The sequence below is a fragment of the Gossypium hirsutum genome, chromosome D07 (assembly GCF_007990345.1).
Source record: "Gossypium hirsutum isolate 1008001.06 chromosome D07, Gossypium_hirsutum_v2.1, whole genome shotgun sequence".
In the NCBI taxonomy this organism is placed as follows: Eukaryota; Viridiplantae; Streptophyta; class Magnoliopsida; order Malvales; family Malvaceae; genus Gossypium; species Gossypium hirsutum.
This window is the reverse complement of record NC_053443.1, coordinates 26,684,598-26,745,545: the sequence shown is the minus strand read 5'-3', so window position 1 is coordinate 26,745,545 and position 60,948 is coordinate 26,684,598. Positions and strand designations below refer to the sequence as shown.

The following is a 60,948-nucleotide window of genomic DNA, read 5'->3' as shown; positions in this document are numbered from 1 at the left end:
TTTTTGGTCATGACATGTGACTTAGTTAAGGCATGATTTGGCAATGGTTGATGCCTAGTTGAAAATAGTATGTTTGAGTGTCATACTTGAGAATATGTGTTGGTGTGTGGTTCATTTGGTTCATTTTTAAAGTCATGAAGATTTTTATGATTGAATTGTATATGTATGCAAATATTGAGTTTGGCTAAACATGGTTGACATAGTTGGATGGAAATCTGGGATCAAATAGGCTTAAATGTTGAATGGTTGAGAAATGTGACTTATTCTTGATTATTGATTTTTATGCTTAAGGTTTATAAGCCATAGATGTGCATAATGTGCATAAGTGTATGTAATTAAAATGGTATGAAATGTTAAATAAGGTAAAGGCTGGTAATTGAATAGTTGGTAGTTATATTTTGGTGTCATTTGAATTGTTTAAGTTTAATTAATGAATAAGTATTGAATGTCTTGATAAGAGGTTGATTTAGAATGTTTGAAATTGTTTGGCATGATTTGGTATGTTTTGAATCAAGTGGAAGTGGTAATTAGATGATCATATTGAATGGTTGAGGTTGGAAGATATGAAATAAGTACCAAAAGTGCATCTCACCAAAAAATAGGGCCCACATCTCAACGACCAACATCCCTTGTCGCAACGTCGACCAATAGTAAGTGACGTCGCGACGTCAAATGGTATGAAGTCGTGACATGACTTACTGTTTTGGTGACATCACGACGTGGAAGTGATAAAGTCGTGTGTCGGTCCTGAATTTTCAAGACTTTACAATTTACTTATATTTCGTGCTCAAGTTGACAAAAGAGCTTTCGCAAGCTTGTTTAAGACCCAGAAATGATTATTTAACATAAATTGAATGTGATTGATGTTAAGTCACATGTGTAATTGATTAATTATTGCATATTTGACAGTAGTTGCTCCGGCAACAAATGTAGCATTCCATAACTCAGACCATGCGATCGAGCCGAGTGAGGGGTGTTACATATACAAGGCCAACAGTTATATTTTGTAAAGGAGGGTGTCAACAACTAGAAACTATGTATCAAAACATAAGGCTTTGCAATTGCAATTAATGCCTTAATTAATACTCCAAATGGCTCCAAAACATCCCCAATGGTTATAAACGAATACAAATCACTTCCTTGATATAAATACTCATTAAGAACACTTCAAGATTGAGTAGATTTATATCCAAGCACAAAAATCAAGAGAAAAGCCTAAAATTCTTCATTTCTTCATTTTCTCTTATACTCTTAGGTGCTTAATGTTAGATATTTTTTATCATTTTCATTTTCATTTTGAGAGAGAGAGAGGGAGATAACACTTATTATCACACACCTTTAAGAAGTCTTCATTGTTAACATTTCTTTCTCTTTGTTGTAATGTGTATGTATACTTAAGGTTTTTGAGGTACAAAACCTTAAGTGGATTGTAAAGTGTTTTGAGTTGAGCCATAAAAGCTAGAGAGTTTTAGTTTAGCCACAAAAACTTAGGGGGGTCTATCTTAGCCTTCGTAAAAAGATAGATATTGTAAATGTTATATCTTGTCCTTGAAAGGTAACAATTCAAGTATAGTGAATTGGGAAATCCTTGGTTCAAGTATACTAAGGTAGGGAAAGTAGGTAATTGGAGTCAAACCATTATAAATTGAATTATCCAAACTTTTTTTTCCTTTCCTTATTATTTAGAAAAGTTTGCAAAAATTTCAAAATCCCTATTCACCCTCTATTAGTATTTCTATGCCTAACATTTATTTCAAAGTTTATTTTAAGAATGAGAGGATCAAGTGGATATGAAAGTATTAACATGTAACACCCCATATTCGGTCCGGTCACCGGATCCGAGCTATAAGGTGTTACAAGTGAATACAAAACATTTTATTTCTTTTCATAGTCTAAATATCAATTTATTCATATCTAATTCAATACAACATGCAATTCAATCAATTTCGGGTTTATATCAAGCTTATGAAAGCTTAAAACCAACCTAGTATCAATCAGGGATCAAATCACAATAAAAATAAAAAGATAGGAAAATTTTACAAACATGGGTCACATGACCGTACCTCTGACAGTGTGGAAGGGATGAGGTTGTTTGGGTGGATTACATGGCCGTGTGGGTGAAAAGTGTAAATATTCAAAAGATGTCACACGGTCTTGTCATCAGGCCGTGTAACAAACTGTGGCCATGTGCACCAAATTCGACCTAAATGTGCAGATCACACGGACGTGCCATATGCCAGTGTACGGCACACAACCATGTATCAAGCCGTGTCAACCTATAAATACCTTCCAAAACAAGCTTTTTAACCTTAATCACTTATACCACAAGTAACACTTCATACTAAGTTTCAACAAATTCGAATGCATCAATATAACATCAAAAACAACACTTATATCAATCAACCTTAAGTACCTAACCAATATGCCACAATTGACACCTCAATTTAACAATTAGAATTCAAACAAAACATCATATTCAACAAATCCAATATGCCTTCCAAGGCAGCTCAAAACAATTAAGATAACATACATCATTTGACCACTTTAAACACCATTTAACAATGATTCAATATCAAGCATATAAACATACACAAGCCATACCAAAACCCTTCAACCTAGCAAGTACAAACCATTCTTTTACTAATTACCTCAAGCATATTACCTTATCAACACCAACCAATTCAACAAGACAACATTGCCATCACTCACATGTTTATGCATATATATACAAGGTTCTCAAAATGCCAACAAAATCCAAATTAAACATTATTTAACCAAAGACTCCTTAAGTACATGTCATGATCCAAATCAAACTATTACCAACTTTTGAGTCCAGGATTGTCACTATATGCTGAGTCGATGATTGAAATGTAAAGTACCTAACTTGCACACAAAAAACAAAACCGTACGCTACTTAAACTTAGTGGTATTTCTATAATCCGAATATTAAAACATAATATAATACATTCAAATGCACGAGTTAGAAGTAATGGATGATCTGCAAATTAACATGTAAATTTCCACTTCTTCATAGCTTCTATTAACAAAATTAACAAAAGTACTAATATGTAGCATTACACTACCATTTCACATTCATTGAATCATTAAACTTTAATATCCTTTTTCATCTCAATTTATAATAATCAATTTCTAAAGTCCACAACATAATCATCAACCAATCATCAATTTACATATGTGACAGTATAACTCATCACAATTGAATTCAATTGCATAATTATAACATTATATCATATTTTTAAAACTATTCAATTTAGTCCTCATCACCAACAACTAATTCAAATCGATTAAAATTAGCTCGTTCTATCATTTCCAGGTTACCTTATGTTATTACTATGCAGCATAGTTCGTAAATGCAACAATTGAAAAAGGTTTGAGTTATAAAAATACAAACCATAAACTCCGAGCTATTCGTCAATGACTTTGTCTTTTCCTTCCTTTTTTGAGAAATCCAGGTCGATGATAGCTATGGATTAACACAAACATACCAATTCATCAATATACAAACAAACTCATACTTAATTGTAAATTTATGAAACTTTTGTATTTTTTCAATTTAGTCCCTAAGACTGGGACTATAGTACTTCTAGGACCTTTTATTTCTCATTTTTACCACTAATTTTTAAATTTATGCATTTTAGTCCCTATTGCACAAAATCATCAATTGACTTTACAATTTAGTCATTTTTCAACTCTAAATTTAAAATTTATCAAATTAACACCAAAAACTTCAACTATTCAACAATAGTAACATCCTAAATCTTTAATAGTATAAATATACAACATGGGTCAACTAACTTAAACTATCAGGATTCCGAAAACATAGAAATTATAAGGAAAAAACTAAATTGAACATACCAATTGAAGATTTAAACTTTGAAACCCTTTGGTCGTTGGTCTCCTATTTTTCTTTCTCCTCGATTCGGTTTTTGCATGAAAATGGATTAAATGTTTTTTTTTCACCTACTTTTCCCACTAACTTGTTTATTATTATGTTTTATTTATTAAATTAATTTGTTAAAATTTTATCACATTTTCTTCGATTACAAAGTACATTACCTTCCACTATCACTATAATAGTGGTTTAATTGCTATAAAAATCCCTCAATCAAGTTCTACTTATTAATTCATTAACAATTAAACTTGATATTTTTATGATTTAGTCCCTGCACCTTAATTTAGCAATAATTTGATAAAAATTACCTAACCGAAATTCAATTCACTTCTAACACAACTCCATAAATATTTAATAAAAAATTTACGAATCCGATTTATGAAAACAGGATTCCAAAACCTCACTTTTCGACATCACTGACGTTTGAATCATTACATAACCGCTAAGACATATTGTTGTGGAGAAGAAAATGGAGGATGGACTTTATCACTATACTTTGGGACCAATTCAAGCATTGTCATTAAAGACATGAGGGAGGATAAGGAGTGACGACCTCCTAACAAGTAGTAGCTTGAGTTTGTATCCATCTATTACCCAACGAAAGAATGGCCACTACCTTCGGTTGCTAGATTTGGTGTATGTTGTGGAGCTCTTTCATGTGCTGGTTATTTTTTGGTTGTTGCATAAGTAAATGATATCAAGAATTCTTTCTTCAACAGAGACATGCCATGATATTGGCTAGCGCCTATGTTTAGGCATTGGCTTCAAAACGTGACCTTAGTGGTATGGTTGAGATATGAGGTTGGGACCCTTGTGCTATGATTTGTTGGTCTCTTTTTGGATTGTTTTAGGGCCCAACTACATATTTAGAACAAGAACTAATGGGCTTATGTAAAACAAATGAAGTCACCAAATAGGCCCGGACGAATATCCAAATTAACCGACCACCGGAGAAAATGAATCCGAATTGTTCCTGATCCGCCCCATTTTCAGAACCCGAACGGGAAACTAAAAACCCCTTATTTTGGGTTTAGGGTTTTGCCCGCACCAAGCAGCACTACCCATATTCCACCATGGCGCGATTCCAAAGATCCGCAGTCCCGCGCCTCCTTTACACCTTGTACTCCACCAAAGCGGCGCCCTACTGTTCCCCCTCCCCGACCGCCGCCCTCCTCCTGGGGAACTTCGAGGTCCGTCATTTCGCTGCTGGCAACGTCGCGCGAGCAAAGGACGACAAAGAAACATGGTGGAAAGAGTCCATGGAACGACTCCGAAACATCGGAATCTCCGCTCACATCGACTCGGGAAAGACCACACTGACAGAGCGGGTTCTCTATTATACCGGCCGGATCCACGAGATCCACGAGGTTCGCGGGAAAGACGGCGTCGGAGCAAAGATGGATTCCATGGATTTAGAAAGAGAGAAAGGAATTACTATCCAATCTGCTGCCACGTATTGCACCTGGAAAGATTACCAGGTTCGTATGGTATTTTGAATTTGACCTAATTTGACTCTTTGTGTTACTTATTATGACGTGCAAATTTTCCATCTGCTGTTTCAGATTAATATAATCGATACGCCTGGTCACGTTGATTTTACGATTGAAGTCGAGAGGGCGCTGCGTGTTCTTGACGGTGCCATTTTAGTTCTGTGTAGCGTTGGTGGTGTACAAAGTCAGTCAATTACTGTTGATCGGCAAATGAGAAGATACGAGGTGCCAAGACTCGCATTTATTAACAAGCTCGATCGAATGGGAGCTGATCCATGGAAAGTTCTCAACCAGGTACATTCATGTAACTGAATTGATGTTATTGAACTTCACACATTTAACAGTGGCATTCTGATCGTTTCTGTGCCTGGTGTCAGGCAAGGTCTAAGCTTCGGCATCATACTGCGGCTGTGCAAGTTCCAATTGGTTTGGAAGAAAACTTTAAGGGACTTATCGACCTTGTGCAGCTAAAAGCTTATTATTTTCATGGTTCCAGCGGGTTTGTTTCGATCTCTCTGGTTCACTTAATTTTTCTTCGTGTAACAGCCATTTTCATTTCCTGTTCTTTCTTTTTGGTCATATAATAACTATTGCAGAGAAAAAGTTGTGTCTGAGGGTATACCAGCAGATATGGAAGCCATAGTTGCAGAAAAGAGACGTGAACTAATAGAAGTAGTTTCTGAAGTGGATGATAAACTAGCTGAAGGATTTCTAAATGATGAGCCTATTTCCCCTGCTGATCTTGAGGTCTGTCCGGGGACTGGTGATTTATTTAATTCTTTTTTTCTACTGATAGAAAGTGTATTTGATGCTGCCCATCTAGTGTCCCTTTTGCATTTAAAAAATGGCAGAGAAAATAGCATGCCTGCCTTCACTTTGACTTGATGCCCATCAAATATTCAGGGTCCATGCTTGCTTCTGAAATTTGAATATGGATGTTATGGGCTGATGGCCTTTCACTGGATTTACGATGATCCTTCATGTTGAATGGTCTTTCATTGTACTCTATATGTGCTGTACGGGTGGATGATGGAGGCTTTTTCTTGCATCAAATGTTACAATGTGAAATTAGCTTAACTGTTACCCAAGTGTAGACCACAACATTTATTTTTCTATTGTTTTAACCTTACAATTCTATATGTTGCTGCTTCTTTTTACTTGATTTATGAACTTGATGTGAGTTCTAAAATTTGTAGCTTGCTCTGAGCAGGAAGCAGTTCGTAGGGCAACCATAGCACGGAAGTTTGTTCCTGTATTCATGGGTAGTGCATTCAAAAACAAGGTATTTTATGATTAATTCTGTTCTTTGGTTCCCATTAATTTCAGTCACCCAACTTCTGACAATAAGGCAGCCATCAGAATTTCCATTATTTTATTTGTTTATTTATCTGTTGGATTATTAGATGCCACTTATTTGATACTTTTCTCTTCTGTACAGGGTGTACAACCGCTTTTAGATGGTGTCCTTAGTTACTTGCCATGTCCAATTGAAGTCAGTAACTATGCTCTTGATCAAACAAAGAATGAAGAAAAGGTATAAAATTGATACTTCAATTCCTCCCAAAAAGGTTTTGCTGAATCTGGTCAGAAACCTTTTTTTAATGTAATTCTTTTGTAATTCTCTTGTAGGTAATGTTGCCTGGAACCCCAGATGGACCACTTGTAGCATTAGCTTTTAAGTTGGAGGAAGGGCGGTTTGGTCAGCTAACATATCTGAGGTAATGCTGCTGCATCATTTTCCGTTGTTGTAGCGTATGTATTTCATGCTAAATTACCTAACAATAATTTATATTGGTGAAGAGTCTACGAGGGTGTGGTTCGGAAGGGTGATTTTATAGTCAATGTAAATACAGGAAAGAAGATTAAGGTAAGTTTTCTTTTTTTTTGGTTTCATGTTCTCTTGCTCTAATTTTTTCATTCCCTTTCTTGAGCTTCTGGTTTATTTGATCTTTTTGGGCAAACACATCCCATTTTTTGTAGTGGATGTTTTATTTGTTGTCTGTGAGTGTGAATTGGTCTTGAGCTGAGTTAGATGGACCTCCACAAATTCATGTATCAAACTAAAATGCGTTTTTGGTTAGCATTTTGTGATTTTGATAGAAAACACTATCAGTTGAGATTTTGAAATGCTGTTACCTGTGATGTTTGATCAAGTATCTTCCATATGCATGTTGATTCCAACCTAATACGCAAGGTGACTGCTCATCAAAATTGGGTAACATTGGTTCTTTTATTAATTATAATGTTCATAAATTGTATGGTTCTGTTAAGTCAGGACATGTGTCATTTTTGGTTTTCCGTTTTATGTGATAGACTTCCATGACACTGAAATACATTTTTTCATTTTAACATAATTTGTTTGTCTCCTCTTTCCCTTGCTCTATAACTGCTAACCTTATCCTCGGGGTTTAGTATACAATAATACAAGCTAAATATTTTTCATTTTGTCCTAGGTGCCTCGTTTGGTTCGGATGCATTCTAATGAAATGGAGGTTGGGCTTTTCTTAACATCAGTCTCAGTAATTATGCGAATGGTGGGACCTTTAAATAGTAGTTTTATTTAATATTTTCCCCTTTGGGATTTATGCATGCAGGACATTCAAGAGGCACATGCTGGGCAAATAGTTGCAGTTTTTGGTGTAGATTGTGCTTCAGGTCCTACTACTCACTTTTCATACTATTTTTGGATGTTTAAATTGTTTTCAAGGAGCTTGACTATGCTAGGGAAATAAAAATACCAAACTGATTGTTGGTTAAGCATACAACACTATTATTTTCCCTTAAAAAAAGCCTGAAAAGCTTTTAGATTATCATAATGTATGGTTTTGCGTTTCTAGGTGACACATTTACAAATGGGTCTGTCAAATACACCATGACTTCTATGAATGTCCCTGAGCCAGTGATGTCATTAGCTGTTCAACCAGTTTCGAAGGACTCTGGCGGGCAAGTGAGTGCTTTCTGGTATAAATGCTCGTGTGCACGCACTTGTTCATATCTTTTGGTATTTGCTAATGAATCCTGTTTCATTGAAATAGTTTTCAAAGGCATTGAATCGTTTCCAGAGAGAGGATCCTACATTCCGTGTGGGCTTGGATGCAGAAAGTGGGCAGGTGTGATATGGAAAATTTGTTTTCAATGATTCTTCTTATTCTTATACTATATACTACTTTCGTCATTTACTAACAATGTGTTTATTTATTACATAGACAATTATCTCTGGAATGGGAGAGCTTCATTTGGATATATATGTGGAAAGGATCCGGAGAGAATACAAGGTTTTCACCTGTTCTTTTGTTGAGCATATAAAATAAAAGGTTCTAAGAATATTAAAATTGAAATTTTCACTTTTCAAGTAACTCAAGTTCCTTAAAGCAGGTTGATGCAACTGTTGGAAAGCCTCGTGTGAATTTCAGGGAGACTATAACTCAACGTGCTGAGTTTGATTATCTACATAAGAAGCAATCTGGAGGACAGGGTCAATATGGACGAGTGTGTGGGTAAGCAGCTGAGTTGTCTGTAGCTTATTTTATTTTATTTTACTTTTTTTTTCTTTTTTTTTGGGGGGGGGGCAGTGCTTATCTTTCCATTGAGATCTTATTGATATATCTATCGTAGGTGTAGTTTCATGATGCCTGGTTCGCTTGTCTGATACTGCTCTTTTCTGATCTGGGCTAACTATTTATGTTTCAAGATTTTGTTTTCATTTTCTTTGTATAATTATTACTTGGCAAGTTTGTCCAGCCTTTCCTACCTTGTCCAATGATGTGATCTGTTGATTTCTTGTATTGATAGGTATGTTGAACCACTTCCGCCTGGGTCTCCAATTAAGTTTGAATTTGAGAACATGATTGTTGGACAAGCTATACCATCAAATTTTATTCCTGCGATTGAGAAGGGTTTCAAAGAAGCTGCAAATTCGTGAGTGCATTTCTTTGGCTCCCATGGTTCTGAAACTCATATGTAAGGAATGATGACTTTTTACATAGTTTTAAGTGTATGATTTGATGTTTTGGCCTTTTATTCTCATGTACAGAGGTTCATTAATTGGACATCCAGTTGAAAATATCCGGGTTGTTATAACTGACGGTGCTTCTCATGCGGTAGATTCTAGTGAGCTTGCATTTAAGTTGGCTTCTATCTATGCTTTCAGACAGGTAGGTCTAATGCTTATGATGGTTCTCTGTGAATTGATTTATTCTTTTGGTTTCCTTCCTATTATTCTTTTTGGCTCACTGTTGCTGGATTTTGTTATTTTCACTTGTGAGACAGTGTTATAGTGCTGCTAGGCCTGTGATATTGGAACCTATTATGTTGGTTGAGTTAAAAGTACCGACAGAATTTCAGGGTACAGTAGCTGGTGATATTAACAAGTGAGTCACGGCCTTTGTCCTTATACTTGAATGGTTTTTTGGACTGAGCAATTCTTTGATCTTCAACCTTTTTCATCTGAATTTCTGCATGCCAATTATGTGTAGGAGGAAAGGTGTTATAGTTGGAAATGATCAAGATGGGGATGATTCTGTAATTACTGCCAATGTAAGTGGAAATTTACTTCTCTTGAATAGTTTGGCTTAGCTGCATTCCAAACAATTGATTGAACTTTTGACGGCAGTATCTGGTTCTTGTTGATGTTCTATTCTATTGAATTAATCCTTTATTCTTTATGGATAAACTTTTAAGGTTACATTTAAGGCTACCCTTGTGTTAAGTTAAACTCTGGTTCATCTTTCTTGAGATTGAATCAATCCTTTAATCATGTAAAGTAAAAATCTTCAGGTTGTCTTGACATTTGAGCATCAATGTCGTAGTTGTCGAATAAAATTATATTTAATTATCCTTTGATGTATGTAAGTCATGTTATAGTTGTGCATATGGTGTATTTCATGCTTATGCTATGCTGTGCATTTAGAAACGTGATTTTCCATACATGCTAGTGCCATCATAGCTGAAAAATCATTTGCTCCTCTTTCCAGGTACCATTGAACAATATGTTTGGTTACTCAACAGCACTTCGTTCAATGACACAGGTAAAGACAAAATCGATTCATAGACAGGGCATTTGGGATTTCCCTCCACATGTAAATTTATTTTCATACATGTATTGCATTGTGTGTGCACAGGGTAAAGGTGAGTTCACCATGGAATACAAGGAGCATTCACCAGTTTCTCAGGATGTGCAAATGCAGTTAGTGAACACACACAAGGCCAATAAAGCAGTAGAATGAAGGGACGGCTGAAGAACTAGCCATAAGCCCTTAATAGTCTTTTCAAGTCTATAATTTGTTGTGATATTCATTTTTGCTATATTTATTTAGGCTATATGTTTAATCAGATAGTAACATTTTTGGAAGCACAATAAGTTTAAACCGTCTGTTTGTTGGCCAGCATGAGCCGGCAAACATTATATAGGCACCTAGGGTGTTTTTTTTAGGGAATACGGTACTGTAAGGACTTATTTCCATACTGCCCCAAGAAAGCAGAGAAAAGACCTTACATTTCTGGATGCAGAACACATACATACAGAATTCCATGTTTTTTGAGGATGAGAACCCTTACCTTCAAAACTTTAGATCCTATGTATGTATATTGTCATCACAGTCCTTCCGTTGAACTTGTTCTGAGTCACTTGAGGCATTGGTTTAAATTGAATTTTTTTGCAATCGACAAAGAAATGGTTTCTTTCGTCTAAGCTTGATGAAATCATTGGAGATGCACGATAGGTCATATATTTTGGATGTATAGCTTCTATTCGTATGTAGTTGCATTATTGTTGTTTCTTTTGTATGTTGTGTTGGCTATAAGTTGATAACAGAAGAGATGTTGACAAGGCAAAGAATATGGCATTGCATGATACAGAGCTACTCTTGTCCGTTTCTGCTTTTTTCCACATACAATACGTGGTGCTTGTGCCTCTTCTATTTTTCTTTCGGATGTCTTACAGTTTCTTTTTTCCTTTTTCAAACATTTGGTGGGATTGGGAGGCAGCTTTAATCTTCATTTCTAGTTCCTTGAACACGGTTTCAGTAGCTTAAGTTGCAGGTTTCATATATAAGAAATGTATCATAATTTATATTTCTTTAATTGCAGACTTTTAGTTAACTTCCTATTTATTTTTTGAGTAACAAAAGAAGAAAAATTAACATCGGCACACTTCCTAAAAAACACTTCCTAATTTTTAAACACTGCATCCTCAGAATATAAGAATAAAAAAAAAAAATCTTTTCATTAACTCCATTATGATTGAAAGTAGAAGAGAAAGAAAAATGAAGTGAATGTCTGAGTAAAGTAAGTGGAGGATATCTTCCGTACACGGTGTGTTTAACTTTATGTGTGTCAGCCTCTCACCAAATGTCATCAGAGGATCAGTGTACTCCCATATTTCATTCATTATCATTATCTCGATTGGGTTGATGCAGTGTCTATTGAAACAGTTCGATGAAGGAATTTAATTTCTCAAGAAGTGAATAGAAAATGAAGAGTTTTGTAAGAATTGCATTGCTGGGGATGACGTTTACGCCACATTTAAATGTCTGCCACTATTGCTTAATGATCATTAAATCTAACAAGGAATGAGGCCCTTTCTTAAAATGATCAAACATTTCTACGACCCTCCCATCAATTAGACGTAGCGGGAATTTGGATGAGGTCCGTACTAGGACAGATATAGGCAAAGCAGTCTATTAAGTTCCAAGCTGCAGCTCTAGTGTTTTACAGTTCATCTCAAACTGTCATCGATGCGCAGTCCCACTCCAAACATAATCAACTATGCGTTGAATTACACTGTTTTTTTCTTTTAAAAGAAGGAAGTATGGGATGTTGAATGATTGGTGTTAATTTCAATTTTAATTTAATCTACACTCGCACCACTCAAGTTTCCGGGTGATATAAACAAATATTCTTTTTTAAATAATTTTGCAAAGCAACCGGAGAAAATTGTTAGTTCTTTTATTAGTTTAGTCAAAATGTTGAATTTTTGAGTGGATAATTATTTCAAGGTAAATTATCAAAATAGTCACTTCTATTTTTCTCAGACCATATTTTAGTCACTTATGTTTAAAATATTACGTTTTAGTCACTTAAGTTATCGTGTTGTAACATTTTAGTCACTGAGCGTTAATTGGCGTCAACGGTGTAACAGTAAGCTGACATGGCATGTTGAATAATAATTTCAAATGAAAAAATTAGGTTAAATTATACAATTGGTCCCTATATTTTTTTTCTTTTATGCTCTTTGAACTTTTTTTATTTTATTTTTCATTCTCTTCTCTTTCTGTTTTCCTCCCTTTTTTATTTCTTTTATCATAGCTTTTCTATGTTTTCCATTTGTTAAAACTAGTCCCTATACATTTATTTTTATGAATTTAACTTTTTTTCTTTTTCTTTCTTTATTTTCCTTTTCTTCTTACCCTTTAATTTTTCCTCTTCTCATATTCTTCATTGTAGAAACATAATCTTTGCCCTCCAAATAAACCAAGTCATTATTTCTTTCACATGATTCTTAAATTGAATTTCACTCAAAACCGAATATCAATATTTTTTAATTAAATCTTGATTTGAATATAACCTAATTTTGAAACTAAAATTGGATCTAACCTAAACTCGAAAAACTTTGTTAAGGGTGGGCTGCCATAAGTCACAACTGGTGAGGTCTTCGACTGAGGCGAGCTTGTGGACTAGGTCATTGAGAGATCCAAATTGGTTTGTTAAAGTGATGATGGACAATGAGGGACAATGAGGGTTTGTAATTGTGCGATGAGAATATGCGAAGCAAATTTTATTTTGGCTTCAGCTTTTGCCTTTTATTTTTTCATAAGCATAAAAAAGTTTTAACAAATAGAAAACATAGAAAAAAACTACGTTAAAAGAGATGGAGAAGGGAGGGAAGCAGATAGAGAAGCAGAAGAGAATGAAAAATAAAGAAAAAAAATAAAGTTAAAAGAATATAAAAGAAAAAAATTAAATTTCTCAAAATGAAAAAATATGGGGACCAATTATATAATTTAACCTAAAATTTTTGTTTGAAATGATGATTTAACGTGCCACGTCAGCTTATCGTTACACAATTAATGATAATTAATGGCTCAGTGACTAAAATGTTACAACATATTAACATAAGTGACTAAAACGTAACATTTCAAACATAAGTAACTAAAATGTAACCAGAGGTAAACAAAAGTGACTATTTTAGTAGTTTACCCTTATTTCAAAGTAGTCAATAATTTTTAAAAAAATTTAAAAAAAATTTAAAATATGTGTTTTAATAAATTGAAAATTTAAGTTTAAGTTATAAATATAAAAGTGAAATATTTAAAGGACAATGTTAACCCTATGTTTGGATTAAAAGTAGGAAAAGAGTGGAAAGCTAAATAAATTAAGAATTACTTATTATTTTGTTTGGATAGTTAAAATTAGTGAAAAAAGAATTAAATAATTTTAATCATTTTTGCTTAGATAAAGAAAAAGAGATGATTCATTATGATAATATTTTTACAAACTATAAACTTTTCTTTATAAATCTATTTATAAAAGAAGGAGAGGACAAAAAAATCATTTTACATCTTAAAATTTATTTTTAACTTTCCTTTCTTTAGCTTTCTCCCCAAAATTGGGGTAAATAAAAAATAAGGGAAAGCAATGGATACTCAACTTTTGATGGCAATTATAGTGAGAACTTTTAAAACAATTTTAGCCATTAGATTAAAATAAATGGTTCTAAGCTTTAGATTTTGTGTTTAACATACATTTTTTTTGAAAGAAACTGGGCTTGTATTATACAGAACAAAAAAAGGAGGTCCAATACAAGAGAAACAAAAACCAAGCAAAACAAAAAATGAAAACCAACCAGATCAAACCCTAAAAAAGCCCAATACATGTCCCACGCACCAAATGAAAACCCTAACAAACGGAGGTGATCAGATATCAAAAAGCTGGATGGCAGCAGAAACAGTTGGAAACCAAAAGATCCATTGAGAAAGAAAACTAGACAGGCTAACACACATACTACAAGCACAAAGGGAAACAGTGGCGATCCCAACAAGGGCATGAGGCGTCGCCAGAGCGAAGAGAAATCTACCGAAAAACCAACCCCAAACCTCCAAGCACTCCCAAAAGAAACAAAAAAAACCCACGGAAAGCACCCCCACCCCTCTCCACTACTCTTTAAACGTATCACAAACTAGAGAGACGATCACACTCCACTGCCCGTTTCACAAAATCGAGAACACCCTCGCATATATAGGAGCCCATCTCTACTTTCAAGCCTTCCTTAGCCAACAAATCAGCCACAGTATTACCCACGCGAAGGACATGTTGAAAGTCACACTTGTGAAAATATCCTGCCCAACATTTGATGTCTCGGATATAAGCGCCGAGGATCGGTGGATCAAGCCGAGAAGATTGGACCTTACGGAGTACCGTGAGAGAGTCGCCTTCAACAATCACATATGAAAAACCAAGAGCCAAGCCCAAGCGGACCGCATGAAGACAAGTAGTGGGAAAAGCTACAAAAGTTGAATGTATGTGTTTATAGACCACTATGTGTGAACCCAATACAATCCCATATCTATTTTTGATAACAACTCCCGCGTAGGATGTCTTGGAAGGGGAATGAAAATCTGCATCAAAGTTGATTTTCAAACAGTATCCACCTGGGGGTTGCCACCACTCAACCCCAACTAGGCGCCTAAGAAGCTTTACCTGTGCCACATCCAATTCCAGAAGGTAAGTATCAACCTGTTGAATTAAAACATACATCTGTATAATAGTATTTTTGTGTACACGATGATGTTGAGCATTCCAGACAAACCATAAGGCACACACAACTTTCTTAGAAATTGCGATAGGGTAAACTTGAATAATGTAAAACAGCCAGTCCTGCAAACATGCCTCTAAAAGCACACTAGGCCAGGTTATGTGCAGGTCCACCCATATACCAACAACAGAGGGACAGTCATGAAAGATGTTCTCTAAAGTTTCAATAGCCGCCAATCATTGAGCGCAACAAGTATCAGAGCGCAGCTGTTGGTTGTACAGATTAGAGAAACTAGGGATGAAATTATGGAATATATGCCAAGTTGTAATTTTTTTTGATTAAAAATATTGGGTTGTATTAAAAAAAAGAATTCAACAAGAAAAGCCTAAAAAACTAAACAAAGCCCAATTCAAAAACAAAACTAAAAACAGTACTAAAAAAGAAACCGAAGTAAACGAAATGTCAAAAAATGAAAAAAAAACATAACAAAAGCAACAACAACCTAGCCTCATGAGTTGTCATCTTCTAGAGAATTTTAAAAATATCTGCACCTCAACAAACTAGCGCCTGGAAAAGACAAACTGACGGAATTATAATTGATTCATTTTCTTCTCACAAACCACACATCCATTTTGAAACTTGACTCGGTTACGGACTTCATCTCCATCCATGATCTATTTCTGATTCAATGATTTCTTGACCAACATCTCTATTAATAAGGCATGCATTTCTCTCCTTTTTAAACCTTCAGTTGCCAAACAATTAGCAGATTCATTTGCTAGTTGTCTTGCATGTTGAGACTTACAACCATGAAAAACCTCACTCGGATTTTTAACATCATGAAAAGGTTCTATTACCGATTTGTCCCTCTCTGTATTTTAAACTTTATTGATTACCGTCAAAGAATCACCTTCAATCACAACATGCGTAATCCCCAAATCTCTACCCACAGTAACCGTCTACAAACAAGCAATGGCCTCAGCTACAAAAACTGAAGGTATATTCTCATAAATCGTTGTATTAAAAGCCAAAATATCTCCTTTAAAATTTCTGACTATGATTCCTGATCAGGATCTGTTTTCCTTGATATCAAAAGTAGCATCAAAATTTATTTTAAAGAACCCTTGTTGCGGTGGTCTCCATCTATCAGAGTTCAGGCTCAAGGCAATACTTGTTCTATCAAGCTCTATTAATTCATGAATATACTGCTTAATGAACTTCTTGTCTCTGCTCCAAATTTATTTCGCCCCTCATGAATCCATTGACTTCTGCCAGTCCAGATAGCCCAAATGGCACAAACAAACATTCGACACACATCCACCCTACTATTTAGCAAAACCCAGGTAAACCAATCCATAAACTCAAGTTGTGACATTTCTTGTGACCAGACATAATCTAAATATTCCCATGTCTCCTTTGTAACAGAACAATCACGAAAAATGTGTTACTTTGTTTCCAACCCTTGTATACATCTTGGCCAAACAGCCTCAGTAGTTAATCTCTTTGTTCGAAGATTCACTAAAGTAGGAAGATAATTAAAAGTAGTTTTCCAAGCTGTAATTTTTTATTTTGGAAGGAAGATCAAGGTTCCAAAGTTTCCTGTAGCATTTTGTATTGTCAATCGGGTTGTAATTATTTGGGTTATTAAAATTACCTTGTAAAAGTAACTTGTAACCCCTACGCATCGTGAACTCACCCGTCGACTCGCTCATCCACTCCAGAAAATCATTTACATGACATAGAAAAAGTGGGAATAACCTGCAAGACACTCTTAATAAAAACCTTTTTTCCACCCTGAAACAAAGGTTGTATACATCAATTTTCAATCTTATTGCGCAATTGGTCTTTTAAATGCTGAAAAACCCTCTTTTTATTTCTCTCAATGATATTCGACAAACCCAAATACCTCTTTAGCTCAGTAGAAATATGAACCCCCAAATAGGTCGCAATCTACACCCAAGAGACTCTTCAACATTAGAGCTAAAATAGATGACTGACTTGTTGAAATTCACACATTGTCCGGAGGAATGCTCATATTCTTCTAAAATCTATTTCAACAACAAAGCCGCTCTTTCTGTTGCGTCCTCAAAAATGATACAATCATCCGCAAACAATAGATGGGATATTGGAAGACCTCCTGACTAATAGTGGCCCTCTTTACCAGATCATTTTGAAGTGTCGGTCGTATAAGGGAGGACAATCCCTCGCAATAGAGAAGAAACAAGTACAGACTAAGAGGGTCATCCTATCTTAGTCCTCTGGCTGGAGAAAAAGAAGGACCCATATTACCATTCAAAAACATCCAATAAGAGACGGAATTGACGCAATGCATGATGAGATCTACCCAAGCTCGTGCAAACCCCATACTCAACATCATTGCTTCCAAAAAAACCCCATTCAACACGGTCGTAGGCCTTACTTATATCCAGTTTTAATACAAAGTTCCTCTTCAGACCCAGTTTCTATCATCGAAACTTATTAAGAATCTCATAAGCCAAAATTATGTTATCCATAATCAAACGACCAGAAACAAAAGCGCTCTGTACCTCATCCACACACAAATACAAAATAGTCTGAAATCTATTGACTACAGCCTTGGAAATAATCTTATAAAGGACAGAACAAAGCTTAATAGGGTGAAACTAAGTCATTCGCATATGATTTGTAATTTTAAGAATAAGCATAATATTGGTTTTATTAATATCAACAAGAGACATCCCACCATTCAAAATAGTATGATAGTATGCACTAATGTCATGAAAAAAATGCTAGTATTTCTGATAGAATAACGCTGGAAGCCCATCAATGCCCAAGGCCTTAGTTGGTGCCATTACTTTTACAGCCTCTTGGATGTCATCATGCGTATAAAGCACCAGTAAGAAGGCATTAATGGCATCTGTAACACACAGAACAACCCTCTCAAGAATGTGTCGGGGATCCCCTAGTCCTTGAGTCGTGAACAGATGCTTAAAGTAGTTAGTAGCAATATCGCACAATCCCTCATCCTCACGGGCCAATGTGCTATCTTCTGTAATTAAACAGTGTACTCTATTAATCCTCCGTCATTGAGTTAAAAACCGATGGAAAAACTCCATGTTACGATCCCTCATTTTTAGCCAATTTACCCGAGCTCGCTGTTCCCAATACAATTCTATCTTATCAATCTCTAAATTCATCTCCAAATGGGCATTCAAAAGATCTATCAAATTATCATCCGTTCGATCCACCATATCAAGAGCTTGAAGTCTATCACGCAAGTCCTCCCACCCCGACCACTCTATAATCTAGCAGCCCAACCTTTCAATCCCTAACAAAGTAGTGTCAACCACTGGGGAACACAACCCTCAGTACTACCCCAAAGTCGATAAATCTCAGAGTTACAGGGATCTTTCAAAACCCACTAAGACTCAAAACAGAAAGAATGCACCCTGTGCCGAAAAGGTCATTCGGTGTGAATTAGAATAGAGCGGTGATCTAATATCAAACGAGGTAAATGCTTTAAAGAAAAAGACGAAAAATGATCCTACCAAGCAAAATTGGCAACCTCCCGATCAAGCTATTCGCTAATATTATTGTCAGTGATATTACCCCCTTCCCAAGTGAACCACGGACCCTCGTAACCCAAATCCTCTAGAAAACAGTCTGATAAGACATTCCAAAATTCTTCCATACGTTGTTCCTCTCTGAGCATCCTACCTCTCTTCTCATAAGAATAAAGGACTTAATTGAAATCCCTATAGACCAACCAAGGAAGACTATAATCCTGTCCCAAATTTCTCAAGAAACTCTAAGCCTCTATTCAAAACCGTGCATCTAGAGACCAATAGAATCCTGTGAGGTGCCAACAATCAATGCTAGTAGATTTCTGAACTACAACATATATATGAAAGCAAAAAAAATTACGTAATTCAAGTTGTACATCCAAACGCCAACTTAGGCTTAGCCCCCTCTCATTCCATCTGCCCCAACCTCAATACCATGCAAAAAACCACTCCTCCTTCGAACACCTTCCATACTAACCGAATCCAATTTTGTCTCCATCAAGAATACAATATAGGGATTATACAATTTCAACATATGCTGAAGTCGTTGTACAGCCTGTGAACTTCCCAATCCACAGACATTCCAACAGAATAAGTTCATGGATGTCGGTCCACATGCCCCTTAGTGGTTGTCGATATAGAATTATGATAAGTGGAAACACACTCATCCATAACCCCAGCAGAATTCGAACACTTAAAAACCAATCTAAGGCCACCAACTACTCTCTGTCGTTTCTTACCCTCAATGCTAGGCAAAGGCATGGATTCTATATCATGAGTCATTGGCGAAAGTGTCACATCCCATAATTTATTAATTTATTCGCAAGAATGAAAATAATAAAGTGTTGTGACCTAGTTGTAGGAAGCTCTTTAGCTATACTAGAGTTCCCTAGTTCGAATCCCCTTATTCTCATATTTTTTTAATTAAAATTTTACACATATTTAACATGTGCATTTAAGCCTTTCCGTCCACCCATATAGTTGCCCCAAATTGTGTGATTCCATTCCTCCTTTAACAAGTCAAACTTGCCATAAGTTGTGAGATATATCCCTCTTTTCACTCATTGTCTCACTCCCTTGCCAAAACCTCATTTCTTGTCAAAATGTTGTGATACAATAAATCTAGTCATGGTTGACCAAGCTACACACCCTTGTCGTCCCCTACCCTCATTTTCACCATATTCTTTCAATTTTTTATTTTTTTTCATCTTCTTTCTTTCTCAAATTGAAAAAGAGCTCACCACCATCTTCCTTTAATTTTTGTTCTTCAACCACCATAACTATCCTTTCCACCACTATTAAGTGACCTCCTAGCCACCTTAAACGCCACCCTCTCACTCCTCCTCTCTTCCACCGCTGTGCGCTGTCGTGATCATCGCTGCGAACCATCGCGGATCTTCTCCTCCTCCACCTATTTCTTTTCTCTTCTCTCCTTTTTCTTCCAAACTCTGGTGACTGAACCCTCCTCCCTTTTATATTTTTCTCACCACTATTGGACCGCCGTTCTACCGTTGTCGGAGCACCGCTGTGTCGAACCACCGTTGCCGTCGGTGATAATTTTTTTTCCATTTTGCTTTCTCTTTCTTTTACCGATTCCTTAGTGAATAAAACTCACATTTTCTATCACTTTATCAATTATTTTTATATCACTCAAAATCATTGATCTCATTCCATTCTTGATCCTTTGATCATCTCGTATTAAATCAAGTGTAAGTGAGGTGGTTCGATTCGTAAATCCTTCATTTAGAAATACCATGGTTGGCCGAATGTTATAGTGTTTTATTGTTATTGAAATATTTTATTATTTGTTTATCTTATTACTAATGCAATTTCGTAACAACTTGAAGGACCAAACGACGCTAACCCAAAAAATCCTTAGTAAGTTAACGAGTGCATCGAACCCAAGTGTTGATTTAAGGATTCATCTACTGAGTTTAGATCCAAGCGAAACCTCTTCTAAAAGGATTGTGGCAACCAGATTTACGATTTAAGGTGTGGGATCTAAATATTAGATTTGAATATAATCTGCCATTATTTTATTATTAAATGAAAAACTATTAAATAATTATTTGTGAGTACACTAAGTACTCAATGCGGAGTTGAAAAACTCATCAAAAGGGAAATTCCAAGTAAGTGTTCTTAAAATTATTAGTTCATGAAATCTATGACTCGTGATGTGTTGATGTATATGATGATTACATGTGTGCAAATCTCATCTCTATGTTATGTCATACATGGCTTAATTGATATGTGATGATTTAAATATGTGTTATATATACATGTATGATGAGATCCATGGTTTAATATGAAACTATATTAAAACATGCTAAAGTGAATAAAATATGCTAAAGTGAATAAAATGTGATATGTGATATATGATATGTGAACATGTTTACATGTTTACATGAAAATGTGTAAAATTGAGAAATATGTGTTAAGTGAGACTATGAGCATGACTACATGCGAAAAGTGATTAAATGTGTTAAATTTGAAAATGGCCATATCACATGCTTGGGGTGGGTCTTGTGAAAGGGGGAAGTTATGTGGTAGTTTATCTATGATTATGTGGTCGTTATCGGCAATTATGTGGTGGCTTGTCCATAATGTGTTATGTGGCCATTTATCGACATTTATGTGGTGACTTGTCCACAAATGGTGTTATTGGATGGACGGGTTCTGGGGAGCTCGATATTGGTGTGTAGAGGAGATGAGTAGGAAAATTCTTCAAAATGTGCATTGTTACATAAGCATGTCTCGACATTTATGTATATGTGTAATATTGATGATATGAGATTTCTGTAAAAATGATATATATTTTGATTTGGATATGTTTATTCGATATGTTGAAAAGCATGTTATATTATATATATACTTTATGTTTGATCTCACACTGAGCCTTTTAAAGCTCACCCATATTACTCGTGTGTCTCAGGTAATCCTTGTAACTAGGACTCGAATGCGGATTCTTAGTGATGCTCTCGGAAATAAATTTTTAATAAAATATTGGACTTAATGCCTTTTTATAGATTTATATTGACTTTGATTTGGGTTTGTTTTTATAACTTTTTGGGACTTTATTTAATTGTGGACTGTGGCATGGAGATTTGTTTTTAACATTTTATAACTATTGTATGGATTGTTTATATTGGAATTACCGTTCCAAATGATCATTAAACGATTTTAAGAAATATTATCTGCTACAAATATGTTTTCAAAACTAAGTTATAATACAAGTATTTTTTTATAAAAAAGGATTAAATAACTTTTTTTGAAAAGACCATAAAATTTTCTAAATGACATGTTTTCGAGAATAAATAGATTTTCTTATGAAAGACGTTTTAGCCTTTCTTCATGGTTCATTGGACTTTTTGCATGAATTTTGATATGGATAAATGTTTTGGTGATTTCTTAATTAAATCCATTTTCTATAAATTCAATTGATCGGATATGAATTTTTGATGATCAAACCAATGTTTTACAAATAATAAGTAAGTTTTCTTTCGACGTAATGTTTTTCAACATCATACAGAAAGGGAATATTAGAACGCGTTATCAAAAACTATATCTATTTATTTCAACTTAAAGTTTTCGCCATTTCTATGGCCCATGTAATCGCTTGGATTGGACCATAACATTTAAGTCCGAGGCGTTACAAAAAGTCCCACTATGCCCAAAGCGCTACACTGACTTACGAAAGCATTCCCTTCAAAATTAAACCCCAACACGGGATGAATAGGACCCGAAGTAGGTCCGAAAGGGTGTGTCTGAATGCCATCGCTGGAGACCCTCTCTGAAGAAACACCCTCCGTCAAACCTCCAGCAGCCTCCTTTCGCAGCCAAATACTGTCAACTACAGTGGCCCTCTAACCCACTGCCCGTAGAGATGCATCCTACCCCATATCAGAATCAGTAACATCCCCAGTCAATTGTATAGGACAGAAACTATCACCATGCCCCAAACATCCACACAAGTAGCAAAACAGTGTCGATTTCTCATAACAGAAGCGCACATACATAGAATTGCCAGGGGAAAGTAAATTTTTCTTCCTTCGCTTTAATGGAGCCTGTATATCAGGCCGAACCCGCATGCGTAAATAAGAAGAGTTCCACTACTTATCTGTTTAGCATCATACTATTCAAAAGCACCAACAAGATTACCTAATTGCTGAGCAACAATTTTCGAGAAACAACCTGACGGCAAACCATGAACTTGTACCCAAAAATAGGAGTAGATCAACGACACAAGCATCGGGTCTTCATTCGGTTGCAAACAATGAAACACTACCAGGTGATTATTGAAAGTCCACGGGGCACTAGTCGCCACCCGATCAATGTCAACTCGATGGAAGAACCGGAAGAGAAACAACTAATCCCCCAAATAAGAAATTTGAATACCTCCAAAGGATGCCAGAGATTAGCCAACGTTGTGCGCATAACAGGGAAATGCACCACACTGACCGTAACGAAACAACCCACCAAACATAAATCATAAAGAGGTTTTGGTGTTGTCGAAGCCCTCACAATTTGAATTTCGTCATCCTCTATTTCTGAGATTTTGAGAGCAGCCAAATCTTGTTCCATAACTGTGTGGAACCACAAAACCCCCCACCCACTCGATCAACAAACAAACAAACAGTAAAAGCAAGGAAACTCGAGAAGAAAGGAGTGGTAAACCCTCAAAGAAGACAACCAAGAAGGAAGTAACCACCGTGCCAAGAAGCAGACAAACCCCAACCTTTCCCCTTTTTTTTTCACTGTGTAATTGAAGTCCTAGGTTAAAGGAATTTAGATAATTTTTACTTATATATATTTAATTTCTTTTTTTTTTGGAATAAAAGAATTGGAATGAAAAGCAAGAAAATGGGGTTATTAAGATTAAAATTGGGTGATTTCAACCAAGAAAAAATTCTCAAAATTTTTAGAGAAAAAATTTATTAAAAAAATTCAAAAATTTTAAAGTGAAATGGTCGACTAATCTTTTCAATAAAAAAATAACAAATATTTAATGTCCAAATTGTTTAATTTTTTTAGAATACAAATTTTTAATATTAATAATCTTAATATCTTGCTTTCCATTTTTTTAAGAAAAAGAAGTTAAATCTGAAAATAAATATTATCCAAAAAATTTCACCTTTGCATGGTAAAAAGGAAAAAAAAAGAAAGATTATGTGTGGTGTTTTTATTTTAATAGCTATCATTTATTTATTTTTTGTATTATCAAACATGCTTAACAAACTAAACAACTAAAAATATTAATTTTTAGTTGATTTAGTTTTTTCTAACGTGTTATCAAACAAGACCTTTCATTATAATTTCACAATGACTTAAATCACAAAATGATACTTAAATTATATTTCATTACCTAAATTAGTACTTTAGTTATACTCCGTTATCTAAATTACCCAAACCATTAAAAAAAATCTTTTAGCCAATCATTTTGTGACACTTGGCAATTTTTAACTTAAAAATTTTAAAAAACTTTAACTATTATTTCCTTAACTTAAAAAAACAAAACACCTATACACATATTCAATTTTTTTTGTTCTTCACCAAATAACTTCCCCACAATTCTTTCTTCGCTTTTAATGCATTTTTTAACTGATAGATTTTTTTTTGATCTTCTTACCATTTTTCCTACTCAACTTCTTCTCTATATTTGAATTTAATGTTTTATCTAGGTTTTTTCATTATAAAACTTTACTTAACATTAACTATTTATGCAAAGTATATAGAAAAAAACAAATAAATTTACTTTTAAGAAAAATAATAGATAGATTTTGCATCGGGGGTAAGAAAGGAATCAAAATCGAGGCTTTTTCTATCATATTATTAATTGGTATTTAAAAATAATTATAATTTAATTTATAATTATTAATTATAATTTTATTTATAAATAAATAGAGATAATTTACTTTTAAGAAAAATAATAGTTAGATTTTGCATTGGGGGTAAGAAAGGAATCAAAATCGAGGCTTAAAATGGAAAAGAAACTTGTCGGAATCTGGGTTGTTGACGAAAATTGGATTTGGATGAGTTCTTTAAATTTCGTCATCGAGTTTCTTAGGTGAAAAAAAAAGAAGTAATATGTTTATAATCTTTTTTTTTAAGTTCAAGGGAATGATATTTAACTTATTTTGAATTTTTTAAATTAAAAATTATCACATGTCACAAAATAATTGATTAAGAGATATTTTTTAAGATAGAAATACTTTGATAATGGGACATAGTTTAGATACCGTTTTGGGTAATGGTTGTGATGTGAACTTACAAAAATAGATATAGTTAGCTACCAATTTATTTATGATTCAAATTTGAAACAGTGGTTTTCATCTCCAATCACAGTACATGAATATCCTAATGTTTGGTTTGGCATGAACAGAAATTGCTTTGGTATGCAAACACACCATTTCACCTCTTTTCTTTATTGCCAACCAATTAAAACAAACATATAGTGATTTAACTGGTAATGTTAATTCCCAGCAATAGAGGAGGAAGGTGAAGTGGGACCATGGCACCGCGTGGCGTAAGCCTCACAACCCAACCATTTTAAATAATTGCAACTGGGGCGAGATATTGGCCCAAACATTGTGGGAAGGGAACCCAACCTTCCTCTCTCCGTTTTCTTACTGTGATTTTGGCCCCCACTCATATGTAACCATCATGTGGGTGTTACTGTAATTTCACTCTCTCACCTACACTGTGTGAAGTTGGAGTTGGCTTTCACAACGACAGAGACTAGAGAGAGAAAGAGGGGGGGTGTTTTGTATTTTAAGGCGTCAAAAATGTGCGACCTTGCCTTTAATCAACAAATATTCCAGAGGGTCCTTAAATGAAGCTTCCTCCCGTAAGTGTAGGGAATTTTACGAGTTGAACCAACTCCCTCCCTGGGAATCCCAAATCCCCCACTGCTTCTTCTATGTGTTTAAGCTTGTAAGGTCAGCTTCTTTTTTCTTTATCATATTTTAATTGCTTTGTTTTTTCTGTGGAGCTAAAGAAACAACCTTCAACACCGACATGTCCTCTCCCTTCAACTGTTCATTCTCTAATGCCCCTCTCTTAAAAGATAGCCATTAAAACTTCAACACTACTTACTTATCCTCCCCCTCCCCTCTTGATTTATTTCTTGCAAAAGCTGACAATTTTACCATCCCTTTCCTTCTCTCTCTCTTTCTCTCTCTCTCTATCCCTTTAATACTTTGTTGTTGTTGTTGTTGTTGACAGATCATCAATGGTAAGCAATCATACAGACAAGAAAAACGACACCGTAGCCTCGCCGGAAACAAGGGGGAAAAGGGTTTTTCTTTGAAATTTTGCTGCTTCCACACCATGTTGGAATACGAATGGGGAAACCCCTCTTCAATCATGTTATCGGGTGAAGAGACCGCCCAAGAACCCGACCCCAATCGTCAGCTTTTCCATCACTATGCCACCACCACCACCACCACCACCACCCACCACCAACCTTACAACGAAACCCTCCTTTCTCATCACAACCCCACTGTTTTTTCTCACCAAAACCTCTTCCATAACCCTAACCAAGCTCAACCCCCACAACACCCTGCTACTCTTCATTCCTTGTACGACCCGCACTCCTACTCTGCCACCTCCGCTTACTCCACTACCCACGCTTCCTTGCTCTCACTGGACCCAGTTTCTGCCGTCGGAGGGAGCGGAGGCGGTTACTTTCTCGTTCCCAAGACGGAGGAAGTTTCTAGACCTGTTGACTTTACTGCCAGGATTGGTCTCAACTTAGGTGGGCGTACGTATTTTTCCTCCGCCGAGGATGACTTTGTAAACCGGCTTTATCGCAGGTCTAGACCCGGAGATCTCAGCTCAACCAATTCCCCCAGGTGCCAAGCCGAGGGTTGCAATGCCGATCTTACCCAGGCTAAGCACTACCATCGCCGCCATAAAGTCTGCGAGTTCCATTCCAAAGCTTCCACCGTCATCGCGGCTGGGTTGACTCAACGATTCTGCCAGCAGTGTAGCAGGTTGAAGAGTTTTAAACTTAAATTAAAAACAAAAAAAAGAAGAAGAAAGAAAACATTTCCCATTTTGCAGTAAGAAATCGTATTAGAGTGTTGGTAAGTAAGCAAGGTCTCTGAAAGAGAGGAGTGAGGATAGTGATGTGTTGGAAATGACGGGCGTGCCCCTGTAGCTGTCTGTGATGGCCAATGATTGCCCACTCGTTACGTGGGGGGGGGTGATCCCGAGGGCATTTGTGTCCGTGAAAGCTCTCTGTTCCTTCCGTTTTACGTACTTATAGTAGGGTGTTAGTATTAACTGAAACATACATTTAATTAGCAGTCAATTACCGAAACACCCTCCACATGCATTCATATTTTCACTCTCTCCGCAATACGTTATATTGCATTGTGTTACTGTGAATATGGATGGCGCTTATTTAAATAGTAGCATTGTTGTGGACTGCTATTGCTTATACTTAAAACATTTGGGCAGATTCCATCTTCTGTCAGAATTCGACAATGGGAAGCGTAGCTGTCGAAAGAGACTGGCCGACCACAATCGTCGCAGGCGAAAATCTCAACAGCAGCAACCCAATACCACTCAAGAAAACCAGAAGCACCTCCCACTTGAAAGTGGTGGCAATCCCTCCTCTGATAATCCCCAAGTAAGTCTTTTTCACAATGAAAATAAAAATAATAAAAAGCTTCTCTTTGTCATATTGACCTGGAAAATAGTAGCCCATTGATTAGTTCTTAGCTTCAAAATTGATTTTTTGTTTGTTTGTTATGGGTGATTAATACAGGGTCACCGCCGGATTCTGGGGTCCAGTCATCTTCTTCAGTAACGGTGGCAGCTTCGCCGCCGCGAATTTCATTGGATTGTTTCAGGCAAAGACCTCACAATGCAGCGGTCTCTTCATCATCATCAGGCACACTTTTTTTCTCAAGTGGGTAACAGTTAACAATGGAGTAGCTAGCCAAGGAATTAGCAAGCTGAAAACGTCCCGTCTCTGCTATATTCTTATCTCTGAATTTTCAATATTGTTTAATATTCAGATGGTGTTAGCTTATACTGACATCAAGAAATTTGGACTAATTAATAGAACATCTAATATATATATTTGTTATTATTATTTAGCTGCAAATATATTTGGCAGATTTATTTTTACATTTGGGGAATGGTATTAATATCCTTTTGTCTGGTAATGGAATTTTCCCGGAAAATATACATGCCAAGAAAAAAGAAGAAAATTAACCCACATGGTACGAAATTTCTAGGAAAATTCAAAGTTGGGGACTGGGGTCTAAGGGTAAGGTGGATATGAAACGATCAAGTTGTCTCCTCCACGGAGGCCGGCCGTACCAAAGCAGAGTTCTCATTTAAGAAAGAAAGAAAAATAAATAAATATCTGAATATCATCATCATCATCATCATCATCATCATCATCATCATTACCATAGGGTTGATGTGTGGCTGAAGACTTAAGTTAAAATGAGGGGACCCATTGGGTGGACAAAGGACCGCCTTACTAGATCTCAACCTAGCAAATTTAACATTTGATTTGATGCATCCCAAACCCCATAAAGATATGAATTACCATAGCTAATGGGTCATGACTTAAAAATCTAGGATTTGTGCTCGATTCCTCAAGGTCTTTTTTAGTGTCCGTACAGGAATATTATTGTGATGTAAGTAGGCAATGAAAGCATGTTGGTCATTTTGATTATTATTTTGCTTGAAATATAGAAGTGGGTTGAAACTGACGCGACATTCCAGTTGGCACTTTGTGTCCAAATGATGATTACGAAAGTGAAGATGTTTGTTTTTATTCTTACGACGGTGCGCATGTTAATGTGGGAAGTCATTTGCCTTGCCTTTACCCTTTACCCTTTACCCTTGTTTATATCATTCCCAACCCTCCTTGCAACTTCCACGAAATTCATAGCGGGGTCCTCCTTCCCACTTTTTTCTCATTTTTGGTTCCCATTCATTTCAACATCTACTTCAACTCTAGTACTCTTCAACGTTCGTTTAGATCACCATTTACAACTTAATTTGAATTATAATAACCATTAAGCTATAAGCAAATGTTATGAAATAAAAAAATAATTTTTTTATTACAAATTAAAAGAAAGATGTCATTATTAAAGCTATTGGATCCCTAAATTTTAATGGCACTAATGAAAGAATTTGAGTGGTAGTCCACATGTATTTAATTACTAATCTAGATAATTATTTAAACAAATTATTTACTAATATATTTAAGTCTGTGATTAAGTTTGTGCCACAGGTCAATCAGTCACCAACTTGATTAAAGAAATTATGAAAATACCCTTACATGTATAATATATTATATTATTATGAGGATATTTTTGCCCTTTTATAATTTTAATAAAACCAGTAAAATATTTGCATATGGTGAGATTTGAACTTATGCCACCAACATTTATGAAATATTTTCTTTATAAACTCAATACTATCTTGAGAAAAATAATAGTACCATGATAAATAATTAGAGTGCATTTAATATTCTTAATATGTTGTATTTACTTATTCAAATTTCCTTTTACACACAATTTAAACTATTTTTATTTTAATTTCATACATACTACACATGTATTATTATTATTTTCAAGTCTTACATTTTATTATTTATTGTATATTATTTTTACATGTATAACTGTGATTTAAATACATAATTTTCATATACATATGCATATAATAGAAATTCTAGTAATATATAAACTCATTATATATTTTAGTCGTTTAGTTTCTTCAACCATTTAAATTGAAGTAGAAAAGGCTGTATTAAATGTTTAGGGAGGATAAAGCTAGCTAATGTTTATTTTTTCACTTTAGTTTTAAATTTTTAGATACTTTTTGTTCTCAACTTTTAAATTTTAATAATTATTTGGGCAATTAAGAATTTAACAACACAATGTAGTTATTCGCATGGTAGTCCACATGTAATTCATAAAAAAAATAAAAAAAAGTGATAAATTTTTTAAAAATAAATTATCCATGTCAACTATAAAGTACACATGAACTACCACACAGGCTACAACATCAACACCATTAAAATTTTAACCGTTCAGTAAACCTTTTCGTAAAAAAAAGAAAGAAATTTGACTAAATTTTAAAGGTTGAAGGTCAAAATGGTCTACAAAAAATTAGGACCAAAGTGACAAAAGAGGCAAACTGTAACACCTAATATCCAATCCAATCACCGAGTCCGAGTAATAGGATGTGTAACACCCCTTAGACCATCAGAAAAATATGGTGTGTAACATTCAGTAAGATAGATTGCCCAATGGACTGGGGCGGTACTGGCGGATTCAAACTTTCTGACTTAACTTAAATTTTTAGAAAAATAGTTATGAAGATTTCCCTTTTAGTTAAAAACCTTTATTTTTCTTTCATTTTGTAACACATTTTTAAATAAAATAATAGGAATTGTAAAAGGAAAATCTATTATCCATCCACTGCCTAGCTATGGTGTAACACCTCTAACCCTTTTTCGTTGCCGGACTAGGGTTAAGAAGTGTTATTGTACAAATCAGAACAAATAACTTCAAATCAGATTAATAATGCTATTTAATATTAATTATTTAAATCTCATATAAATCCAACAAACATACACATTTGGGCCTTATTAGATTGAACTTTCGAGGCCCTAAAAATAGTTCGGGATCAAAACGAGACCAATTTGAAACAATTCAAAAAATCTGAGGAAAAGTTAAAAATTTAGAAAACAGGGGTCATACGGCCGTGTGGCCAGATCGTATGACATAGCCTAGATCGTGTAGTGTTCGAACAATGAGACACACGACCATGTCCTAGCCTGTGTCTTAAACTGTGTAACTCACTGACTTACATCACACGGCTGTGTGTCAGGCCATGTAACTCTTTGACTTAATACACACGATCGTGTCACAGGACATGTACCAGATCGTGTGACTCACTGATTTGATACACACGACCGTGTGGCAGCCCGTATGCACTAGAATAAACCTTAAAACTCAAGTTTACCATTTTATGATTTCTTGGACACTAAGCAATCTATTTACCAGCCATTATACCTATTCAAAATGCCATTAAACATGCTCAAATCATGCTAAACCAACCATCTTAAGTGTCTAACCAATGTACCCTCAATGGTACCACAAGTATACACACATATACAACAATATAAATCATCAACCATTCAAACATACAATCTTATCAATTTTTAAGCTAAATACCTAACCTTATAACTTGCTAAGTTAAGATCAAACATGTACCATATTTATTACTAGCTATACTTACCAAAAAATTAACCACAACTTCACAAAATGAACTATATTCACCACCAAACCTAGCAATCGTGTAACTACCATCACATTACAAGACAACATCAATCAAAAGATGAACTAGTTACATGCTTTATATATATATACACATATCAAACGAGGTCATTGACATAACAACCTATTACATGTCATATAACCCAAAATAAACGTTCAAAAACTACCGAAATCGAATGAATAGTGTGCCTTGAGTGCTGATCCGGTCTTCTTTCCCAACCAAAAGATATCTACAAGAAATGCAAATCACACAAGTAAGCTTATTGAAGCTTAGTAAGTTTGACGAACAGAAATAATGAATCTTACCGAAATAAACTTAATCAATACATAATACAGAAATTTCATAAATCATAGTCTTGCCATTCACAACCAAATCGCAGGTGAGTCATAAACTTGTATACGAGTGAATTAATTCAATCAATTATGATATATCAATAACTATACCCGATGAACGTTATAATGGATTCAGATACACGGTTAACCAGTCAAACACACCAAATCACTTAAATGAGCTAACCAATCGAGACACACCTAAGCACCAAGTGCCAAGCCCGTAGGCTTTACATTCGCCCACGAAACACACTTGAAATACTGTAATATAACGCGATAATTCGCAACAAATGCTGAACTTCGGTATATTCAGTAAACATGAATGAATTCATAATCATCATCTCAACATCAACTAATCCCGTACAACGCGTGATATAACCTATTGGTATGCCAATCGTATCCTATCCTATGTTCATCGCCTCAAATTTTTATCATTTAACAACATTTAATACAATTTCTTTCCCAAAACAATTCACTTACCACAATTCAATACTTTCAAATCAATTAATAATTTTTAATCCACAAGTAATTAAATATTTAAATTATACTAAAATTTAACCTACGAACTTACGTAGACTGAAATGTAATAGTTTTAAAAATTCAGGTACTATTGTGTAATTTTCCCTTTTCCACGTAAGTCAACAGGGTCTTAATCTAAAATGTAAAAATTTCTCTTTATTAGCTTATAATCATATGCCAATTAAGGCTGCATTTTATACCCTCTTATATTTTGAAATTACACAATTGCCATTACCATAATTTTCTTTCAATTTTTCTTTCAATTAATTAATCTATTAAGTTACCTAACTACAATAATTGCTAAGTTTTACACCTTTTACAATTTAGTCTTTTTTCTTTAATTAGTCATCTAAATGTTAAAAATTCTTAACCAAATTTTAAATGACTCTAATGACTCCCTAAATATTCTATAAATAATATTTATAGTTGACATGACGAAAATTTGTAGTTTTGAAACCACTGTTCCATCACCACTGAAAAATGGGTTGTTACAACTTTCCCCTTTTAGGAATTCTGTCCTCAAAATTGTTACCTGGAAATAAATTTGGATACCGAAGTTTCATCAATTCCTTAGTTTCCTAGGTAGCCACTTTAGTAACATACCGATGCCACAAGAATTTTAGCAGCGGTACTCGTTTATTCTGAAGTTTTTTGACTTCCCAAGCCAAAATTTTCAGCGGTTCTTCAGAATACGTCAAATTTGGCTATAATTCAATTTCACTATGAGGAATCACATGTGAAGGATAAAATTTTTACCGTCTTAGCATTGAAACATGGAGCACATTGTGAATTTTCTCAAGTTTAAAAGGCAAAGCTAACCTGTAAGCTACAAGACTGATTCTATCAGTAATCTCATATGACTCGATAAATCTCAGACTCAGCTTTCCTGTCAAATCGTAGTACTTTCTTCCACGGAGAAACTTTTAAGAATAGTCGGTCGACAAAAGTAAATTCTATATCTTTTATTTTCAAATTTGCATACGATTTTTGATGATCAGATGTAGCTTTCAAACAATCTCGAATAATTTGAACCTTGTCTTCAGTTTCTTGAATCAAATCAATTCCCACCATTTTTGATTCGCTCAGCTCAGACCAATACAACAGTGTTTTACACTTTCTTCTGTATAAAGCTTCAAATGGTGCCATTTTAATACTAGATTGATAACTATTATTATAAGTGATTTCAGTTAACGGTAGATATTTTTCCTAGCTACCCTCAAACTTGAGTATACAACATCATACATGTATTCTAGAATCTGTATTACTCGTTCTAATTGCCCGCTAGTCTGAGGATGAAATGCAGTACTGAAATTGAGTTTAGTGCCCAAAGCTTCATGAAGTTTACCCCAAAATCTCGATGTAATAAATAATAGATGTCGAAACTCCGTGTAATCTTACAATCTCAGACATATATAATTCTGCTAGCCTCTCAAGTGAGTAATCTATTCTGATTGGAATAAAGTGTGCCGATTTAGTCAATCTGTCAACAATCACCTAGATCAAATTTTTATTTTTTAGAGTTACAGGCAAACCAGATACGAAATCCATCGTGGCTTACTCCCATTTCCACTCAGGAATCATTGTGACAGCCCAAAATTGACCCTAGTCGGGAAGTGGTTTCGGGACCACTAAACCGAGTCATAAAAATAATTAACCGTCATAATTGATGCTCATTATATGTACATGTGCATGTGTGAAAATTTCGTGTTTGAATTTTGTTAATTGTAAGTGAATTTTATCAAATAGGACTTATGTGAGAAAATTTTGAAATGTGCTAGGCAAATGCAAAGTGGCCTATTAATGCATATTGTGAAAATGATGGGTTTGCATGTCAATTTACCCAAATTAAGGCATAGTGGCCGGCCATGCTATGAGTGGAAACATGTCACAAACATGTTATGTTAGTGAGGTATGTTAGGAAAAATAAAATAAGGAGTATGGGTAATAAAGAAATGGAAACAAAAAAAAAATGTGTGGTTGTTTCCCCCCATTGCCGTGAGTTAAAGAAAAGAAAAGAAAAATTTTGTTCATCCTTTTTCATCTTCTTTTGGCCGAAAATTCTAAGGAAGGAGGAAGGAGTTCTTGCTTCATGTTTGGTTTGGAAGAGGATTAGGAGGAGGTTTGGCCATACTTGTATCTAGATCAAGGTATGTTTGAGGTTGTGCCATGAGATTCATGCATGTTTTTAATTGCTAGCTTGAGTTCTAATTAGCCCATGGTTCAAATCTTTGCTATGTCATGGGGATGATATTCGGCCTAGGTGGATTTTGTGTTAATGCCATTGCATGCTAAATATGAAGCTTGTTAATGATGTGTGTGATGGTGGATTGATGATTCTTGAATCTTCTTTTTAGCATTTTTGAGTGAGCACATATGTGCATTGGTTGCTAGATGGAGAAGAATCGGCTAGCAAGTTGTGTGCTAAGGCCGAATATAATTTTTGTATATTAATGAGTAATGCATGTGTTAAATTGATGGAAAGGGAGAGGATGCTTTACTAGTGTATATATGTGTGTATTAGCCAAGTTTTGAACTTGAAACAAAATGGTGTTTAGTCAATACAAGTAACCATACTTGTAGAATGTATTAAGTGTTGCAATCGGCCCCAACATAGACATGTATGTTCGGCCACATGAATAAGTACATAAGCTATGTGTATGTTCGGCCATAGGTAGCCTATTGATGGCTTTAGCTTGACTTAGAAAATTCGTCTAAGGGGAAATATTAGCTAGTATGTTGAATTCGATTCGTGATTTCGTACACATGTGACTCTAATGTCTAATGTATATATGGGCTAAGTACATTGAGCTTCTCTTTTGATGTTCGAATGAATTGTATTAAATTGCTTGATGTGATTAAAAATGCGTATGACCATTGTGTATTTGAGCTAAAAGGGTGGCCATATGACCTATCAAACTCCTTGTCATATTCGGCCATAAGCTAGCAAAATGAGACTTTAATGAGTTAAATTTGTTTGAATTAGCTCAAGAGCTTAGAGGACCCCAGTTGGATAAGGGAAAGGAAAAAGTGGTCGAGTAGCCATCGGAATCGTTCGACAACATCCGAGGTAAGTTCTTGAGTAAAAGAGCTTAAATTATGATTTGATTAGATCATGTTTTAAGCAAATCAAAATCATGCTCCTTGTGTGTGGCTATTGAGCCGAAATTGCAAGAATGATAAGTGTCTTGTGTTTGAGTTTTGCTAACAAAAACGAAATACGAATGTGCCATGATTTATTGTTAAATGTGCATGGTTATTTGAATGATGTCCGGGCTAAGTCCCGAAGGCTTTGTGCTAAGTGACCATATCCGGACTAAGATCCGAAGGCATTTGTGCGAGTTACTAAATCCGGGTTAAGTCCCGAAGGCATTTGTGCGAGTTACTAAATCCGGGTTAAGTCCCGAAGGCATTTGTGCGAGTTACTAAATCCGGGTTAAGTCCCGAAGGCATTTGTGCGAGTTACTATAACCGGGCTATGTCCCCGAAGGCATTTGAACGAGTAGCTATATCCAGTTAAATTCCGAAGGTACGTGATTTGGGAATGAATGATCTTGCTGTAAAAATTTCAGTTAATACACTTGAAACATCCCAACATTGAGGTATGTTTCGTATGTGCTTTGAATTAGTTGAGCCCTTACAAATAAGTATTCGCTCAGTTGATAAATGAGCTACCGGCCTTTGGCTAAGTTGATCTTTGTGTATGAATAAAAGGGTTGGTAATGTGAAGTAAGTATGATATTGAAAAATTGTGCATATGAAATTATCCGTTTAGCTACATGAATGCTATACTTTTGTTGTGCTGGAATCCCTTGCTCAAAACTTACTAAGCATAAATTGCTTACTCTGTCTCCTTGATTCTCTATTTTATAGATTTTGGTTCTCCAGCTATCGGACTCGGGATTTTGAAGTCGAAGTCGCCCACACTATCAAAGCCCCCGCCTTTTGGTACAATTTTGGTTGAACTTCGAAATGGCATGTATAGGACTACCCTTTTTGTTGGGGGTCATGGACCCTTTGGACTTGTATAATTTTGGATAGCCATGCGAAAATGGCTTATATATGTAGAGTATAATGTTATAATCATTTGGTATGGATATGGTTATTGAGAGGTGTGGATATGCTTAACAAGGATTGGCCATGGGAATGGTTAATCACTATCATAATTTGTGCTATTTATGCTAAAAGGGTTAGTTGAATCATGGAAACTATGAAATAGGTAAAGTCTACCTTAAAGGCAGATACTGACAGCAGTAGTGATGTAGATTTGGAAAATCACTAAAAATAGTAGGAAGGGAATTAAATAGTGAATAAATTATGTAAACGAACCTTGATGAATCTATTTTCATAGGAAAGTAACGAAACGATCATATGGACAGTATGTTAAGAGATATTCAGGTTCTCGTAAGACAGGGCCAGAACGGTTTCTGGATTCCCTGTTTCGACTTTGGAAATTCATTATAAATTAACCAGAGATAATTAGGAGTCATGCCATATATTTATAAATTCCTCTTTGAGTCTAGTTTCTATAGAAACAAATGACATCAGTATTGAAGCCCTGTACAGGGAGATATCCAAGTCGTAATGCGCAAAGGTTAGTGTAGTCGATCCCTGTAACATGGGAGAATTTAACTAATAAACTGTACTAATTGGCCCAACCAAAAATTCTAGAAAAAATTATGTAGATGGGAATATGAGTCTAGTTTCAGGGAAAATTTACGGAACTGGATTCCGAGTTTCTGAACTCAAGATATGATTTTTAAAGCAACTAGTACGCAGATTGGCAGTGTCTGGGAAATTTGTTTATAAGTGGTTAAAGTCTGTTAACACCTCGTGTTCGACTCCGGTGACGGTCTCGGGTTCGGGGTGTTACAATCATAATAGGCTGTAATAATCTTAACGGTACCTGATGCTCAGCTTTTACCTGCTGACAGATCAAATATTTTGCTACGAACTCACTAATCTAACATTTCATACCTAGCCACCAGTACATCTGTTTCATATCGTAATACATTTTCGTACTACCAGGATGAATGGAATATGCACTACTGTAAGCCTCTGATAGATTATTATGTTTTAAATCTAGATTATTTGGAACACAAATTCTACCACGGTAATAAAATGTATGAGCAATACCAATACTGTGTTTAGTAGCCAAATTACCCTGAACCAAATTTCATTTCATAAACAACTTCGGATTATCACTTTGTAACTCTCGAATTCGTTGAAGAACAGTGGTTTAGTCTTTAACTCTGCCAGTATAGAACCATCGTCATTTAGAGCCAAATGAACATTCAACGCTTTTAGTGCAAATAATGATTTTTGACTAAGCGTATCTGTAACCACATTAGCCTTTTTCGGATGATAATCAATAACCAGATCATAATATTTCAGTAGCTCTAACTAACGTAGTTGTCTAGATTTTGTTCCTTCTGTGTTATTAAATACTTTAAACTTTTGTGATTAATATATACATAACATTTCTCATTGTATAAATAATGCCTCAATATCTTCAAAATGAAGACAATCGCAGCTAATTCGAGATCGTGAGTCGGATAAATTCTTTCATGTGACTTTAACTGTCAAGAAGCATAAACTACTACTTTCCCTGACTGCATCAACACGCAACCCAAACCATTGAGAGACGCATCACTGTAAACAACATATTCTATCCCAGATTTAGGCTGAGTCAATATTGGAGCTTCTATTAACATGTTTTTTAGCTGATCAAAACTCTGTTGACGCTTATCAGACCAAACAAATTCGACACTTTTCTGTAGTAACCTGGTCATAGGTAAAGCAATAATTGAGAAGTTTTTAACAAAACGATAGTAGTAACCTGCTAAACCCAAAATACTTCGCACTTTTGAAACATTTTTCGGAGTTTTCCAACTCAATACAGTAAAAAATTTACTCGGATGGACTCGAATCCCGTCAACTGATACGATATGACCTAAAAATCTAACCTCTCGAAGCTAGAATTCACATTTACTGAACTTTGCATACAACTATTTTTCTCGCAAAGTCTGTAACACGATTCTCAGGTGTTGAGCATGTTCAGGTTTTATTTTAGAATAGATCAATATATCATCAATAAACACAATCACAAATCTATCCAAATGAGGTTGAAAAACCTGATTCATTAAATCCATAAAAGCAATAGGAGCATTTGATAATCCAAATGGCATTACCAGAAATTTGTAGTGGTCGTAATGAGCTTGAAAAGTAGTCTTTGGCACATCACGATCTTTAACTCGAAACTGATAATACCCGGATCTGAGATCTATCTTCGAAAATATTGTGGCACCTTTTAATTAATCAAAAAAATCATCGATACATGGTCAGGGATACTTATTCTTTATTGTAACTTTATTAAACTGTCTATAGTCAATACACAACCTTAAGCAGCCGTCTTTCTTAGTGCACCTAGGAAGATACGCTTGGTTGAATAAACCCTCCGTTTAACAATTTTTGCAACTGAGCTTTCAACTATTTTAACTTAGTTGGTGCCATACGATATAGTGATATCGATACCAGTGCAGTTCCAGAAACCAGATCAATAACAAACTCAACCTCACGCTCAGGTGGCAAACCCGGTAACTCTTCAGGAAATACATCAGTAAACTTATTAACAACTGGTAGCTGATCTAACTTCAATTCTGAATCTAGGGTATCAAGTATATATTTTAGAAATGCCTCACTACCTTTACGTATCAATCTCTGTGCGAAAATAGCTGAAATGATTCTAGTGATACTGTTCAGTCGGTCAGATTCAACTGAAATCATTTTTCCTATCTGACATTTCAAATCAATTCGTTTCTGTCTACAATTTTACCACGGCATCATGTAGTGATCACCAATTATTACCCAAAATAATATCAAATTCCCAAAAGGGTAACAAAAACAAATTAGTAGAAAAATCACAGCTCTGAATTCTCAGCGGACATTTATGACATATTGAATTAACTAGTATACTATGACCCAGTGGATTAGTAAGTCTAGCATCAAACTCCGTTAACTCAATAGGTAAATTCTTATCCGTTACTAATGTCGTGCAAATATATGTATGAGTTGACCCAGGGACAATCAATGCATACACAGTAACACCAAAGAGATAAAATGTACCAGTAATAACGTCAAGTGCAGTAGCTTCCTCTCTGGCTCGGATGGTGTATGCTTGTGCAGGAGCTCTAGCTTCTGATCAGACAATTGTTTCTTTAGTGCCACTGCGATTTACTCTAGTATTATTACTTTGGCTTGGACGTCTACTCCTTTGTGGTGTCGACATTTGCTTTTCATTCTTTTCATCATTTCCATGGATTTACATAACCCATCTTACCATTTCATAAAATCATCAGTATCCATAGTTTCATATATAAACCTTTTCAATACTTTACTTACCCGTTGAACTGCACAAAATAACATCGGATACTCGAGAACATCTTTCCATATAACCATAACCTTTTCAATAATGCTCATACGAGATATGAAATGAGCCTATTCACACGAGCTGTGGGTCGGGATGTTAGCTACACGATGTTGCTCACACGAGCCATGGAGAATCCGTAACAAATACAAGACCTTAGCCATCGGTAGGACATCCAGGACTAGCACCCAAAACATGTAATCCCTAATGACATGTCATTTGTATCCTAAGCATTCTCTAGGTTCAAATGGGACTTTTATCGTCAAGTATTCAAGTATGAAATTATTACTGAATCTATTATAAATAATATAACATTGACGAATAATCAAGCAATATAATAAACTAATATGTGTAAAACTCATATGAACTTACCTCGACCACAACAATTGTATCAACAAAAGTTGAGAACTAATCCGAAACTTTCATTTTTCCTCGATTCAAGTCCGGTTGATTCTTTTCTTGATCTAAAGAATAATTTAACTTAATTAAATATTTCAATTGATTACAATTATCCAATTCAAACCTATAATCCATTATAACGATAAATTACAAAATTATCCCTAACATTTTAACTTTTTTACCATTTAGCCCCTAAATTTAAATATTATAATTTAACTAATAAAAATAAAATATCATAATACCCAAATATTCTTAAGGTTTTGTACAACCCCTAACTTTCACTAGTTCATAACATTAATAATGAATTTTGCTATTTTCACCATTAAGTCTTTAAACTCTAAATTCATAAAAAATTACTTAACAAAACATGTCTATCTAACAATTAAAATTAATAATCTATCAAACAAATTCACAAAAACTATTAACTCATTCATGGAAAAACTATAAAATTTTACAACTTTACAATTTGACCCCCGAGCTAGCTAGGTTAAGCTAAAACGATCTTAAAAACATAAAAATCATTAAAAACGGAACTCAAAAACTTACCATACAAGCCCTTGAAATTTCCAAACTTTAAAGCATGAAAATGGGATTCTTTGGCTAGGAAAATCGGTGGAGGAGGTGGAATTAAGAAGATGATACATTTTATCATTTTCTGTTATATTTAATAATTATTTATTTACCATCTTAGCCTTTAAAAATATCAAATATTACACAAACACCAAGCCACCAAATTCCACTAACACATATATATGGTATTATTACCATTTAAATCCCTTCATTAGAGATTCCACATCCAATTAGCCTTTTAAAAAAAGAGATCAATTTAATATGACCCTAATATAACTCTATAAATATTAAATAAACATTAAAATATTACTCACTCGTAAAAATTGTGGTCCCAAAATCACAATTCCCGACACCACTGAAAACGGGTTGTTACAGTAAAAATTGAAAAAGTTAGTTTCTATTAGTTAATTGATTAATTTAAGATAGGTAAAGGGGTTTATGTGGCAATTATGCCATATTTAAAGGTTAGGCATGGTTGATTTTTTTTTATTACGTTAATATATATGTTTTATTAGTTAATTAAAAGAAAAGATAAATTAAGTTGTAATAAAATAAATACATAGGCATAATCTCTTTCATTGTTCTTTAACCACCGAAAAAACACCGTTAAAATAAAAGAAGAAAGCTTCAAGCTCCCTTTCCATTCGGTCAATTGCATGTAACTGTTACTAAGCTCGTTTTTAATGATTTTTTTATGTTTTTGTTATTGGTTTAGCTTAATCTAGCTAACTCGGGAGTCAATTTGTAAGATTGTTAAAAATTTAGCAGTTTACCATGAAAGAATTAAAAGTTTTTGTGAATTTAATTGATAGATTATTAAGGTTGGTAGTTAAATATAATTATTTTGTTAAGTGATTTTTTATGATTTTAATGTTTAGGGATTTATTTGTGAAAATAGTAAAATTTCATGAAAATAGTGTGAAATGATGAGAAAAATGGATTGGAATGGACCTTAGGAAAAATCAGCTAGTTTGGTTTTTCATTGATTGTGGTTACTTTGTGAGTTTCGGGTTTAGGGACTAAATTGCATAAAAGGTAAAACACTGGGGGTAATTTTGTAAATTACCCATTGATAAGGGTTATAAGTTGAATAGATTACATTAAGTTATTTGAATAGTTTAATTGAATGAAAATTATTATTTAGATCAAGAAACGAACCAAACTGATCTAAATCGAGGAAAAGCTAAAGTGTCGGATTAGTCGCCGACCTTGTTTTTGCAATTGTTTTTGTCGAGGTAAGTTCGTATAATGGTAAACTAGTTAATTTCTATTTTGAATGAATGCTTAATTAAGGTTATGCTTTATTTAACTTTTATTGAATATAAATTGTTAACTAGTAATTTGGAGTAAATAGTAATGTTTATTCAATTGATGCATATTTATGAAAAATATGGAAATTTATGGATGTATGTTGTAACAATCCATTTTTCAGTGGTTTCGAGGCCACAAATTCGACGAGTAAGCTTGTAAATATTATTATTTAATATTTACGAGTCAAATATAGTATTAAAATAAATTTTTAATTGGCAATTTATGCTATTTGAGTGAATAATTAGGTTCAAGTGGTATGACTCTAAAGTCAAGTGGTTTTAAAAAATGAGGTATTGGGACCTCATTTCTATAAACTGAGCCATAAACATTTTATTAAATATTTACAAAGTGCTATTAAGGTTGTATTAAACTTTCATTAAGAAATTTTGATGTTTAAGTGATTAATTAATTGGAAAGGACTAATTTGTAAAGATGTGAAATTTAATAACTATAGCTTTATTTGTATTTAATGGATATAAAAGCATGAAATAAGGGCCTTAAGTAGTAATTCAACCAATTTTAAGGTTAGTGGATGATCATGGTTTTGCATTCAGTGAAATTTGGTTTAATATTTAAGGGTAAAATGGTAATTACCTAATTAAGCTTAAAATTAAGTAAGGAAAAAGATGATATCTTTTTATTTGGAGAAAGGGATGACCGAAACACCATTTTTTAGGGAAGAAGCATTCGGCCAAATTGATTTTGATGCATGGTAAGTATTTTGATTCCGTTTTAATGATTTTTATGTTTTTAGGCTCGTATTAACTTAATCTAGCTAACCTGGGGGTCAATTTGTTAAATTTTTAAATGTTTAGAATTTTACCATGGATGAACTTGAGATATTTTTGCAAGTTTATGGTAGAATCTTAAACTTGGTTGCTAGATAAGATTATTTTGTAAAGTAGTTTTTGGTAGTTTTAATGTTTAATGACTAAAATGTGAAATTAGTAAAAGTACAAGGACTTGTTGTGAAATAACAAAAAATATGGGCTGTAATAGGGTTCCAAACAATTCAGCTTAACTTGAAATTGAATAAAAATGGTTAATTTGCATGTTTTAGGCTTAGGGACTAAATTGTATAACAGTAAAATGTTGGGGGCAATTTTGTAAAAATGTAAAAAGGGATTTAATTGCATAAAATGAATTGATTTTTTCTGTTAGTAAATTGAATGAGATTATTATTTTATATCAAGAACAAATAGAAAATCGAGGAGAAGAGAAAATTATCAAATAGCCCCTATACTTAGTAATTACTGCAATTTAGTCTGGTAAGTTCGTATGAACTGTAATCGTTATAATGTTATTTAAATTATATGTTTGCTATGTTGTTTGTAATGTAAATGAATTAATATATATGAGAATGTATCCACATTATGACGAATTGAGAGATATCTAGTCTCGGTTGAACCTTAAGAATTCTTAGGATACAAATGACATGTCATTAGGGATTTCATGTTTTGGGTGCTGGTCTTGAATGTCCTACCGATGACTGAGGTCCTGCATTTGTTGCGGGTTCTCCATAGCTTGTGTGAGCAGCATCATGTAGCTTACATTCTGACCCACAGCTCGTGTGAGCAGACCCATTTCACAACTCGTGTGAGCATTGATGTAAATGAAAGGTTCGGTTATTTGTAAAGACACACTTTGGTTGAGCTTTCCGAGTATCCAATGTAATTCTAGATGGTTCAACGGGTAAGAAAAGGAATGGAACGGTAAGTGACTTGATGGAAAGGATCATGGCTATATGAAAGGGTTAATGCTTATGTAATGTATCCTATAAAATTCTACTTATGATGTAAACGAGTTTATATGTGTTGTTGATAAACTTATTAACATATGAGTTCGATGATACTTGAATAGGCTTATACTAAACTCATAACATTTGTAATGATTTATGTTTAATCTATGAATTGTGATTTTGAAATTAGTAAGTAAGCAAATGGAATAAAGCATGATCATATAACAATGATGATGAATTAAATGTTATGTTTATACATGGTTAATTTCATATGTATCATGAACAAGTATACTAACTTGTGAGTTTGATGTTGTTATATAGGCTTTATTTAAGCTTATGGCGTTGGTAAAGGTTTATACTTATTCTATAAATTTTTATTATTGAAATGGTAAGTTATGTTTTAAGTTTATACGAGCTTACTAAGCATTCATTACTTACGTAGTTGTTTTCCTCGTTTTATAGATCATCGGAAGCTCGATTTGGTTGGAAGCTCATCGGAGACTTATCACACTATCCAATAGACAATTTGGTAGTTTGTGAGTAATTTGACTAAGGTTTATAATGACATTTATAGGGTGAATTGAAATGGTATTATGGTGTATGTGTCAACGGTGTTTTGTCATGTATAAGCTTTGGAAAGCTATGTTGGTTTGGTACACTTTGATGCAATTCCACGATATGTGATTTTGGTTACTTTAAAGTGCTTGTCTATTAGGTTATCTTAGCATGTTGACGATGGCTTGAAAATGATTGCTTGTGACATGTTTTAGCTCATATCTGAGCTAGGTTATCATGTATGGAAATGGTAATATTATCATGTATAGGTCTTTTGTCTTGATAGCTCATGGATGTATTAAATGGTTGATTTACTAAGTTTATGTAATACCCCTAACCCTTATTCGTCGCTGAAATAGGGTTAAGTGATATTACCGAACCTTACAGAATAAATACAAACATTTTATAACATTTAATAAGCATGTTTAAAACCAATCATAAAATACCCATATTGTCCATTGTATGAGCCCTCGAGGCCCAATATACTCCATAGAAGTGAATCGAGACTAAATTGGATACTCAAGGAATTTTTTGCAAAATCTCAAAAATTTTCTTAGGTGCAGAGGACACATGCCTGTCTGGCCAGCTGTGTGGCTCACACGGCCAGGAGACACGCCTGTATCTTAGGCCAATTGGGCATACGATGTGAGCCACATAGCCGTGTCCCAGCCCGTGTGTTAGGCCGGTGTAAGGTGCAGGGGTCACATGGCTGAGCCATACGCCCGTGTGCTAGGCCGTGTACAAAAACCAGGGAATTTTGTTTCGAAATTTTAAGATACAGAGGACACACGACCAAACCACACGCTCATGTGCTAGGCCGTGTGTCACACACGGCTTAGACACACGCCTGTGTCTCTGCCCGTGTGGACAAAAATAGGTCATTTTAAGGCCACTTTTCTCACCCAATCTTGATATTAACCTATGCACAACAATTTCCACACTCACAAATTACAACAAGACCTTCAGTTCAAGCCAATATCAAGTTTTTATAACTAACATATCATCACATATATTCAAATATCTTAACTTACCAAATTAACTACTTACACCTATGTGCATATTTTACTAAATTCAATAATTCAAACCATGCCTCAATATTCCTTTAATTAACCCTCATCTAAACATTTTAAGCATAACATTTTAAGCATACTTCATACATGATTAATCCATACTCATATAAGTTGATTTGAAATATAAACAAAGTATAACTCTTAATATTTACACAAACCAACTTTACTTAAAACCATTACAACCCTATACATGTCATATAAACCAAAATATACATTGCAAAAACTACCAGATAAAATTAGATAGTGAAGCTTGATGTATTGATCTGATCTTCTGACCTCACGTTAATCTACAAGGACAATAAACAACACGAGTAAGCTTAATGAAGCTTAGTAAGTTCAATAAGTTAAACATATAACTTACCAAACTTGATATAATAATTTAATAGTAAATTAATCATACATTCTCCCTGTCAAACACAACATAATTTGATGAACACACTTCCTTCAAATCAATATCAATAATATTATTAAATTTCCAACATTAATTTCATATGTCACTTGTCAAATCTTACCGAATCGGAGAACAGCTTATGGATATGAGTACATCATATTCAAAAGCCCGAAGGCTGCATAGAAGCACATAAGTGCTAAACAGAAACCCATAAAGGGTTGAACGGAAGCTCATAGGAGCTGAACGGAAACCCATAAGGGTTAAACCGAACCTCATATGAGTTAACAGAAGCTCGTGAGAGCTAAACGGAAAGTAAACACGAAAGTTTGCAACAAATGCCGAACCTTGATTTACTTGGGTACATTTGATGTTAATTCATCCTTTGCATTTATCGTCAATTCATTCTGTACATTTTACCGTCAATTCATCATTTGCCACAGAACGATTCTACTCAATCCCGCGTTCCACTCGTTTTGAGCATTCAATTCAATTTCATATTTTTAACAATAATCTTATTTTCGACAAAAGATACGAATAAATACATAATACCATTCATTAATTTAATAAATAAACATTAAAGTTTAACCATAAGAACTTACCTAGGTTGAATTGTAGGATTTGTAGTAGTTCAGGGACTATTCTGCTAATTTCCATTTTTCACGATTATCTACAGGCTCTTGATGTAAAATATAAAATTATTTATTCATTAGCGTATATTTCAGTTACAAATCACTTCACAATTAATACTCCTTAATTTTAAAAATTTCATAATTACCCTAATTTTGACCACTTTTGCAATTTAGTCCCTCACTAATTAGTCTACCAAATGAGCTAATTTTTTTCTCAACTGATAATTTATCTAAAATTTCTAAGCTATTATACAGCTCTTGATATTCAAAATTTGAATAACAAACCCTAATCTTTAATCTTTTCACATTTTGGTCTTAAAATCAATATATTTCAAAATCACTTAATAAAATCATCATATTCCAAAATTAAAGCTCCAAAACTATGTTAGTTCATCAAAAAATCCAACACTCATCAATGGTAACTTTCAAAATTTCCAATAAAATAAAAAACTATTGAAATAAGCAGTTGGACCTAATTGTAAAAGTCTCAAAAACATAAAAATTTCAATAAAAAGGCAAGAATTGAACTCACATGAAGTAAAAATATGAAAAACCAGCTTTAAGAGCTCTCTTATGGCTGTTTTTGACTGAAGATTGATGATGAAATGTCTAGAAAATCATTTAATTGCTATTTTATTTGTTTAATTTATAAAATTTATAGTTTTACCCTTAGTTCACATTATTTCATTATTTATTTCTATACTCATGCCGCCCAGCCAATATAATTTAACCCTAATTTCCCTTTAAGTTCTCCTTATTTATTATTTGGGCTATTTAATCATTATTTCTTTAATTAGCAAGTTTTGCACCTTTTTTAATTTAGTTCTTTTTAATTAATTAACTACTAAAACATCAAAATTTTCTAATGAAACTTTAATACTACCTTAATGACACTTTATAAATATTTACAAAAATATTTATGGCTCGGTTTTTAAAATCGAGGTCTCGATACCTCATTTTCTAAGCCATTTAACCTAATAAATCTTTATAAAACACAAATTACTAATTCAGAAATCTTCTTAAAACCAAATTTGACTCATAAATACTAAATAATAAAATTTACGAGCTTACTTGTTGGATTTTGGTGGTCTCGAACCACTGTTTTCGACACCACTGAAAATTAGGCTGTTACAACTCTCCCCCGTTTAAGAAATTTTGTCCTTGAAATTTGTTACCATTAAATAGGATCGAATATTGTGATCTCATCGATTCTTTTATTTCCCTAGTAGCCTCCTCCGGACCATGACGATGCCACAACACTTTTACTAATGATACTCGTTTATTTCACAATTCTTTAACCTCTCGAGCCAAAATTCTCACCGATTCTTCCAAATACGTCATATTTGGTTGTAGTTCAATCTCGCTATGAGGAATCATGTGTGAAGGATCAGATTTGTACCGCCTCAACATCGATACATGAAATACATTATGAATTTTCTCAAGTTTTGAAGGCAGAGCTAATCTATAAGCCACAGGGATGATTCTTTCAATAATCTCACACGGTCCGATAAATCTTGGGCTCATTTTCCTTTCCTACCGAATTGTAACACTTTCTTCCAAGGAGAGACATTTAAGAACACTCAATCACCAACTGCAAATTCTATATCTCTTCTTTTCAAATCTGCATACGATTTTTGACGGTCAGAAGCAGTTTTCAAACTATCCTGGATGATTTGAACTTTATTTTGAGTTTTTCGGATCAAGTCAACCCCCACTAGCTTGGATTCACTCAATTTAGACCAATACAATGGTGTCTTACATTTTTCTCTCGTAAAGAACTTCAAATGATGCCATTTTTATACTCGATTGATAATTGTTGTTATATGCAAATTTAACCAAAGGTAAATACCTTTCCCAGCTACCCCCAAAATCGAGTATACAACATCTCAACATATCTTCTAGAATCTGAATTACTCGTTCTGATTACCCATCCGTCTGAGGATGAAAGGATGTGCTGAAATTTAACTTAGACCCTAGAGCTTCTTGTAGTTTACTTCAAAATCTCGATGTAAATCTTGGATCCTGATCAGAAAAATTGGATATCGGAACCCCATGTAATCTCACAATCTTTGCTACATATAATTCTGCTAACTTCTTAAGTGAAAAATCTGTTCTGACTGGAATAAAATGTGCCGACTTAGTCAATCTATCAACAATCACCCAGATTGAATCTTTCTTTCTCGGAGTCACAGGTAAACCAGATACAAAATCCATCGTGACATGCTCCCACTTCCGTTTAGGTATCATAAGAGGTTATAACGAACCTGTTGGTACCTGGTGTTCTGCTTTCACTTGCTGACAAATCAAACACTTTGCTACGAACTCACAAATTTCTCGTTTCATACCCGGCCAGCAATACATCCGTTTCAAATCACAATACATCTTCGTACTACCTGGATGAATTGAGTATGTACTATTGTGAGTTTCAGAAAGAATATTATTTTCAAATCTGAATTATTCGGGACACAAATTCTATTACAATAACGCAACATGCCATTATCATCGACGCTATATTCTGAACTCAACTTGTCCTGAACCATCTGTCATTTCAACACCAATTTCAAATCTTCATCTTGCAATTCTCAAATTCGTTGAAGGAACAAAGGTTTCGTTCTCAACTCTGCTAATACATAACCATCCTCATTAAGAGTTAAATAAGCGTTCAACGCTCGAAGTGCAAACAAAGATGACTTTCGACTAACTGCATCCGTAACCACATTAGCCTTTAGGGGTGAGCAAAACTCGATTCGACTCAAAAAAATCGAAAAAAATTCGAATTTCGAGTTAAACGAATCGAGTTATTCGAGTTAATTTAGTTATCCGAATCAACTCGAATTTTTTTTTCAAATTTCGAGTTCGAATCAAGTTGAGTTTTCGAATTCGGATAACTCGAATAATTCGAATATCAAACTATAATATTTTACATTTTTAACCCAAACTCAAAAACCTTTTTACTTTTCCCTCAAAACTTTTACTCCTTCTCACTTTCCCCTCAAAACTTTTACTCCTCTCCCCTCCCAACCCCCCAATCTACTCAAAATCCATTTCCCACCAAAATTTTACTCTCCCATTTACTTTTGCTCAAAATTTTACTCCCCAAAACCCTCAAAACCTGTTATTTTCCCACAAAATTTTTACTCCCTCCCACTTTTCCCCTAAAACTTTTATTCCTTTCCCATCCCACCTCTCATCTACCCCAAACCCTCCCCCCTTCAATTTATTTTCAATATTTTCCCTCCAAAATTTTACTCCCCCTATTTACTTTCCCTCAAAATTTTATTCCCCAAAACTTTTTATTTTCCTCCTAAACTTTTACTTCTCACCTTTTACTCTAAAATAAAAAATCAAAATTATCCAAAAAAAATCACTAAACATAAATAGTAATGATTTTATTTATATCTACTATTTATATTATTAAATTAAATTTCACATTTTATATTATTTATATTATTGAATTGTTTAGGCATATTGAATATTATAATAAAATTGAATTATTAATTATGCCATAAAATATTCGCGTTAAAATTTTATATTTGTATCAATTTCACATTTTATTTTTAAAATAACTTTTATTAAAAAAATCGTATTTTTACATTTAATATATTTTTTAATTCCAAAATACATAGTGACAAGAATCTGAAGATAATTGAAACAACTAAGCAAGCAAAGAAACTAACCAATATATAAAAAATTAATAAATAAATTATGAGGTGATGAAAGTTAATAAAAAATTTGATTAAGGTCGACAAATTTTATTACGATGGGTGACAGTGGTTACAAGGACCCAAAATTATTTTTTAAAATTTAACTCGAACAAATATATTCAATTCAATTCGATTCGAATTCTATCTCACTCGGCTCGATTCGAGAAAACTTCAAATAAAGTTAGGATGATAAAATGAGATTCGAAAACTCGATTAACTCGAAAATTTTCGATTCGATTCAATCGAATGCTCACCCTTATTAGCCTTTCCTGGGTGGTAGTCAATAACCAGGTCATAATCTTTTAGTAATTCTAGCCATGTCTCTGTGTCAAATTCAGCTCTTTTTGATTCATCAAATACTTCAAACTCTTATGATCCGTAAGCTCATAAAATTTCTTGCCATATATATAATGCATCAAAATATTCAAAGCAAATACAATTGTAGCCAACTCGAGATCATTTGTAGGATAATTCTTCTCATGCGGTTTTAACTGTCGAGAAACATATGCTACTACTTTTCCTAATTGCATTAGTACACAACCCAATCCATTTAGAGGCGTATCACTATAAACAACATACGGTACACCCGATTTTGGCTGAGTCAAAACTGGAGCTTCTGTCAACATCTTATTCAACTGATCAAAACTCTGTTGACACTCTTCAGACCAAACAAATTCAACATTTTTCTGTAGTAATCGAGTCAACAGCGAAACAATCATCGAAAATTTCTTGACAAAATGTTGGTAATAAGCCGCTAGACCTAGAAAACTTCGCACTTCTGAAACATTTTTCAGAATTTTCCAATTCACCACAACGGAAACTTTACTCGGATCAACTTGAATCCCATCGGCTGATACAATGTGACCCAGAAATCCAACCTCGTAAAGCCAAAATTCAAATTTGCTAAACTTTGCGTACAATTGCTTTTCTTTTAAAGTCTGTAGCACAATTCTCAAATGTTGTGCATGCTCGGATTCTGTCTTAGAATAGATTAGTATATCATAGATAAACAGAACCAAAAATCTATCCAAATAAGGTTAAAAAATCTAATTCATTAAATCCATGAAAGCAGCAGGAGCATTAGTCAACCCGAATGGCAATACCAGAAACTCATAGTGGCCGTACCGAGTTCTAAAAGTAGTCTTTGGCACATCACACTCTTTAACGTTTAACTAATAATACCTAGATCTAAGGTCTATCTTCGAGAATACTGTGGCACCTTTCAGTTGATCAAACAAGTCGTTGATACGTGGCAGAGGGTATTTATTTTTAATTGTAACTTTGTTCAACTGTTTGTAATCTATACACAGTCTCAAAGAACCGTCCTTCTTTTTCACAAATAATACAAGTGCACCCCAAGGAGACATGCTCGGCCTGATGAACCCATTGTCTAATAACTCTTGTAATCGTGCCTTTAATTCATTTAATTCAGCTAGTGCCATATGGTATGGTGCTACTGATATCGAAGCTGTTCTCAAAATCACATCAATTACAAACTCAACTTCACGATTAGGTGGTAAACCAGACAATTCTTCAGGAAATACATCAACAAACTCACTAACAACCGGTAATTGTTCTAGTTTCGATTCTGAACCCCGGTTATCAAGAATGTAGGCAATAAATGCCTCATTACCTTTATGCATCAATTTCTGAGCAAAAAAGATGAAATAATTCTAACAATTTCTTTCGGATTCTCAGACTCAACATTAATTACTTTTAGTGTCTGACATTTCAGATCAATTCATTTCTCCCTACAATTCACTACATGTAACACCCCTAACCCGTATTCATTGTCGGAATAGGGTTACAGAGCATTACCGGAATATACAGAACATATACAGTTAATTTATATCATTTACTATTCATAACTGAAAACTAAACATATTCAATCATAATATCCCTCAAATGGACCCTCGAGGCCCAAGTTATGTGTTAGAAATAAGTTGGGACCAAATCGGGAACTTAGGGAATTTTTCGCAAAATTTCAAAATTTTTGCTAGGTGCAGGGGACACAAGACCGTATGGCCAGGCCATGTGAGCAAGTGACATACCCGTGTCCCAGGCCGTGTCCAATTGAAAGGGTATACTGAATTGTCACACAGCCAAGCGACGTGCCAGTGTGCTAGGCCGTGTGAGCATACTGACTTCCATAATTAAGGTACAGGGTTCACACGGCCAAGTCACATGCCTGTGTGGCAGGCCGTGTGACACACACGGTTGAGACACATGCCCGTATCTCTGCACGTGTGAGCAATTCGAAACATTCTGTTTCTCAAGTTTTAAGATGCAGGGGACACATGGCCGAAACACACGCCCATGTGCTAGGCCGTGTGTCATACACGGCTGAGACACACGCCCGTGTCTCTGCCCGTGTGGACAAAATAAGGCCATTTCCAAGCCTTATTTCTCACCCAAACTTGTTTTCCACCTACATCAACATTTTAACACATTCACGAACCAATTCAAGACATTAAAATCAGACCAAAACCAAGTCTTAAACTTGACATTTTACACATATAATCAATAAGCCCTTAGGTTTCCCAATAGACAATTTATTAATATATCATTCCAAAACTTATACTTACCTAAATACCAAATGCATATATGCATAATTATATTCATACCTCAAACACGATATCACCTTATATATATATATCAAAACATGATCATTACAAGCCATTGCAATGACTATTTACAACCAAAATAGTTCATCATTTGACCTAACTTAGCTTATACATGCCATTATACTAAAAGTAATTTCATTCATTATACTAAAATGAGCTGAAGGATAGTGTGATCTTGCTCCGACTCGTTTCCAACCTTTACGAGCTTTCGAGTACTATAAAACATAGAAAATAAAACAAAGTAAGCATTTAATGCTTAGTAAGTTCGTATAACTGGAAATTTAACTTACCATTCATTTCCATCAAAGTAAACATACAAAATGCATCCAAGAAATTTGGCTACCCAACTTCATCAAACATGTTAGTCATTGTAATTCACACAATTGTCAAGAAACATGAATGAGCTCATCATGTAATAACTTTCATATACATATACTTTTCTTATCATATTTTCATATAACATGTACATTTTCATAACAAATCATCTCAAGTTCAGTTTAGCCCATGTCGGAACTTTGCCCATTGAATTTGTTTGAAATATCGATGGACACACATGTAGTACACTTAAAGTGTACAAAACTATAATTCGTCAATTCATATTCGGGGGTACTCATTAGAGGACATAATCAGAAAGCAATCTCTCGAGCCATATAACAGGATCTCATGTGAGCCTTACAATAGGAAGTTTATCCGGGCTATAACAGGAAACTCATAAAAGTTTGAAACAGAAAGCTCATGTGAACTTTACTGGTAACTCTGAAAAGCTATTATTAGTAAGCTCCGAATAGCCACATATCAAGAAGTTCAAGCGAGCCATAACGGGTAGCTGATGAGAGCCATATATCGGAACGCTCATAAAGAGCTGCGGTATGTCCACAATACATGTAGGATCAATGTCGATCATATAACAGGACGCTTACAAAGAGTTGCGGTATATTCGAAACACATGCATGATTAATATCGATCGGACGCTCGCAGGAACCATATAACAGGAAGCTCGAGAGGGCTTATAATAGGATGCTCTTTTGAGCTATGGTGTGTCCGCAACATATGTAGGATCAGAACCAATACGGGAAATCCAGTATCTATCGAATTTCATTTTTCAAACGTGATTTAACATTTATCAAGCTTTGTTGGGTATGTAGTCAATTTTATACATATAGAAATTACACAATTCATATATACAACATTCAATTCAATCATATAAATATAATTACAATTTAGTTACACGAACTTACCTCGTTACTTGCTCGAATACAGAAATCTACTAATCCGACAATTTTTCTTTTCCTCGATCTAGCTCCTTATTTGATCTTTCCGGATATATATAAATGAATTTAATATCAATTTAATACATTTCATATTCAATTCAATCCAATTTATATCTTAGGCAAAAGCAAAAGTACCATTTTGCCTCCATACTTTTGATAAATTTTGATTTAGTCATTATGCTCGGAAAATAAAATTCATGCAATTTAATCCTTATTCCAAGCCTAACTGAATTTTTCATATAAAATTTACAACTCATGTATTTCACAAAATTTAGAAATTTTCCATGAATTTTACATCTTTTCAATTTAGTCCTAAAATCACAATTTCATGAAATTTTCCTTTATAAAAGTTGTTTATCTATCAACAACCTTTCATTTTCAGCCATGGATTTCAAAATTTCAACATACTTATCCATGGAAAAATTTTAATATTTTGATAAATTTTCAACTTAATCCCCAAATTAACTAGATTAAGTTATTACGATCTCGTAAATATAAAAATTACTAAAAACGGGACACGATTACTTACCCAATTAAGCTTGCTTGAATTTTTTTCTCTTAGCTAGGGTTTCCATATAAAATTTGGGGAAGATGATGAAGAAAAATTATTTTATTTAATTAATTAACTTATCATCTTTTAATTTTTCAACTTTCCAATTTCATCATTTTCTTTTCATGAACTTTCATGGATGAGTCATTATAATTATCTACTAACTCCATTTAACGGTCTAATTGCCAGATAAGGACCTCAAGTTTTGAATTCCATAGCTATTTAATCCCTCAAGCTATTAGAATTAAAATTTTGCACTTTATGCAATTTGGTCCTTTCTAGCAATTAAACTTGAAATCGGTAAGATTTTCTTAAAGAAATTTTCTTACGTTATTCCTATCATAATGCAGACCATGCAATAATATTTAAATAAATTTTCTTTCTGACTCGGATTTGTGGTTCTGAAACTACTGTTTTGATTTCACTAAAAACGGGCTGTTACGCTACAGCTTCATGCTTCGTTAACCAATCAATTCCTAGAATAACATCAAATTCCCGAAACGGTAGCAACATCAGATCAACAGAGAATTGACAGCGTTTTACTTTCAGTAGGCAGTCACGACAGACTAAATTAACTATTACACTTTCGCCTAATGGATTAGTGACCTGAATATCATAATCAGTAGGTTCAACAGACAATTTCTTTTGTGATACTAATGCAGTGTAGACATAAGAATGCGTGGACCCAGGGTCAATCAATGCATATACAATAACATGAAAAAGATAAAATGTACCAGCAATTACGTCTGGAACTGTAGCTTCTTCTCTCGCTCGGATGGTGTAAGTACGTGCAGGTGCCCTAGCCTCTGACCGGGCAACAGAATCTTTCATACCCGAACGAGATGTTCTAGTAGCACTATTTTGGCCCGAACATCTACTTTGTTGAGAAGTGGCCAACTATTTTTCTTTCTATTTTTCTTCTTCTTTTTGTATTTGGAGATAGTTTTGGATAAAATGGTCAGTGGCTCCACATTTGTAACAGGCCCTAGCTTTACTTCTACATTCACCGAGGTGATTTTTCCCACAATATTTGCATTTGGGCTTATGACATTCTTCACGCTACCCACACTAGCAGTAGGTCTAATAGATACCCCGTAATCAAGTTGATTCGCTTTATTTTTATTTGGTCGATTCGGCATTGAGGTGGCTCGACTGAAATCATATCTAGGCCTTTTAACCGGAAATGCTGAAAATGATTTGAAGGAGCTTCTTTTGCAAGATTCTTTATTCCTTCTATCTCGTTGTATTTTTCTGTTGTACACCTCTTCCATCTTTTGAGCATGATCTGACTGAATGACAAATTCCCGTATTTTAGTACCTCCAATCATCGTTCTGATTTCATTATTCAGCCCTTCTTCAAACTGAATGCACATTTCTTCTTCGGTTGGTACAATTTCCCGGACATATTTGTTGAGGTATACAAATTCCTTTTCATACTCAACTATCGATCTATTTCCTTGACGTAAATCAAGAAATTTCCTCTTCTTTTTGTCTAGGTACCTCTTACAAACTTATTTCTTTTTTAATTCACTCTGAAAGAATTCCCAAGAGATTTTCTCTTTTGGCACAATGGCCACTATTATTGACCACCAATTATAAGCTTATTCTTTCAGTAGTGACACAACACATCTTAGATAATCTTCGGGAAAACAAGCTATTTCCTCAAAAAATCTTATCGTATTATGAAGCCAATACTCATCTTTCATAGGGTCATCATTTGACCTACCTCGAAATTTTTCGGCTCCACACTTTCTGAGTTTTTCTATCAGAGTACGTTTACTTGATTCAGTTACTCGAGGAGGTGGATGTGCAATCGGAGGCTCTATAGGTGGTACAGTAGGGGGAAGAGGTTGTTGAGCCTGATTTCTCTCTTGCATGAATTCATTAAACCATTGATTCATATATCTGAAGAACATATTTTTAAGTTCTTGTTCTTGAGCCGGAGAAATTGGGACATTACTACTTGTCCCATGTTCAGATGTTTGTGCTCTACTATTGACTTCATCATTATCAGCACGTTTAACATATTTACAATCTATAAGAAAAAAAGGTTAGATCGGATCATACACATCACACTATCACATATTTATATGGCATGTATTTCTAGGCACTTTACATACTACGTTCATTTTGAGAATCGACTAAACGGAAGCTCTGATACCAATAAATGTAAAACTCTTAACCCTTATCTATCGTCAGAATAGGGTTATGGGACATTACTAAACCTTACAGAATAAATACTAACATTTTATAACATTTAAAAACGTATTTAAAACCAATCATAAAATACCCAAAATGTCCATTGTATGAGCCCTCGAGGCCCAATATGTGCCTTAGAAGTGAATCGGGACTAAACTGGATACTCAGGGAATTTTTTCAAAATCTCAAAAATTTTATTAGGTGCAGAGGACACAAGCCCGTGTGGGCATACGATGTGAGGCATACGGCCATGTCCCAGTAAAAACTTGGGACTTCTTTTTCAAAATTTTAATATGCAGGGGACACACGACCAAACCACACGCTCATATGCTAGGCCGTGTGTCTACACGGCTGAGACACACGCCCGTGTCTCTGCCTGTGTGGACGAAAATAGGTCATTTTAAGGCCACTTTTCTCACCAAATCTTAATATTAACCTATGCAAAACCATTTCCACACTCAAAAATTACAAAAAGACCTTCAATTCAAGCCGATATCAAGTTTTTATAACTAACATATCAGCACATATATTCAAATATCTTAACTTACCAAATTAACTACTTACACCTATGTGCATATTTTACTAAATTCAATAGTTCAAACCATGCCTCAATATTCCTATTAATTAACCATCATCTAAACATTTTAAGCATACTTCATGCATGATTAATCCATACTCATATAAGTTGATTTGAAATATAAACAAGGTATAACTCTTAATATTTACACAAACTAACTTTACTTAAAACCATTACAATCCTATACATGCCATATAAACCAAAATATACATTGCAAAAACTACTAGATAAAATTGGATAGTGAAACTTGATGTGTTGGTCCGATCTCCTGACCTCAAGTTAATCTACAAGGACAATAAACAACACGAGTAAGTTTAATGAAGCTTAGTAAGTTCAATAGGTTAAACATAGAACTTACCGAACTTGATATAATAATTTAATAGTAAATTAATCATACATTCTCCCTGTCAAACATAACATAATTCGATGAACACACTTCCTTCAAATCAATATCAATAATATTATTAAATTTCCAACATTAATTTCATATGTCACTTGTCACATCTTATCGAATCGGAGAACGGCTTACAGATATGAATGCATCGTATTCAGAAGCCCGAATGCTGCACAGAAGCACATAAGTGCTATATAGAAACCCATAAAGGGTTGAATGGAAGCTCATAGGAGCTGAATGGAAACCCATAAGGGTTAAACAGAAACTCATACGAGTTAACAAAAGCTCGTGAGAGCTAAACAGAAAGTAAACATGAAAGTTCACAACAAATACTGAACCTCGATTTACTTGGATACATTTTCCATCAATTCATCCTTTGCATATACCATCAATTCATCCTTTGCATTTTATCATCAATTAATCCTTTGCCACAGAATGATTGTACTCAATCCCGCGTTTCACTCGTTTTAAGCATTCAATTCGATTTCATATTTTTAACAATAATCTTATTTTCAAGAATATATATGAATAAATACACAATACCATTCATTAATTTAATAAATAAACATTAAAGTCTAACCATACGAACTTACCTGGGTTGAATTGTAGGATTTGTAGTAGTTCAAGGACTATTCTACTGGCTCTTGATATAAAATATAAAATTTTAGAGTTTATTTCAGTTCCAATTCACTTTGCAATTAATACCCCTCAATTTTCAAAAATACACAATTACCCCAACTTTGACCACTTTTGCAATTTAGTCCCTCACTAATTAGTCTACCAAATGAGCTAATTTTTTTTCTCAATTGATAATTTATCTAAAATTTCTAAGCTATTATACAGCTCTTGATATTCAGAATTCGGTCCTAAAATCAATATCTTTCAAAATCACTTAATAAAATCATCATATAACAAAATTAAAGCTCCAAATCTATGTTATGTTGTCAAAACATCCAGCACTCATCAATTGTATCTTTCAAAATTTCCAATAAAATAAAAAACTATTTAAATAAATACTTGGATCTAATTGTAAAAGTCTCCAAAACATAAAAATTTCAAGAAAAAGGCAAGAATTGAACTCACATGAAGTAAAAGTATGAAAAACCAGCTTTAAGAGCTCTCCTATGGCTATTTTTGGCTGAAGATTGATGAAGAAATGTCCAACAAATCATTTAATTGCTATTTTATTTTTTTTAATTTACAAAATTTACAATTTTTCCCGTAGTTCACATTATTTCATTATTTATTTCTATACTCATGCCACCCAGCCTATATAATTTAGGCCCAATTGCCCTTTAAGTCCTCTTTATTTATTATTTAGCCTATTTAATCACTATTTCTTTAATTGGCAAGTTTTTCACATTTTTCAATTTAGTCTTTTTTAATTAATTAACTACCGAAACGCTAAAATTTTCTAACAAAACTTTAATAATACCTTTATGACATTCCATAAATATTTATAAAAATATTTAGGACTCGGTTTATAAAATTGAGGTCTCGATACCCCATTTTCTAAACCATTTAACCTAATAAATCCTTATAAAACACAAATTACTAATTCAAAAATATTCTTAAAACCATATTTGTCTCGTTAATACTAAATAATAAAATTTACGAGCTTACTCGCCAGATTTTGGTGGTCTCGAAAAACTATTTTTGACACCACTGAAAATTAGGTCATTACAGTTTATGTATTTATGACTCGTTAATACTAAATAATAAAATTTACGAGCTTACTCGGCAGATTTTGGTGGTCTTGAACCACTATTTTTGACACCACTGAAAATTAGGTTGTTACAGTTTATGTATTTGAAGTTTATATATAGTTGAAGAAATTATAATGTTTATTAAGACAGGTCTTTTAGACTATTTTAGGGTAATTAAAAGGTATGGTATTTTGGTATGATAGTGATGGCTTGAAAATGGTAAACATGATGTGTTTTGGTAGGTGTTTGAATTAGGTTGTTATGTTTGTACAAAATGACATGTTTTGATAGTTGATGTTTTGGTATGTTTATGGCTCCCATGAATGGTCTATTGGTTAGAAAAGTTAAGATGTTTTGATTGGTATGTTTAAGTGTAATTGGATGATGCTTAAGTCTCTTGAAAGTGTGCACCAATGGATTGGATGTTTATGTATGGTTTGGTTATGAAATTGTTTGATCTTAGGTGAATTTTGGGTTCACATGGCCTGAGACACAGGCTGTCACACGGCCGTGTGTCACTTGTGGTTCCTTAGGGTTCCAAGTCAATGAGTTACACGGCCTAACACATGGCCTAGCACAGGGGCGTGTGGGGCATCTTAGAGAGTTACACGGGTGAGGACACGGGCTGGGACACTATCTTGTGTCACTTGTTCGAAAGATATACTACTTGGGGTGATTGCACAGGCCTGGCCACATGGTCGTGTGACCCATTGTTTCCAATTTTTGCAACTTTTTCCTAAACTTTCCGTTTTGTTTTAAATTGGTCCCGAATTGCTCCTATGTTATTTTTAGGGCCTTGAGGGCTCGATTTAGGGATAGAATGCATGTAATTGAATGGACCATGATATGATTAATTTATTTAAATATTTTGATGTTAAAAGTTTCTGATAGTACGGTAAAGCTCTGTAACCCTAATCCAACCACGGAGACGGGTTAGGGGTGTTACATATGTATTGGAAATGATATAATGAGAAGAAGTTAAAGGTTGGATATGGAAAATGTCCCGTTTGATCCTTGTGAATACTTTGGATACAAATGACATGTCATTAGGGATTATATGGTTTCGGGAGCTGCTCTTGGATGTCCTATCGAAGGCTAAGGTCCTGCATTGGTTGCGGATTCTCCATAGTTCATGTGAGTAGCATCGTGTAGCTAACATCCTGACCCACAGCTTGTGTGAGTAGGCCCATTTCACAGCTCGTGTTAGAATTATAGAGACGATTATAGTTACATGAAAAGGCACACTTTGTGTGAGCATTTCCCGAGTATCTGATGTTATTCTATGTGGTTCGATGGGTAGTTAAGGTTTAAAAATGAAAAGGTACATTCATATAACCAAAACACATTTTAAACACACTTAAAGCATTTCCCGAATATGAACATCATTTTACCAATTCACATATTATATTCCTAATTATCCTGACTTTAACTCGGACTCGAGAAGGATACACGAATTTCAACCAACATACAAATCTGACACCTAATGCCTTATTGGAACATTCGAAGTATATAAATTATGCCCAATGCTCATCGGTATAAGTGAAGAAAAAGGCGTGCCCAGCACTCATCAGAACATTTGAAGAAAAATGTGCCTAATGCATATCGTATAATCCGTACACAATCTATCCTATGGCATGCCAACTATATCCAACTCTGCCCAAATAGTTAATAGGGTAACCAATGTTTGATTACACTACACAATCCTATACATATATCATTTCTCATTCAATTTCATAATTACATTTAAATTCATCATCGGTTCAAAACTTTCTCGTAGCACATAACACATTTCAACCCATTTTCATATCACATATCATGTATAAATTAAATCATTCTACTTTCTACTTTGTTCAATTCGATCCAATATCTCAATATTCAATATCAATCACAACGAATCAATTTATACAACAATTATATACTCAACTTGAAACTCAATCATGCAAATAACATGAATATGTAAACAAGAAAATTGATTTCGAAT

At 34.3% G+C, this 60,948-nt stretch overlaps 4 protein-coding genes and 1 long non-coding RNA gene across 9 annotated transcripts; 3 read left to right on the top strand and 2 right to left on the bottom strand.

Moving 5' to 3' along the window:
- The first annotated feature begins 4,820 nt into the window (after positions 1-4,820).
- On the top strand, positions 4,821-11,014 carry LOC107954596 (elongation factor G-1, mitochondrial). 2 transcript variants are annotated; one of them, XM_016890197.2, is made up of 20 exons: positions 4,821-5,391; positions 5,476-5,697; positions 5,781-5,902; positions 6,000-6,150; positions 6,614-6,685; positions 6,842-6,937; positions 7,033-7,121; positions 7,204-7,270; positions 7,857-7,895; positions 7,998-8,058; positions 8,241-8,350; positions 8,439-8,513; positions 8,610-8,678; positions 8,779-8,900; positions 9,196-9,321; positions 9,437-9,557; positions 9,673-9,773; positions 9,879-9,939; positions 10,377-10,430; positions 10,524-11,014. In XM_016890197.2, exons 1-20 carry the CDS (start codon positions 4,987-4,989, stop codon positions 10,626-10,628), a joined length of 2,268 nt encoding a protein of 755 aa, XP_016745686.1. In that variant the 5' UTR covers positions 4,821-4,986; the 3' UTR covers positions 10,629-11,014. The 2 variants fall into 2 exon arrangements, with proteins under 2 accessions (XP_016745686.1, XP_016745687.1); XM_016890198.2 differs by lacking the exons at positions 9,673-9,773; positions 9,879-9,939; positions 10,377-10,430; positions 10,524-11,014 and having other exon boundaries at positions 4,883-5,391; positions 9,196-9,363.
- A 3,557-nt stretch (positions 11,015-14,571) lies between these two features.
- LOC121219161 (uncharacterized) lies at positions 14,572-15,156 on the bottom strand. Its single transcript, XM_041096847.1, has one exon. The coding sequence runs from the start codon at positions 15,154-15,156 to the stop codon at positions 14,572-14,574; it is 585 nt and encodes a 194-aa protein (XP_040952781.1).
- A 635-nt stretch (positions 15,157-15,791) lies between these two features.
- Positions 15,792-16,758, top strand: LOC121219203 (uncharacterized). Of its 2 annotated transcripts, none has more exons than XR_005915862.1 (2): positions 15,792-16,151; positions 16,254-16,758. It is a non-coding gene; the product is annotated as an uncharacterized lncRNA (long non-coding RNA). The 2 variants fall into 2 exon arrangements; XR_005915861.1 differs by having other exon boundaries at positions 16,226-16,758.
- An 8,440-nt stretch (positions 16,759-25,198) lies between these two features.
- LOC107954595 (squamosa promoter-binding-like protein 8) lies at positions 25,199-27,831 on the top strand. Of its 3 annotated transcripts, none has more exons than XM_016890195.2 (4): positions 25,199-25,626; positions 25,918-26,687; positions 27,157-27,328; positions 27,467-27,831. In XM_016890195.2, the coding sequence occupies exons 2-4, from the start codon at positions 26,023-26,025 to the stop codon at positions 27,506-27,508; spliced, it is 879 nt and encodes a 292-aa protein (XP_016745684.1). In that variant the 5' UTR covers positions 25,199-25,626; positions 25,918-26,022; the 3' UTR covers positions 27,509-27,831. The 3 variants fall into 3 exon arrangements, with proteins under 3 accessions (XP_016745684.1, XP_016745683.1, XP_040952839.1); XM_016890194.2 differs by having other exon boundaries at positions 25,199-25,631; XM_041096905.1 differs by having other exon boundaries at positions 25,199-25,631; positions 27,157-27,332; positions 27,467-27,618.
- Positions 27,832-54,529: 26,698 nt separating this feature from the next.
- On the bottom strand, positions 54,530-54,922 carry LOC107956132 (uncharacterized). The gene has a single exon (XM_016891867.1). The coding sequence runs from the start codon at positions 54,920-54,922 to the stop codon at positions 54,530-54,532; it is 393 nt and encodes a 130-aa protein (XP_016747356.1).
- Between the last annotated feature and the right edge of the window lie 6,026 nt (positions 54,923-60,948).

Excerpts from the sequence above, each read along its gene's own strand:
- LOC107954596 (XM_016890197.2), top strand. The coding sequence starts at position 4,987 with ATGGCGCGATTCCAAAGATCCGCAGTCCCGCGCCTCCTTTACACCTTG. Across the intron at positions 5,392-5,475 it reads GCACCTGGAAAGATTACCAG|ATTAATATAATCGATACGCC; the intron begins GTTCGTATGGTA and ends CTGCTGTTTCAG. Across the intron at positions 5,698-5,780 it reads CATGGAAAGTTCTCAACCAG|GCAAGGTCTAAGCTTCGGCA; the intron begins GTACATTCATGT and ends GCCTGGTGTCAG.
- LOC121219161 (XM_041096847.1), bottom strand. The coding sequence starts at position 15,156 with ATGTATGTTTTAATTCAACAGGTTGATACTTACCTTCTGGAATTGGAT.
- LOC107954595 (XM_041096905.1), top strand. The coding sequence starts at position 26,023 with ATGTTGGAATACGAATGGGGAAACCCCTCTTCAATCATGTTATCGGGT. Across the intron at positions 26,688-27,156 it reads TTCTGCCAGCAGTGTAGCAG|ATTCCATCTTCTGTCAGAAT; the intron begins GTTGAAGAGTTT and ends ACATTTGGGCAG. Across the intron at positions 27,333-27,466 it reads CTCTGATAATCCCCAAGTAA|GGTCACCGCCGGATTCTGGG; the intron begins GTCTTTTTCACA and ends TGATTAATACAG.
- LOC107956132 (XM_016891867.1), bottom strand. The coding sequence starts at position 54,922 with ATGAAAGATTCTGTTGCCCGGTCAGAGGCTAGGGCACCTGCACGTACT.